This window comes from Rhinopithecus bieti, unplaced genomic scaffold (genome assembly GCF_001698545.2).
Source record: "Rhinopithecus bieti isolate Rb0 unplaced genomic scaffold, ASM169854v2 scaffold_3948, whole genome shotgun sequence".
In the NCBI taxonomy this organism is placed as follows: domain Eukaryota; kingdom Metazoa; phylum Chordata; class Mammalia; order Primates; family Cercopithecidae; genus Rhinopithecus; species Rhinopithecus bieti.
In genome coordinates this window covers 6,176,583-6,238,444 of record NW_016804646.1, presented here as the reverse complement: position 1 = coordinate 6,238,444, position 61,862 = coordinate 6,176,583, and the positions used below count along the sequence as shown (strand labels likewise).

Genomic DNA, 61,862 nt, shown 5'->3' with positions numbered 1-61,862 from the left:
AAAAAAAAAAAAAAAAAAAAAAAAAAAAATGTGCTGTGATGCTCAACATCCCGGCACGAGCAGTTCATCCCCAGTGTGCATCACAGTAAAAAGTGTCCTCTCCCTGTTCGCATGTATTTTCCTCCTGTTTCGTGCTGTACTGTAAACCTTGAATAACACCGTCGGCACTAGTGATGCTGGAAGTGCTCCCAAGAAGCAGAGAAAAGTCATGACATTTGACATTACAAGAAAAACTTCATCTGCTTGATATGTAACAGAGACTGAGATCTGCAGCTGGGGTTGCTTCCATTTCAGACAGATGATTCATCTTGTAAACAGGCAGTGTAAACTTATTGTATGGATAAATACAGAACAGTACTGTAGATGTATTTTCTCTTCTTTATGATTTTCTTACAAGTGTTCCCTTTTCCCTAGCTTACTTTATTGTAAAAATACGATATATAATACATATAACATACAAAATACATGTTATTAACTATTGCTGGCCAACAACAGGCTATTAGTAGTTAAGTTTGGGGGAGTCAGAGTTATACCTGGATTTTCTACTGTGTATGGACAGCGTGCCAAGCCCCCAAGTTGATCAAGGGTTAACTGTAATCCTAAAAGAATCTAATATAATATTATACACAGTAAGTGGTCAATAAATAATGAATTGAACTAAATAAGAATACACAAATCTCAGAATATGTGCAACCTGATCGTAGTACACAGAGATCTCTCTCTATATATATATCTTTTCTCAGTTCATGCCATTCTTTCAGGTAGAAAGCGCCTTATTTTGAATTAGTTGTCTTTAGAGCAAAAATCCCTCTAAGAGTGCAGTGCAGATTCCTATGCACAATCTGGAATAGTCCATTGCTTCATGCCTACCCTGGACATGAAGGGCCGTGCCACAGCAGAAGTGTCTATGCGCCCACCCCTGTCTATACCTGAGCAACGCATTCATTCCTCTTTGCTCCTCTCTTACAGGCTACAGAGTGTGGTGGCTCCAGCACAGAGCTCTGCTCAACATCTCTCTGTGCTTTCACGATGCTGATGGATTATGAAGGTAGGGAAGAATGTACAGCCAGGAGGCCATTAGGAGGGCAACTAATTTACAAAATCACATTTGTAGAATTGAGTGCATCCAACAACTACCAGGGGAAAGTTGGGCAAGAGCTATACCAACACCACCCAAGTCAAAACCAAAACAACAGGAAAAGAAAATTATGTGGATATAGAATTTCTGACAACATCATTCCCAAGGTGCCTTATCCAAGAGGAACTGCTAAAATAATATTTTAAGTGGAAGTAAATACATGCTGGAAGCATTATATATTAGTAGAGTCTGTTTTTTTTCCCCAAAGTACTTTCTAAAGCACACCCAACATAAGCCCCGAAGAGACATTTCACATTAAAATAAAACGTGTGTTCACTGCTGGTTTCTCAACTTACCTCCATCTTCTCTCCCCTTTAATGAACTGGGCCATGAGGTGAGTCAGAGAGGATAAAGGGAGTGGTAAGAATTTGAGGAGAGAGGAGAGTGAGGCTAAAATAGGAAATCAGGAAATGTGATTAGGTCCCCCCTGTCCCTCACATGGGGCCGCCCTCTTATTGCCCAACGTGGTTTCTTCTCGAGGGTTCTGCATGGTTCCTCAATCCCAGGGAATTCCGCAGGACGTTCCACCCAAGACCACTGGGCTCCCATCTCTACTCTTTTGCTAGTTAACGAATAAGAAGGAATTTCACTGCCTGGAAACAGGAACGATGCTTTCTGGTCCTTATTTCACATCTAAAACAGAGAGGTCAATTGGATTATTCCTAAATATCTTTGAACACTAAAATAGAAGTTTTAAAGCATACGTACTACCTGGTCGCTCTAGCCTTAAGTCAGGGAAAAGTACAGATTCAACATTTAAAATTGACATAGACGCTTTTCACTTAATGCTACCACTCTTGCTTTATTTCATGAGAATGAGAATATAATAATATGCCATACGTTCATTTGGGTGAAAGATTGATGTCTTATAACATAGTTTATAATTACAGAAAACATGTGAATTCACGGGGAATAAAGAAATTTTGAAGATAATAAAATATTTTCACTTACGTTGTAATTTCTATGTCATTTGGTGTAGGATGTGGAGATATCAATGTTTACACCTAACTTAAGTCTGTCATCTAAGACCTGAAAGGGTTGCGTCTATCAGCTGCACCCCTGGGTAGCCACACAACCTAGGGGGAAGGCCTCAGCCCCATCCCTGGAACAGCAGGAATGAGAACAGCACTGCCTGTTGGGAAGATTGAGGGAAGCTATGAAGGTGCAGTGCTTGGCAGAGGGTCTCGTCACGGAAGGTACCAGCAAATGTGAGATACTTTTATGATTTTATTTTCTCCAAAAGAAAGGGAATAAAAGAAGAGGGGAGGAAACAAGACTAATTGCGAGGGATCAAGTACCAGGGGTGAGGGAAGGAGTAAGGAGACATGAAGTCAGCGTGGAGCAGGCGAGGGGGGAGATGGCCTTCACCACTTCCCAGCATCTATTGCAGATTCCACTCAAACCTTTTGTAAGGACCCTTTATTCAAGGTAATGTTTGAACCCTGCTGAGGCAGTGGCATGGGTCTCTGAGAGAATAATTAACTTAATTTGACTATCTGGTTTGTGGATGCGTTTACTCTCATGTAAGTCAACAACATCCTGGGATTGGGACACACTTTCTGGGCACTGCCGGCCAGTCCCAAAATGGAACATAAGGAAGTGGTTCTTCTACTTCTTTTATTTCTGAAATCAGGTAAGACATAGTTTTTTTTAATTATAATAATTATTTTTTCTCCCACAATGTAGTAAAAATACATATGCCATGGCTTTATGTGCAATTCGTTTAATTTTTGATTCATGAAACTCCCAGTTGAAAATCTTGTATAAGATTGAGGAATTCTTCAAGAAATAAGTTTAATTTTCCTGTGAAGATTGTCAGGGTGCTGGAATGAATGGGCAGAGAAAATAATGGGTGATTTTTCTAATCTAAATGAGTGCCCTCACATAATGGCTGGTCTAATTGAAAAACAGCCAGTGTAGCTAACTATGCAAAGGATGGCTAAGCTCTTTGCCTCATTCCCAGTTTGATTAATTTATATCATCTCTGTTACTGTGTCATGCTCCCCTCACTTGCAAGTTAAAACAATGAAATATCTCTTTGAATATATTCTGTTCCCTCACCAGTTCATGGTGGTGGTGGGGTCGGGGACTCAGCATTTCTCTCTTTGTTATGGCCTGAATAAGGCTTTCCATAGGTATGCGTTTGCTGCTTATCCCTGGAGAAATTACACGCATCCATTTGCCAGATGCTGTATGCAGATAGTGATTCAACAAATATTCACTTAGTGCTTGGGTTAGGTCCCCACATTTTTATACATACATACATACCTGTGTGTAAATGTCAGTGTGAGTGTGTGTTCTTTACAAACAGTAGCTTATTTAGCTCGTGGTATAGATAGGGTGGCATATTCATCCTCATTTTATAAACAAAGAAATCTAGACTTAGGAAAATCATGTTATTTGCTCAGTGACCAAATTCTCAAATCAGGAAAATAAAGAAACCTGGATTTAAGCCAGGTTTCCCAGAAGGAATCTAGGGCTCTTCTCACTTTTCAGCTTTGTTTAAGCCTTTGAAAGAATATTCTAAACATGTTCTAGTAGTTCTTTTTCTTTTTTTAAAAAAAAAAAGCTTTATTGAGATATAATTAACATATAGAATTCACTCATTTAAGGCATACAATCCAATGGATTTCAATATATTGAGAGTTGTGCAGCCACCATCAGAATACATTTTAAACTATTCATACCCCCAAAAAGGCACTCCATTCTCCTTAGCTGTTACCCCCAATCTGCAGCTTCTGGCAACCACTAATCTACTTTCTGTATTTATATCTTTGCCATTTTGAACATTTCATAGAAACGGAATCATACAATTTGCTAGTAGTTCTTCATGTAAATAATGTATACATACTTGAAATTCAATCTATAAATTACCAGATAAAATTTTACAAGTTGCACTTTAGAGCCAAATACATTTGAATTTAGTGGAAGCCATTCAAGGAACTATCAAAGAAAATACAGAGCAGCAGAAAATTAAACAAAGAAACTTTTGTAAGAAATCGATGTGTGTTGGGGGGTATGAATATTATATTTCAGCCCATGGAAACTAGAACATAGATCACTACGAACTTAATCAGCGGGCTACACCAAAAGGCTAGAACAAACTTCTCTGCCACAGGATTAACATATGTTTTAACCAACCTAGGGGGCACATTCTCTCATTTTTGGAAAGCAAGGCTTTCTGTGGATATATCATCTTTCCAGTACGTTGGAATGCCAGGGGAGAGGAAAAAGTTTCTTTTACAGCCATGCTTAGTGGGAAGTGGAGAAACATGTTCCATTTCACAAATTACTAAGTCTTTAACACATGCAAATATGCATACACATTCACACACCACAGTGAGGAAGAAATTCTCACAGCATTAATAAAATACATTTGCATCAGTAGCAATATATATCTGCATTTTACCTATAATATAAATGTATTTTTCCACTCAAAGATTTGTTTGATGTTTCCTTGCCGGCAGATAAGCCCTATCAAATCCTATTGCCACATGAGTCCTAGAGGTGAATAAGAGAAAAGAAAATGGGGGAAAATTATTTCAAATTAAAAAGAAAAATGTTTGATTATGATTTGGGATATTTCCTAGGAACAGGAGCTGGGGAGGGGATCTCAGCAGTGATGTGCTATGAAGCATAATAACATGACACAGAGGTAACTTAATTGAAGGGGGAAATAAATGGAAGTTTTCTTTTTTTGAACATCAGTTGTAGCCTGCTCTGCTATACTTTAAAAAAACTCTTCAGAAAGTTTAACTTAACTCACTGTAGGACACACTTTGTGGATTTATGTTGTGTTTTGAAGTCACATTCTGAGCTGTAGAAGTAACCAAAACACAACTCTTCTTGGAAATGAGAGTTCAAGTTGACAGAAAGTGCAGGGTGAAGACATGGATACGGGCCTAAAGCATCTATTTGTTTGCGATCCTTTGATACATCTCTCAAGTGCTTTTTGGTGGATTGGGTTTAGAATGCATCAGCCAACTCCTGCTCAATAATCCATTTTTCCAGCCTGGAGCATCTTAAATTGAGGAAGGACAAAGTCCCAGAGGTGGGGAGCAGGGGAACTTTGGCCTAGGACTTTGCATGAATCGATGAGGGTGCATCCTCCTCCTGTCCTGCCCCTTGTGCTTTGTGTACTCTCAGGAGGTCAGGACCGGCCTTTCTGAGAATGAGAATCTGTTCATTTGCCTTCCTACTGGATACTTGTCACCAGCATACAAACCAATGCGCTCTGAAGTGTGCCATCTTTCAGAACCTCCCCTGACCGCATGTTCCCTGGAGGGCTCGCTGTCTTCAGAGTCAGGCTTGTCTCCTGCTGCTGCCTCCACTGCTCTCCCAGTCACTCTGTAACCCACTCCCTCTGCCTGCGGCCCCCACCACACCTCTCAGAGTGGTCAAGGTTGTCCCATTGTCTAATTCCATAGAGCTTGGCTATCTTCATTTTATTAGCCTCTTTTGGCCTCTCACCCCTGTGAAAATCACTAGCATTCTGTGCCAAGGATGAAGCTGGCATCTCCAGGCTTGGAGTCGAGCTGCCAAAGCTCAGTCAGGTGTCCGGAAGAGCCTCAGGACAGGGGACACTCTGTAGCCTTGTGGTCGGAGCACAGCTGAGGCCCCCTTGGCCACCCTCTGCCATGACCAGGCAGAAAGCAGCTTTCGGACAGATTCATTGTCTCAGATTTGATCTCAAGGAAAAACCAAGACCAGTATTTGTCCCAGGTTCTGTTTTTTTACAATTTCCTCCAAAATCCAGATACCTGTCAACACCTTGAAAAAACTGATTTCTCCCCAATTAGTAGTGTTGTGTGACTGTAGGAAGCCCAGTACAAAAATGGCCTGCTTTGCTGGGGAGCTTCTTACCCTCCAGTGTTTTGCCCAATTTTTGTCCGAGGTGGTAACGTAATTTAGTTCAGTTCTTATTTATTTCCAACATCATCCATGCACCAAAATCTATGTATCTCAAGGGGGACCATTCAGAGGATGCCCCCCACCAGTTAAAGTGACAGTGTCAGAACCAAAGCACATATTGTAAGAAATCAAACAATGGCCTCCAAGTTCCATTTCTACCCAGGGATGAACAAATCAACATCAATCTTGGTAATACAACTGCCACTGGTGGTGCCTTACTCTTCTCTCATGACGTGGCACAATCGATAGCAAACATATAATTTGTTCTTATTTAAGGATTTATCTCCATTAATGTGGTAACATAGTGGTTCCATAGTTCTAACCTGTTTATCAATCCAGTTAATCTTTTACTATCTTGCAATCTGTTAATGAAACTGTTTTTCTTTGTTTTATAATTTCAACTTTTAGAGTCAGGGGTACATGTGCAGATTTGTTACATAACTAAATTGCGTGACACTGAGCTTTGGGGTACAAATGATCCCATCACCCAGATAGTGAGCTAAATACCTACTAAACAGGTAGTTTTTCAGCCCTTGCCTCCCTCCCTCTCTCCCTGGTAATCCCCAGTGTCTTTTGTTGCCATCTTTATGTATGTCCACAGGCCTGACTCTGTGTTCTTAACTAAACATTTGATCCATAGCTACCCATTCTACTCCCAGTAAACATCAAGTTTTACTTGGTTAATGCTAAACAAATAGCTTAAAAGGAAGTCATGACAATTAGACATTGGCATTGATTTCCTGACCATTTGTTCCACTTGGATCTCCCATCTCTAGGTCAAGGAGAGCCTCTGGATGACTATGTGAATACCAAGGGGGCTTCACTGTTCAGCATCACTAAGAAGCAGCTGGGGGCAGGAAGCATAGAAGAATGTGCAGCAAAATGTGAGGAGGAGAAAGAATTCACCTGCAGGTATTTCCACTGTCGTTGCACCTACCCAGAAATCTGTAATTCAGATGGCAAGTAATTTACTCATAAATGTATTTACAATTTAAGAGGAAAGAGAAATTGATGGAATCAGAGTTTGGAACTGTATTTGCTCAAAGTATGTGAAGCCATACTAACAGCTTCTTGTTAAGGTTTATTGGAGTCTTTGTTAGAAAAATACCCTAAAAGGAAGTTATTTGTTTTTACACCGGACATAAACATTAGCAGCTATTGTTCTGAGCTCCAGTTTTTAACATGATCATCAGTAAATGTTTGTTGAGGATCATGTGAATGAAAGTGTCCTAGACAGATCTGAGCAATGACTTATAGTTACAAGATCCAGTGCCTGCCCTTTAGTATTTAAGGTATAGTCAAAGAAACTGGACATAATGTTAAAAAAATAAAAATAAAAAGACAGCCCAAGTGGGGTACTGCAATAATGTTAAAAAAAAAAAAAAAGACAGCCCAAGTGAGGTACAGGCATAATCAATGCATGCTCTACCCAGATCCAGAAGAAAGAACAGTGCCTAAGGTTGAGGCAGCTAGAGGAGGCTCAGGGAGGAGCTGGGAACTGAGCTGGGTTTGGAGTTGATTGAGCTCTTGACAAGCACCAGGCAGGCGGGGGAAGATGCGGCCCTGCAGCTTCTGAGGGGGACCATTAAGAGATCAAGTTGACTAAAGTAGAGACTTTATGTAGGTGATGGGCCTGGGAAGGTAGCTATGGATGCCAGACTGAGCACCCACGGCAGGACCACGGGATGGAGATGGGAGAGGTCAGGGGCCAGGGCAGGGTGGAATGTGGAGCAGAGGTTCAGGGGAACTGATCAGAGTTGGGAGGTCACGGAGATGGACTATCTTGGGGAATGGGTTCAAAGCAACCAGAGTTGCTTCTTTCCAACCCAAAAACAAAAATTAAGAGGATGAGTAAAGAAGAAGTAAAGCAGTTGAAACAGAAAGAAAGAGCAAATTATGAGGGAGGGAAGATAGGGGCATGAGACAACAAGATTTACTGCCACGTTGGTGTATTTTGTTCAGTACTTCATTGATGCCATGCCCAAATAACTGAAAGAGGCAGCAGTTCTGAACTCCCTGGTCCATCAAGAGATTCAATGATCTTTAGCATGTATCACTTATTAATAAACATTTGTTTTCTTTAAATAAAGAAAAATACTTATTGGATTTCCTGCTTTTTTCTGCAGGTCATTCCAATATCACAGTAAAGAGCAACAATGTGTGATAATGGCTGAAAACAGGAAGTCCTCCATAGTCATTAGGATGAGAGATGTCGTTTTATTTGAAAAGAAAGGTGAGTACATTTTCTTCCTCCTCCTCCTTCTGTCCTCCCCATCCTCCCACTCTTCCTCCTTGTCTATTCTATCTTTCATTTATGAGACCGGAGGAGGAAGGCACTGTGGTGTCGTAAAATTGAATTCTGAGTTAGGACAGGGTTTGATTACTAACTAGCCATGTGAGCTTGAGTATATTACTTCACCTCTTGGGTTTAATTTTTTGTTGTTCAAAACATGAAACGACTGGATTTACAAAATCACTTCTCTACCTCTATGACCCTGAAAATAAGATTTTTGAAATATTATTTTATATTTAACAAGGAGATGGGAAGTCTAAGCATTCCTTTTGATCTTGGCTTCTTACTCTGCAGGGTGACCATGGTCCTTGGGCCCTAACGTCTGGACGAAGTCTTGTAAAATAGAAATACTGAGGTGTTTTAATCCTCAGAAACATTTGGATAGGGACACAAATCTTATTTTTATTCTTATTCACATTTTGGGAGACATGGTCTATATTTTTCTCAGATTTCTTAAATGTTGTCTTTTAAAAATGTGCAAAAGTTACAGTTCCTTTTCTATAGTTTATTTTAAAATGTGGGTCAATAGTCCCACTGTTTAGAATAAGAGGCAGACAGGATTTCAACAGAAATTGCATGCCTTTTTAGATGTGCAAATGTTTCATTAAGCGTATGAAGATTTGAAGGGATGTATGACACTTTAAAAACTGTTTCCTACACTGTGTTGGTGGCCAGGTATTAAGACCGTTAATAATAACAATTTAGCTCTCCAAATATTCTGCATCACAGGTGTTAAAGAAGACTGGAAACACCTTAGTTCTTGTATTCTTGAGGATGATTTGCTATATTGTGTCTAGTATCATGGCAAAACTCCAAGTCGCATTTTAAATAGTATTTATTTGGGTTGGAATTATTTCTACGCATTAACTCATCTTCCTGGGTTTCATTAGCTGTAGGCATTGTACTTTCTTCCTTACCACTATTTATCTCTAATTCTTGAGATTAAAGTACAGATTAAATCTAAACTTTATCTGGTGAAGTTATTAGTTCTTACAAGTAGCAAGCAAGCAGTAAAGTAAATAGGATCACCTAATTGTACCAGATTTAAAAAAAAAAAAAAAAAAAAAAAAAAACCTGATTCTGTCTACAAAATGCTAACATTTAAATATGTCATTTGTAAATTGTTAACCAGAAGGAACATGGGAATTATTGTAGGTTGAGTTTGAAGTCTGAAGTTTGAAGGCTTTGTTTGCTTGTTTTCAAAGTGACAGAAGGGAGCAAAAGGTTATATAAACTCCGGTGGGTACATACAAACAAAAGAGAAGTGAAAAGTCAAAAGTCAGTCATTTTTTTTGGTCCTTGTTTCTTTGCTGTGGGATATTGACCTGCTGCTAACTTACCTGCCAGGGTTTTGCCAGGAACAGTGTTAGATCACATTTACTTCTGCCACTTGCCACTAGCCACACTGCCTTCACCAAGTCCAAGACCCTGCCACCACTGGTTGGGGCTACTTGTAGCTGTGCACGTGATCTCTTAGAAATGTAACTGCCCTGTTTAAAGCCCTTCCCAGTGCCTTTAAAATAAGACCCAAAGACTTTCCAAATGTGCTAGGGCCCGGCATTATTTAAGTAACCCCCGGCTGCTGTTTGCTTGGCTTGCTAAACTTTCCTACACTGGCCTTACCTCTGTTCCTTCACCACTCCAAGCACACGCCCTCCTGCCTGGGACCCTCTTCACCTTTGTCCTGCTGTGCCAGCTCCTTCTCATCTCCTAGGTGTCAGCCCAATCATCACCTCCTTTGCAAATCTTCCTTGACCCCTAGACCTCCCTTTCCTAAAGTACTTTGAGTTTACACTTTCGATGAGTGTCTTATGTCTACTGTAATACTAGGTCCCAATGAAGATGGACTTGCAATCATAACACATAGCATTGGGTTCCCAATGAAGATGTACTTGCAATCATAATACATAGTATTGGGTTAAAAGCATTAGTTTGCTGTAGGTATGTTAGGAGTACTTTCCCCAAGTGATTGATCAATGAATTAAAAAACGGCTAAAGTGGGTAACCTTAAATGATGGTTCAAATATACCTTAAACATTTTATATTCTCATTGAAAACACAAGTGTACCTGACACCTTTTGATGTAGAGCAGAGGCTTTTTTTCTTTGAATATGGGGTCACCAGTAGAAAGTCTCTGGTGCATTTCCTGCATAAACTATGCTCTAGTGCAACATCTAAAATCATCACTTTCCTTATTTTTGAAGTGGACCATATCGCAACATTTATTAATCAATCTGAATGTGTAAAACCTTTAGATTTTTATGAATTCCTCCTCAAGCTTTATAGTCAACTATATGAGTGGGTTGCCCTCCGTGGATTTGATAGCAATTTTTTAAATGATTCATGTTTCAACTCCTTAAAAACATTTAATTTAGTTAAAAAACCAAACAAAAAAGAGCTTTGTTTCTTTTCACATTTATTTCTCAGTTTAGATCATCTTTAATTAAATATAACTGTAAGAAAGTTGGAAAATGCAAAGAAATGACTCGTTGTAAGCACATAACTCAGGTAGGGGGAACAGACACGGGTGGGCACACTAGCAAACACCTGCCAGCTGCATGTGGACCCAGGTGGACACCGGCCTGTTTTAAAGGCAGGAGAGGGCCCATTGGCTAACTGGTGAGTTGGTTGAGTGGATGCTAGTTGAGAACTTTTACTGCAAACTATTTACAGTAGACCACAATTTTATAGCCCTGTCTGGCACTTTTTCATATCCCTGGGAGCCTGAAGAAATAAAAGTGGGTTGGATCTCTTTCAGTCTCTGAAAAGCCTGCCATTCCCCCATCTAAAAGCCTTTTCCCCATTCTCTCACTCTGTCTCATCATGTATGTAACATGCATCGTCATGAATTGATCTCATTTCATATTGTTTCCTTGAATATTTCCTGTAACCCCCCTGCCTGATTCCACTAGAACGCGAGCTCCATGATGGCCAAGCCTCTGGCTGCACTGTGCCCCATGTGTCCCCAGCATCCTGGTGGGGCTGGATACACAGAGAGCTCATAAGTAGCATTTGAATATATGAATCAAAGTATGGAATGGCTCGGTTTACTGCAGCCTTTTTGCAGATGATCTTTTAGAAAGCAGAAACAAGGGGTCTGGTGCATGAGATCTTTCTCTCAACGTGACTGTGCTGTTGCAGACCTTCATGTGGTGTCTTGTGAAAGACTTTGACCACTGTGTGGACTTCCCTTCAGTATATCTTTCAGAGTGCAAGACTGGGAATGGAAAGAATTACAGAGGGACGATGTCCAAAACAAAAAATGGCATCACCTGTCAAAAATGGAGTTCCACTTCTCCCCACAGACCTAAGTAAGACTTTCCCTTTCATCTTTGTGTTCATCTACTGTACAGTTGTCCCTCTGTGTCTGCGGGGTATTGGTTCCAGGACCCTTGTGGCTACCAAAATCCGTGCTTCCCAAGTCCCTTATATAAAATGGTGCAGTATTTGCATATAACCTACATACATTCTCTTGTATAATACCTAATATAATGTAAATGCTATGTAATCGTTGTTATACGGTATTGTTTTTATTTGTATTGTGTTTTATTGTCATATTGTTATTTTATCTCATCTTTTTCAAGTCTTTTCCATCCACAGTTGGTTGAATTTGTGGATGTGGAACCCATGGATACAGAGGATCAACTGTATTTAGGATAATTTCATCACTTTTAATTCAAACCAGAATATGTGAATAAGCAGACAGAAAGAATCTTTTTGATGTTGATGTTCAATTATTTATAGCACCATAGTAGAACATGGTTGCTTTCTATTTTTTCTTGGGTATGGAGGTTTCTTGAAGACCTAGGACATAGAATAATGCCTAGTTAAAAACAAAATCAATGAAACTATGAGTTTTAGGCCAAATCTGAGAAAAGACCAAAGATGACTATGTTTGGGACTGAAGTAAACATATCAAGTTAGAACTCTCATCACATGTTCGACTCAAATTGTGGAGCAAAAGAGTAAATAAAATATAAAAATGAAAATGCAGATATGTGAAATTCAAATCTCGCAACTTGCCTATTATTTATTTTAGTGCATTTTTTTGTACTTTTCCCAGTTTGGTGTTAGGTGGCATTAAGTTCTCAGTAATGACGCTTATCAAATAGGAAATTAGTGCCTGTTACTCACCTTTATCCATTCCCCCAACACTCAACAAATTGCCTTTGCTATATCCCTATGAGATGAGCAGATCGAATATTCCCCATGAGATAATGAAAACTGATTCAACCAAATGGCAAAGTCAGGGACTATCGAGGGCCATGGAGACACTCTGGGCCATTTTTACGAGGTAGTCTAGGCTTATCTTTATGAGGCAACTGAGGTCTTGGGGGGGGTGGGGTTACCCCAAATAGGTTCACAGAAGAACCAGAAATAAAATCTGCCTTTATAGACTGTAAGTCTTGTGATTTTCATCTAAACGGTTGTCTCTATACAGCAACACATCTCTAGAACTGAAAATAAGCTTAACTCCCTCCTCCATCCCCCATTAATTCAAGCTGCATTTCAGAGAAAACTAGGAGTTTGGAATCAGGCAGATCAACTTTGAATTCTTGATCTGCTTCTTCATAGCTATTTACGCTTAGGCACATTTTGTTTTGTTTTGTTTTACGTTGCCACTCAGTCTTCTCTTCTGTAAAACAGGGATAATAACACCTTCCTCAAATGGTTTTTGTTATTAGGACTAAAAGAGAGAATGTGTAGAAAGATGTTAGTGGAATTCCTGGTGCATAGTTCACATGCACAAAACGGTATTAACTACGAGAAGTTTTACAGGGAGAAAAATAACTGACAAAAGCAGGTGTCTGGAATGAATTAAGACCATGGCAGGCTTTTGAGGCCTTTATATTTCTCCTGACTGTGCAATAAAAATACTTTGACTCTCTAAGATTTGGCTGTCACAGTAGCAATAGTAATATTAGCTACTGTGCCAGAAGCAGCCTATCAATAGAGAAATTGAAAATCTGGCCACACAAATGCTGCAGCACCCAGCTGAAATGCATTTGCATGACAATCTCAGATGGGAATCAAGAGTGTCTCCGTTTGCCTTGCTAACAGCAAGCTGATTTTTAGAATATAGTCTAAGTGCTTCTTTTCCATCCTCCCCAGATTCTCACCTGCTACACACCCTTCAGAGGGACTGGAGGAGAACTACTGCAGGAACCCGGACAACGATGGGCAGGGGCCCTGGTGCTACACTACTGATCCAGAACAGAGATATGACTACTGTGACATTCCTGAGTGTGAAGGTCAGGAGTGGCTCTAGAAAATGTTTTCATTTCTACCCTTCACCCTATAAAATAATTTGTTGCAAAGCCCCTTCCCACAGGGATATTATTAATAATTGAGTAACGTATTCACCTCTCGGGAAGGAGCTAAACTTTGTTCAGACCCCCAGAATTAACCTGAATTTTTTTTTTTTTTTTTTTTCTGAGACAGAGTTTTGCTCTCGTTGCCCAGGCTGGAGTGCAATGGTGCGATCTCGGCTCACCACAACCTCCGCCTCCAGGTTCAAGAGATTCTCTTACCTCAGCCTCCCAAGTAGCTGGGATTACAGGCATGTGCCACCAAGTCTGGCTGATTTTGTGCTTTTAGTAGAGACAGGGCTTCTCCATGTTGGTCAGGCTGGTCTTGAACTCTCGACCTCAGGTGATCCGCCTGCCTCAGTGTCCCAAAATGCTGGGATTACAGGCGTGAGCCACCGTGCCCAGTCGACCTGAATTATTTTTTTTAAATACTGTATCAACATGTACAAATAAAAAACTACATCTAAACTCTAAGTACAAACTTCTTATGCTTAAAACTCTTACACAGTGTTAACCCCAAGACAGATTTGCAATTAAGTAGTTAAAATACAACAACAAAATCAATAAAAGTCAAATAAACAATATACATTTGATGCAGTAAACTTTGCTGTTTTGCTGAAGCTAAGCAAGGAACCAGTTTTAAAATCAGCAATCCATTATTTTCATGGACTGACCAATTTAATAGGGCACCTCAAAGGTCAATGCTAAAAAATTAAAAAACAATCCTACCAAAAACAACTGTCTTCATTTCACATTTCTGGCTACATTTGTTAGTGCAAAAGGGAATGAATCAAGGTGAGATTTGTGTGACAGTGTGGATGTGGTGCTGTGTGACAACTCAGTTCCAACATCACTTCCACCTGTTTGAATCACAGGGATCCTTTATTTGTACACCATGTTATAGGTACTTGCCCTTAAGTGCCACCAATGCATCACTTTTATATTAAGTCTGCCCCTGTTTTCCTTAGTACTCCATAAAATTCAAGTCACATATTACTCTGCCTCACCATGTTACTTCAATAATTCTGAATCAAAGTTTAAGTTTGCAAATAATTTTGCAAAAAAAGAGCCAATCATGCTTCTCAACAATATAAAAAGAGAAGCGCTGTCACTTCAGGTGAATATTGTTCTCCATGAGGTCATGAGCATAAACAAAAACTCCAGACTAAAACCCTGAGAAGGTGCCAGCTCATTCAGTAGTCAATGGAATGATCAGAATAATTTCATACAAAGTTGTAAAGATCATTATTGAAATGAAGATGCCAAATATTGAAAACTCCTCATGGAGAACGTAGACTCCTGAGAATATATGCACCCCTGGCTCCCCACTGGCCTGCGCATCCTGGTTTAAGGACATGGCATCATGGAAATTCTGCATTTGGTCATGACTACGATAGTTGAGGGGGTATTGACTAAAATATGTGAATGCTATGGTTTAAAAGGAAAATGACATTTGGATTATGTTAGAAAATCCTGAGTCCTTATTGCCAATTTTATTGCCAAGTGCCTGTTGTGAATTACATCAGAATGAGGGGCAAGTCGCACTTAAGTGAGTAGGATTCTGGTTTTTACTCTCTATTTTGCTTCATCCATTTCAGTTTTCTTCTTCCTCTCTGTCCTTCCTTCCCACTCTGTCCAGATGAATGTATGCATTGCAGTGGAGAAAATTATGATGGCAAAATTTCCAAGACCACGTCTGGACTGGAATGCCAGGCCTGGGACTCTCAGAGCCCACATGCTCACGGATACATTCCTTCCAAGTAAGTCTCACTGGGAAAAACATTCCACGTTTAAGTCTCTGCGGTTCTATCAGACATTTGCTGTTATTTAGATATTTTAGCATTCCTCAAGAAGTGAACGCCTGATGTTTTTAATTTCAAAGCTAACATCCTCCCACAAGATTGCAAGTGAAATATGCATTCTTGCTGCTCAAAATGTGGTCCATGGGTCAGCAGCAGGGATGTTTTCTGAGAATTTGTTGGAAATCCAGAATGTCACACCCTCTGAATCTGATTTACATAATAACCAGATCCTCAGCCGATGTGCACACTCATTCAAACACTAATGTGGGTATGAATACATTAACATCTGTCTTGAGAAATACACACACACACACGTTGCTGGTGTATTTCCCAAACATTTTTCTTTTCTCTTTACTCCTTGTCTTTCTTTTCCCTTCGTACCAATAAGATTCAAGACTCCTAACCTTTGACCTATGAGCAGATATCATGGATTTCTGAATCCCTGGTGTTTTATGTGTATTTACATCAGTGCATTTTTCTGGAATGAGGATTCATAACTTCTATCAGATTCTCTAAGGGGACCATGAATTTAAAATGAGAATAAGCTTCTTGCTCTAGAAAGTCATGATGGTGCCTAGAATAAGGTTGTGTGAGTATTCTATTTCACATTAATTGTGCTGGAAAACACCTCCCATTCCACAGTCGCTTCTGGTCTTCCTCTTCATTCTATGATGACTACAGGGGCATACCAGGACTTTCAATAATGCAGAAATGAGGTTAAGCCACAGATTCCACTGTGGAAAGCAGCTCTACTGAATTTGTACACCTCCCACTCCAAATAGCTAGCTTAAAACACAGCAGCTGCCATTTTCCTTCAAAGGAGAAATACAGGAAAGGCCTAAGGGTCCAAAGCTGGGTAAAGTCACTTCCAGGAAACCAGAAGGAGAAGAGGATTGCTTAAGCCGCTGCTGGCTCCTCTTCCCATCCTAGTAAGCATTTACAATCTCAGAGAGGGAATGAATAAGCGCAGAGGGCCACCAGACATGGAGTGCATCCAACAGCCCTAGCCACTGGGCCCCACTGAGGAAGGATCCAGCCCATACTGCATGGTGAGACCCTTGCAGGAGCACAGCTTCTCCTCTTGGTTTTTCTAAGCTTCAAGGCTGGTGGGAGCAGAGCCTGGTAGATCAGAAGGACCATTCCTTTAAGTTATGAAGATGCCCATTTCTTGGATCTATTAGATGAGTATCTTTCGTCAGGGAACACTTTGCATTTTAAAGACTGCTATTATTTGTGGTTGAATAACTAGAGTTTGCTTACATCAGCTTTCTAGATAGCCAAAATGATAAAGTCACTGATTCTGTTGAGTGATTTTTACACATGTAAACTGTTAGAAAAACAGTGCTTGGCAGCTGGACATGGTGGCACATGCCTGTAGTCCTGGTTACTTAAAGGGCGGAAGCGGGAGGATTGCTTGAGTGAGTTCAAGGAGTTCAAGGCAAGCCTAGGCAGTAAGTGGGACCCTGCCTCTAAAAACAAAACAGAAAAAGAAAGTCCTTGGAATACGGGGCCAGCCTTGTTTCCTAGTTGGCGTCTCTGAACACAGCCTTCATCCAATCACCTCCTCCGTGCCTGACTGTGCCTAGCACACAGCAGGTGCTCAGTGTTTGCTCTTGAAAGAGACTCATCCATGAACGTAAATGTTCCGTGCTACTAAAATATTTCTTGTCCATTCAGATTTCCAAACAAGAACCTGAAGAAGAATTACTGTCGTAACCCCGATGGGGAGCCACGGCCTTGGTGTTTCACCACCAACCCCAACAAGCGCTGGGAGCTTTGCGACATCCCCCGCTGCAGTGAGTATGGTGCACACCCAGATTCCGGGATTCTGACCTGCCCTGTTCTTGAAATCAGAAGAAAACATGTGTCAGTGCCTGAGCACAGCCTCTGAAAAGTGACCTACGAGTCCTATGGGATGTTATTGGTCTTTATTTTATTGCTGGTTTAAAACAGTTATGGTTATTGGTTACTGCAGGTGATTGATCAGAGCGTCCATTTATCATATTTTTCTTTCTTTGCATCTGAAACTTCCGCCTCAGAAGTTCACTGAAATGTAGGCTTTGGGTGTTGTTCGTCCTATTCTACTTTTCTCTGTGCTAAAAGGAAATCAGACCCATGCTCTCTGACACATGAATTTCATTTTAACCAGAGTTCTAATAGTTGTTTTGTAAACAAAGAGTGTCTTTGTTTACAATGTTCAGGTCTGTGGGTGTCCAGTTTTCCAACTTGGGGAGCAGAGGGTGAGGGGTGGGGGTGGGGAAGAGTTCAGGAGGAGAAGATGAAATGGCAGACCTAGTAGAAATGATGTGGAGTAAACAATTTTATCATATTTTTCTCTCTGAGAATTTGAAGCAAAGGATTACACACTAAGACAAAGACAGGCTTGAAAGGTTAAAAAGGATTCAGTGAGGGTTGGCCTCCCCTCCTTTCCTCTGACACGTGTCCTTTGAAAGCAGAAGTTCCTCAGGCATTCTCCCTTTTTGTGAATATCAATTTCTCTTTTTTCGGTTTCTCTTTTTGTCATCTTCTTTTTTTCCTCAAGAATGTCTTGATTTCTGGATGCACACACTTTTCCTTGGAGGTGTTTTTTGCCTTCTTTCTATGGACTTTTTCCCTGTTGTTTGGCTTTTATGGAATGTTGGGTACCACTCAGTTATGTCTACTCAGTGAATAATTTATTCTTCAGGAAATAGAGTGGACCTTTGGTGTATGTGAGAATTTGGGGTGGAAGGTGACATGTGTTGATACTTACCAGGTAGGAAGGACTGAGCAAAGAGAACATAGAAAGAAGCATCTACCCAAGTGTCTTTCCCTGGAGGAGTTCCTCATGAAGGGTCTCACAGGCATAGATGCTACGAAATTTATTTCTTCTGAAAACATGAAACAATTGTCAAGTGCCAAATTCCAAGAGAGGCTGAGGAGAAGACAAGCAGGCCAGAGCACCCTGCAGCCATCCTCATTAACATCCATCTGTGCGTTCTCTATTTTAAAATTATTCATTGTAGGGCTGGGCACGGTGGCTCAGCCTGTAATCCCAGCACTTTGGGAGGCAGAGGCAGGCAGATCATGAGGTCAGGAGTTCAAGACCAGCTTGGCCAATATGGTGAAACTCCACCTCTACTAAAAATACAAAAAAATTAACCAGGCATGGTGACACTCTCCTATAGTCTGAGCTACTTGGGAGTCTGAGGCAGGAGAAAGACTTGAACCTGGGAGGTGGAGGTTGCAGTGAGCTGAGATCGTGCCGCTGACTCCAGTCTGGGCAACAGAGCAAGACTCTGTCTCAAAAAGAAAAAAATTATTCATTGTAATTTATTTTTCCCATTCAAGCAACACCTCCACCATCTTCTGGTCCCACCTACCAGTGTCTGAAGGGAACAGGTGAAAACTATCGTGGGAATGTGGCTATTACCGTGTCCGGGCACACCTGTCAGCACTGGAGTGCACAGACCCCTCACACACATAACAGGACACCGGAAAACTTTCCCTGCAAGTAAGTCCCCTCCAGTCTCATTCTGCTGCTATGGAATGTGAAATCCCATTGACTTTGCCTTAGCTTTAGTTACTATAGGAATGCAGGATAAAGTATTCTCGAAGAAAAACTGATCTAGTCATAAGTAAAGGAAATGAATTTTAGCACGTTTTTTCCCGTAACAGTTGTTCTCAAAGTGTGGTTCCCCAGACTTTTTTTTTTTTTTTTTTTGGAAAGCTAAACTCAAAACCACTTCTTTTTCAGAAATTTGGATGAAAACTACTGCCGCAATCCTGATGGAGAAAAGGCCCCATGGTGCTATACAACCGACAGCCAAGTGCGGTGGGAGTACTGTAAGATACCGTCCTGTGAGTCCTCCCCAGTATCCACGGAACCGTTGGATCCCACAGGTAAGCAAGGGTATGGGAGCTTACTGAGGGCCCAAGTGCTCTCCTTATTTTTGTACACCAGTGGCGTCATCACAATATACAGTAGCTTTGTTAGTTTAATGCTATTGTGGTCAGACAGCGTGCCCTATATGATTTCAGTTATTTTAGATTTGTTGAGGTTTGTCTTATGGTTCAGGATATAGTCATCTCGGTGAATGTTTCATGTGCTCTTGAAAAGAACGTGTCTTCTGCGGTTGTTGAGTGGGATGTTCCCTCAAGGTCATTTACGTGAAGTTGGTTGCTGGTGTTCTTCTGTATCCTTACTGATTATCTGTCTCCTCCTTCATTGACTACTGAGGATGAATGGTGATGTGTCCAACTTTAACAGTAGATTAGTCTATTTCTCCTTTAGATCATAACTCTGTTTTGTATATTTTGAAGCTCTGTTGTTAGGCACATATTTATTTAGGATTGTTATGTCTTCTTGATGAAAGGACTCCTTTATCATCATGTAATGTTTCTTCTTATCTCTGGGAATATTCCTTCTTCTGAAGTTCTGAACTCTCTTTATGGTGATATAAATACAGTCTTACAGCTCTATTTTCACTAGTATTCGTATGATATATCTTTTAAATTTGTATATCTTTTAAATTTATCTCAGCTTTTAAATTGAGATGTTCAAACCATTTGCATTAATGTAATTGTTAATAGAGTTGAATTTATATCTACCATCAAGTTAGTTATTTCTTTTTGTCCCATTTAAACTTTGTTCCTTTTTTCATCTTTTTCTGCCTTCATTTAGATTGAGTTTATCTCCACTACTTACTTATGAAATTAATTTTTAATGGTTTTAGTATTTTCTACAATGTTTATAATATACATTTTTGACTTTGCACATTCCACCTTCAAATAATATAATTCTACTTGACATATAAAAACCTTACATCATTGCAATTCTACTTCTACCCTCCCAAAATGCTACATTATTACTCTTTGTAATAGAAGCTTACTTCTACTATGTCATAGATCTCACAATACATTGACACTATTTTTGCCCTAATAGTGTGTTTTAAAGTGATTACGAATAAAACTATTTTAAATATTTTCTTTCTTTCTTTATTTTACATTTCTGGTGCTTCTCATCTTTTGGGGTAGATCTCAGTTTCCATCTGGTGTCAGATTCTTTCTGTGAAAAACAACCTTTAGCATTTTTTGTAGCACAGGTCTGCTACTGCTGAAGTCTTTCAGATTTTCAGTGTCTGAAAAGTGTTTTGCCTTCAGTTTTAAAAGTAATTTTGCGGAATATAGATACTGGGTTGAGAGTTTCATTCCTTGCAACGCTTTAATGATGATGTTCCATTATCTTCTGTTTTAAATAGTTTGACTAGAAATCTGATCTTTGTTCCTATGTTTTCAACAGGTCATTTTTCTCTGACTACCTTTAAGATTTTCTCATCTTTGTTATTCAACAGTTTGACTATGATGTGTTTATTATGAATTTCTTTGTGTTTAATCTGCTTGAGATATTCTGAGTTCCTAGATTTGTAGATTGTTGATTTTTTTCTTTTTTTCTTTTTTTTCTTTTTTTTTTTTTCTGAGATGGAGCCTCACTCTGTCACCCAGGCTGGAGTACAGTGGCGCAATCTCGGCTCACTGAAACCTCCACCTCCCAGGTTCAAGTGATTCTTCTGCTTCACTGCAAACTCCACCTCCCAGGTTCAAGTGATTCTCCTGCTTCAGCCTCCTGAGTAGCTGGGACTACAGGCATGTGCCACGAGGCCCAGCTAATTTTTGTATTTTTGGTAGAGACAGTTTTGCCATGTTGGCTGGGCTGGTCTCAAACTCTGACCTCAGACGGTCCATCACCTTGGCCTCCCAAATTGCTGACAGTACAGGTGTGAGCAACTGTGCCCAGCCTAGATTGTCGATTTTCATTGTCCTTGTAAAATTCATAGCCATTATATGTTCAAATGTTTCTTTTTTCACTTTTCTCTCTCTGTATTTTCCTTTTGGGACTCTAAATACCCAGGTGTTAGAACATTCATGTTGTTTCATAAATCTTGTAAGTTTGTTCTCCTCTTTTTATCAGTAACTCTTTTTCTTTCTTTGTGTAATGGTTTGGATTAAGTTCTAGTAACTATTTCCAAGTTTATGGATTATTTTGTCAGTTGTGTCTAGTCATCTCCTCAGCCCACTGAGAGAATTCTTCATCTCTGATATTGTGACTTTTTTTCTAGCATTTTCATGTTACTCTTTTCTATAGTTTCCATCTCTTTGCTGAAATTCTCTACCTATCCATGCATACTGTCCACCATTACGACAAGATCCTTTAATATATTAACGTAGGTATCACACAGTCCCAATCTGATAGCTTCCAGATGGCATCTTCTGTAAGTCTGACTCTCTGGATTGCTTTATTATTCAACAGTGGCTTCCCCACCCCCCTTGGGTTTTTGGTGTGTCTTGTAATTCTTTAATCAAACACTAGACATTATAAATAGAACAGTAGAGGTTACAGTAAATATTATTTATACTTTGAAACGGACACCCTTCTCTTGCAAATATATGTTGTGGATAATTGAGTCAATGTAGTCACTAGTTTAACTAAATTTGGGATTTGTGATTGCTAGTTTTACCTTAAGTGCAAAACAGATATAAATTCCTCCAGTGATGTGCTGCTGCTATCTTTTGCTTAGAGTGGAGCCTGGGGTGCTGAAGAGTTTTCTCCAGATTTCAGCAGTCACTGCATGCCTGCACTACAGAGGAGATATCTTCATACACATAATCTAACCCCACTGACACTCGGCTGTTTCTTGTTGCTGAGTGCTCACTTTTTGGTGGACATAGGAGAATACTTATCTCCCTGGCCTACCTCCCTCTTAGGCCAGTTGAGCACAGCTTGGCTTTGAAAGTAGTGATTTTTCAGTGTTCTTTTGCCTCCTTCTGACGAAACTTGTACCTGTGGTGGGTTTGGAAAGAAAGAGTAGCAGGCTTCTGTTTCATTGCAATGCAGGATGTTGGACACAAGAGGATTCCCTGTAACTTCTCCAAGGGAATAAGATTTTTGGCTCCACCACCCTCTGAGAAGCTGTGGATCTTTGCCTGCAGTCCTAGATGCAGGGCCATCTCCTGCCCTATCACCCAGAAGCTTTGGTCTTTGGCTTTGTTTGAGGAAGGATCTAGAGAAATGTGCAAAGGTTTCATGTCTGCCCCCGACTGACAGCCACTCACCACTCACAATCTGCACTGCCTAATGCATCCCTCTCTCATCTGCCCTCATGTTCTCATGAACACTCAGTAGAGATCCATAAAAAAGAGCTTGCACATAAGTGCAGTTTCCAATTTTAAGTACTCTATCTATTCTTTCCCACCCAGGTTTTAAATGAAATATTACTAAGAACTTATTAATGTTCTAAAATGCTATAAATCTATTTTTAATGTTAATCTGCTAATACAGAAAAGAGAACAGTCATAATTCTCAGAGGCTACTGTACTGTTTTTGTCATAAATTGCTTCATGCTTCTTTTTTTTTCAGTATTTGCTAAGCTTGATTTCTTTTATTTTAATTTCAGCACCACCTGAGCTTACCCCTGTGGTCCAGGAGTGCTACCATGGTGATGGGCAGAGCTACCGAGGCACATCCTCCACCACCACCACAGGAAAGAAGTGTCAATCTTGGTCATCTATGACACCACACCGGCATCAGAAGACCCCAGAAAACTACCCAAATGCGTATGTCTTTGATTTTTACTGTAAGAGGGGCATCAGCCAAATGAAATTTCTGTTAAAAGAGCCATGCTTCATTCTTCAAGCCAACTTCCTAGGACCAAACTTCTCTTAGACCCAGAATGTGTAGAAAAATGTCTCAAGGACCTTGCTTTGGAAGAAAGGGCCTGAGAGAAGAGAAATTTTAGGCTGGCTATATTTCCTGAGTAGTTTTATGGAAGCAGGAGGATATCTGCAGGTGATGAGGTCACATTAATTGAAAACTCAGGAGTGCATATGAGCAAATGCTTAGAAACAGTACCATTCCACAATGCCCACTAAATATCAGTGCAATATTTCTACCATAGAAATCTACCATTTTAACCTCCAACCCCTGAAATGAAGGTTGAATTTGCTATTTTTGTCTTGGGTCACAAGTATGTATATTTTATATACTTTATATAAGTATGAATATATGTACACATATACATGTATACATATGCGTGCATATACACACATATATATGTATATCATATACTTGTATATATATACTTGTATATACTTATGATATACTTGTATATCATATATGTGTATATATATGTACACATATATGTGTGTGTATATTAGAATATATATAGCATATATATATATATTCTGACCTGTATAAACACAGTGGGTCCTGAACACCCAGGTCTGAAAGGATATGGGTTGCTGGGAGATGAAGAACAAAAGCAGGATACACAGATGCTGAAAAGCGAAAGAGGCCGTTAGATGAACAGAAAACCAGGTCTAACAAGGACAGCCTTTCTTCCATAAATGAGTATACAATATATCGAAAAAACTGTTTTTACATATTGGAGAACAGATAAACTGAGATAATTTAGAAAGGGAATCAAATGAAATCAACCCCATAATACCCTCGGCTTTGTTCCTGGAGACCCCTCCTGGGCTGAAGAACAAGGAGATGAAGCCCAAGCCGACCACCGCAGTCTTGCTGAACTGAGGAAGGACACTGGAGTTTGGGATTACTAAAACAACTGAGATTTTCTAAGCTAGGTAATAATATGAAAGGATTTGTACAGGAAAGGAGCTCCAGGAATGTCCATAGAAAAGTCCTCAAGTCTTTGGCTACATAGAAAGCTGCATATGCACAGGGAGAGGTTTCAGAGAGAAAGTAGGATAAAGAACAGCTGCTGGGGAAAGAAAAACTGCAGGGGAACAGTGAGTTCAATGGAGATACCAGAGCTCACATAGCACTGGGGATATCTGAGTTCTGACCAGCCAGAGGAGAGACCTCACTGAACATCTTGGGCATTCACTAGTCACCACATAAAGCCATAGTTTGGAAGTAGGATTAGCGTATTCCTATAATAAAGGCCACTCCAGAAGCAGCAAAGTAAAGCTGAAAAGCAAGTCTAAAAAAATCAACATGATCTCCAAGTCAATTAATTGATTGCCAGAAGAAACTTCAACCCTCTTTAGAGGCAAACAACAAAATCAAGTTGCTCAGTTATGTGGCATCCACAATGTGTGACCTAAATTTCTAACTTTACCAGACCGTGTGGTCCATAACCAGGAGAAAAAGCACTCAATACAAACAGACCCAGAAATGAAGAAACTGGCAAGAAGATTTGAAATATACATATCATAATTGTGTTCAAGGATTTAAAGAAAACATGAACATGAAAGAAACAAATGGATAATACCAACAGAGGAAAATTATAAAATAGCCAAAAGGAAATGGAATAACTAAAAAATGTACATGTTTAGTGAAAAATTTACTGGATAGACTTACCATCAGGTTAGACATTACAGAAGAAAAAGTTAACAAGAAAATAATTCAATAGAAGTGATACAAACTGCAGTACACACATACAAAGACTGAAAAAATAAACAAATGGAGCCTCAAGAATACCTGTGAAAATATCAAAAGATTTCATATATATGTAAAGCAAGTCACAAGAGAGGAAGGAGATATTAGGACAGAAAAAACACTTGAAGCAACAAGAAAAATCTTATTAGAAGCCAGAAGAAGAACACATATATTTACACAGAAGAATAGTGGTAAAAATGACTGATGCCTTCTCGTCAGAAATTATGCTGGTCAGAAGCAATGAGATAACAGCTTTAAAGTGATAGAAAAAAATAAAAAAGATTAACATAGAATGTTATATCCAGCAAAAATATCCCTTGAAAATGAATGTTATATAAATACATATCCTGCCTCCCCCCGGCAAATAAAAAAAACACTAAGAGAATATTTCGTTACTAGGTTTATATAATAAAAGATGTTCTAGAAATCTATTTTGGTAGAAGAAAAATAGTGCCTGATGGGAGCTTTATACTAAGCAATGAAGAACCCTGGAAATGGCAAATGTAAAATATTTATATTTAATGCCTTAATTTCTTTAAAAGATAATTGATGGGAGACCAATTTGGGCAGATCATGAGGTCAGGAGTTCAAGACCAGCCTGACCAACATGGTAAAACCCCATCTCTACTAAAAATAAAAAATTAGCTGAGCATGGTGGTGCATGCCTGTAATCCCAGCTACTCAGGAGGCTGAGGCAGAAGAATCGCTTGAACACAGGAGGCAGATGTTGCAGTGAGCTGAGATCGTGCCATTGCACTCTAGCCTGGGCGACAGAGCGAGACTCAAAACAAACAAACAAACAAACAAACAAAAAGATAATAATAGACTACTTGAAGTAAAATGATAGCAATGCATTGCTATTTTAACGTATGTAAAAGTAAAAAATTTTAAAATAGTCACATAAATAATGTAGGAGATAAATGGAAGTATACTGTTTTAAGTTTATTACATTATCCATGAAGTTATATAATATAAACAAATGGTTGAAGGTGGTAAGTTAAAAAGGGTTATTGTAAATCATAGAGCAACTAAAAAAATTTAAACTTAGAGGAATAGATAATAATAAGAATATTCCATTTATCCAAAAGGACAGAAAGAAAGAAAAAAGAATGAAGAAGATATGGCAAAGAGAGAAAATACATAGCATTATGGTAGACTTAAACTGAACTGAAAGTATATTTAATATACTCCTAACTATATGAAATATAAAGGGATTAAACATTGCACATAAAAGGCAGAGATTGTTAAGCGGAATAAAATTCAAAGCCCAATTATGTTATTTTTAACATACATCCTCTTTAATTGTAAAGAGCTAGCTCAAAAACCAAGTGTGGAAAATGATGTATCATGAAAATAAGAATCAGAAGAAAGCTGGAGTGGTAATGTTAATCCCAAAGTAATCTACAAGAAATAATACCAAGATGAAAAAGTTATTTCTTAAGTGAAAAAAGGTTTACTCATTAAGACTTAATAATGCTAACTGGGCTGTACTCTCATAAGAGCCCTTCTGATATATGAAGCAAAAACTGACAGAACTAAAGAGATGAACAGATAAGCCCACAATTAGAGTTAGAGATATCCTAATGTCTCTCTCCATATGGTTATACATCTTCCCAAACAACATATAATAGAAAAAATACACAAAAAATCAGAAAGAATACATATGTTTTAAAGGAAATTGTCAACCTATTTAACACTATGCCAAACTGCAGAATACACATTCAAGTATGCATGGGGCATTCACCAACATATACCATATGTGTGGCCTTATAGCAAGTCTCAACAGATTTAAAAGAATTAAAATGATACAGAGTCTGTTTTCTGAGCAAAACAGAATTAAATGAGATATAAATAACAGAAAAATTGGGAAATTATCAAATATTTGAAAATGAAACAACGCATTTCCAAATACTTCGTAATTCAAAGAAGAAATCACCAAGGAATTTAGAAAAGTTTTGAACTGAATAATAGTAGAAATACAATATATCAAACTTTGCATGATGCAGCAAATATTTTCAGGGTTTTATAACTTTAAATGCTTTGAGTAGAAAATAGAAACATGTAAAAATCAATGACTTAAGATAGCATTTCTCAAAGTATAGTCTGGAGAAACCTGAAGAAGTCTCTTGAGATCCCTGCAGAAACAGTCTATGAGGTTAAAACACTTTAAAATTTAAAAAAAAAAAAAGATTTTTTTTACCATTTCACTTTCATTTCCTGATAAGTGTACAGTAGAGTTTCCCAGAGGCTACATAATGTTTGATCACATTATCTCTCTGATGGCTAATAAAATGTGTGATTGTCTATTATGTTTAAAAACATTTTTAGTTTCAGATGCAATAAATATTCATAGTATATATTACAAAATGAAAGCTCTTTAGGATCCCCAATACTTTTTAAGAGTTAAAGGGGTCCTAAGACCAAAACTTTGAGAACTGTTGATTTAAGATAACTTAAAAATCTAGAAAAGGAGAAGCAAGTGAGATCCAAGGCAAGTGGAAGAAAAGAAAGAATGAAAAATCAGTGAAATCCAGTGTATAAGAATATAGACAAACAATTGAGTAAATCTGTGAAACAGAAAGTTGGTTCTTTTCAAAGATCCATGTGATTGATAAAACTCTGCCTAAACTGACAACAAAGGAGGGAGCACCACCATCAACATCAGGAGTGAAAAAGGGGAAGAGTCATTGCTATAGGATCCTTTACATATTAAAGCTAATAAACAAATATCGAGAGCAACTTTATGTTGACAAATTCAATAACTTAGATAATATGGACTAATTCCTTAGAAAAAAAAAACAAATAAGCAAATTGGACACTGAATAAACTGAATTTCTAACCAACCTGATATCTATTAAAGGCAACATGTGTATATAATCTTTAACAGGTTAATATATATTAATAAATCAATAAACTTCCCACAGACAACACTCTAAGCCCAGATGGCATCATTAGAAATTTTATTATTATTAAAAAGAAATCCAATTCTTCATAATCTGTTACAGAAAATAGAGGAGAAGGGAACACTTCTCAACTCAATTTGTGAGAAAAAAAAAAACCCCTAGTTGTAAAAAAGTAGACAAGGATATTGTGAGAAACTATAGCACATTATGTGTTGTGAACATAAACATAAAAAGATGTAACAAAATTTTAATCATTAACATGATGAACATCCCAAACAAGTGACGCTTCTCTTCAAGAATCTAAGGCTGGCTTAACATCTACAAAACAATCCATGTTATCCAACATGTTAACAGAATAAAAGTGATAAATCATATGATTATATAATAGATTCAGAAGAAAAATGTGACAAAATTTAACACTCATCCATGATAAAATGTCTCAGCAAACTATGAATAGACTGGAACTTCTTTAACTTGATCAAGGGCATCTATAAAAGACCTCCAGATAACATCAACTTAATGGTAAAAGATGAATGTTTTCTCTCTAAGATTGGGAATAAGAAAAATATGTTTGCTCTCAATACTTCTAATCAGCATTTTACTACATTGGTCACAACCATTGCCATAAGACCTGAACACAAAACAAAAAGAGAGAAAAAAAGGAAGGAAAGAAAGAAAGGGCCTAAAGTTTGGAAAGGAAGAAGTAAAACAGCCTATATTCACAGAAAGCTTAATTAATGGATGCAGAGGGTCCTGAAGACTAATAATTAAATTTTGCAAGATTGGAGAACACATAAGTATATACATGGACAATATATTAAAAGTAGTTGTATTTTTATACACTGCCAATAATCAACTGGAAAATAAAAATGTCAGAGCAATATCACTGACAATAGTATCAAAACCACAAAATATTTAGTGATACATTTAACATAATATGCACAAGAACTATATACTGCATACTAAAAAACATTGTTAAGGAAGAAGTCAAAAGATCTAAATAAAGATGTATCATGCTTATATATTAAAAGAGTCAATATCACTTCTCACCAAATTCATCTTTGGATTCAGCCCATTCCCAATTGTTAAGGAAGAAATTAAAAGATCTAAATAAAAATATATCACGCTTGTATGTTAAGAGAGTCAATATCACTTCTCACCAAATTGATCTTTGGATTCAGCCCATACCCAGGCAGATTCTCAGCAGTCTTTTTTTTTTTTTTTTTTAATGTGACAATGTATATGCTAGAATCACCAGGACAATATTTAAAGAGAAGAAAAAAGTTGGAGGACTTACTTACCCAAAGGTAAAGACTTATAAAGGCACAGTAAACAAGATATATGGTACTGGAAAAAAAAAAGTATACAGATATAGAAATGGATGGTCCAACAACAGATCCACATATACATGATAAATTTAGTTTCTATGTAGGTGACAAGGCAATTCAATAGGGAAAAACATCTTTTCCAAAATCATTGTGAAACAACTGGATATCCATCTAGAAAACAAAAATAAAAACAAATTTTGACTTCTACTTTCCACCCCAAATTAATGTGCAAAAGCTCCTAGATCTAAATGTAAGAGCTAAAACTTAAGCTGAAATAAAACAATTCCAGGAAAATGTATAATATTTTCACAAACTTGAGGAAGGCAAAATTTTTTTCAGGCAGGACCCAGAAAACACTAGAGCTAAAAGAAAATAAATTATAATTTGGGCTTTCATAAAATGAAAATTATGTTCATCAAAAGTCATTGTTAAAAAATCAATAGGTAAGTAGCAGAGTGGAAGAAAAATCCTCTCCATCCATATATCTGACAAATGATTTGTACCTAGAGTGTAAACGTTTCTCCCACTCACTAACCAGAGGACAAACAACCTAATTAAAATGGGCAACAGAATTGAATAGGAAATTTCTCAGGGGACGATGGACAGATGGACAATAAGCACCTGAAAAAATGCTCAACATCTTAGCCATCGAAGAAATAAGAATTATAACCATCACGAGATGTCACCATCACTTAATGGGCATGGGTATCATTAAGAAGACACAACAATAAGTGCTGTCACTGATGTGGAGTGAGGATGAGCAGCTCTCTCACATGCTGGTTAAAGTACAAAATGATACAACCACTTTGGAAATCAGTCTGCTGGTTTTTTGTAAAGTTAAATAAATATGAGTCTACCCCACAAAACTGCAATTCTATTCCTGAATATTTACCCCATGGAAATGAAAACAGAAGTCCACAAAGAGATCTACAAGAATATTCACAGCAGCTCTAGTTCTTATAACCCCACACTGTAAACAACTACAATGTCAGTCAATGAGAAAATGAATCGATAATTTGTGATCTATTCATATAATGGAATATTATTAAGCAATTAAAATGAAGAAGTGACTGACCCTCTCAAATAGGATGGATGGAACTCAGAAACATTATATTAAGGAAAGAAAGCAGATACAAAATTGTATGTTCTGTGTGAGTCCATTTATATCAGGTTTGAGGAGAGGCAAAACTAATTTTTGGTGAAGGAAACCAATAGTATTTTCCTCTGGCAGTGGGAAGAGGGTAGCAGGAATTGAATGAGCCTTGACACAGGGTGTTTCTAGAGTATTGGAAGTGTTCTGTATCATATGGGAGTGTGGGTTACACAAGTATAGGTGATCATCAAAACTCACCAAACGACATTTAAGATCCATGCATTTCCACGTATGTCTATGGCGGCGCTATTCACAATAGCAAAGACTTGGAACCAACCCAGATGTCCATCAATGACAAACTGAATGAAGAAAATATGGCACATATACACCATGGAATACTATGCAGCCATAAAAAAGGATGAGTTCATGTCCTTTGTAGGGACATGGATGCAGCTGGAAACCATCATTCTCAGCAAACTATCCCAAGAACAGAAAGCCAAACACCACATGTTCTCACTCATAGGTGGAAATTGAACAATGAGAACACTCGGACAAAGGAAGGGGAACATCACACACCAGGGCCTGTTGTGGGGTGGGGAGAGGGGGAAGGGATAGCATTAGGAGATATACCTAATGTAAATGACGAGTTAATGGGTGCAGCACACCAACATGGCGCATATATACATATGTAACAAACCTGCATGTTGTGCACATGTACCCTAGAACATAAAGTATAATAATAATAATAATAATAATAATAATCTGTGCATTTCACACTATGTAAAAGTATACCTCAATTGAAAAGAGTGGAAATCTGTTTCAAGTGCTCAGCCTTTTAACACATTCAGTTGCTTGGACTACGAGCTTCCTCAAATGGGGTGTCTGGGCGTGAGACTAGATCACATGTGCAGAGTCTCTAGAGAGACAATGTTGCATTTCCATGGTACATAACACATTTCCCATTTTCTCAGACAGTCACAGGTCATGAATGTGAGGATACTGAGAGGTTGGAGCAACATTCTTGGGAGGCATGAAGGAGAGCACATTCTCCAAGATCCCCCCAGCCCGGGGTCCTCGCCTGCTTTGCCTCTTACTCCCTTGTTTTCGGACTCCTCCGTAGCTGCCCAACCTCTTCAGATCCCACAGTCTACCCAGCAGTCTCCCTTTATGTCTTGAGTCCCACTGTTCTTTCAACTCATCCCCCATTCCCTCAGACCCGGAGTGGCTGTGGCCAGCAGAGGATGGACTGAGAGCAGGAGAGGAGGTCTTGCCCAGGAACCCACCCTAAAGAAATGGCATCCTGCCTGGGAATTAGTTTCCCAGGACGGCTTTGATAAGTCTTGCAGAAACAAACCCACTTGACACACCTGACACGGTATTGACAGTAACACTATTTTCATGGTTGTTTTTCACAGTAAAAGTAGAGCCCTTTAGTTACACTATGAGTACTTAGAGTAAGGTGACTGGCCCGGAAATGATACCATCTTGGATGTCATTTCCTCCTTGGAGAAATATATTTTAGTTCCAATGCACATGTCACAATATAGTCCTACAGAGAGAAATACAGAGAGCTAGACAGTTAGAGATACATTTTTATGTGCATAAAAATATGAAATATACACTTTAAAATCTGTACCTGTTATTCCTGAGAAATGTATTTGGCAGAAGGTGGGAGGAGGAAATTCTGATCCTTTTATTTACAGATTTATGTATGATCTGAGTTTTTAATATGGAGCATATACTACATTTGATTTTTTAAATAAAAATTAAAATCTGTCTTTGAAATGTACACAGTTGGTCAGAAGTTGAGGACCATTTGTGCTTGGTACAACATTATTGCACCTATAATGGGAATATTTCAGAGCCACTTGTTAACACTTTGTTAGAACAAAACGTAGAGGGTGCTGGGTGCCCCTGAATATTCTCCCACCTCTTGTGACCTCTATTGTTTTGGAATTTCCAGTGGCCTGACAATGAACTACTGCAGGAATCCAGATGCCGATAAAGGCCCCTGGTGTTTTACCACGGACCCCAGCGTCAGGTGGGAGTACTGCAACCTGAAAAAATGCTCAGGAACAGAAGGGAGTGTTGCAGCACCTCCGCCTGTTGCCCACCTTCCAGATGCAGAGACTCCTTCCGAGGAAGGTAAGAAATCTGTGGCTAGACATCTACACACTTGGACGCTGGGATAAAAAACCATGGAAAATCTCACTGATGCAGAAGCCTTCCATGCTACATGGGAAATCAAATGTTTTTAGAGGGTTTGGCCATGTGGAAGGAAGCCTCAGTGCACTCTCTGGAGGAGGCAGAGGTGTGACTTTTGGCACAACGTGAGTGGGCTGTGCCTTTAGGACAGGTGCAAACCCTCCAGGGTGTTCAACTTAACCACTCACCTTGTTCTAAAATGGGTTATCTCAGCGTCCCAGTCCAAATTCCTATTCTATCATGCTGCCATATTTGTGATTCTTTCCAAGCCAATAAGCATCTCCAGTGATTTCTTAAGGTGGGCAGTGTTCATTGCAGTCTTCAGCACTGCAGTTTCTGAGGAATGTGGCCCCTGATTCTGTCATCCTAGAGAAATCTGACATGACTGTATTGATTCCATATCATCCTGGGTCTGTGCGGCTGTTCATAAGCATCCATTTTTCCCCCCCGTACAGACTGTATGTTTGGGAATGGAAAAGGATACCGAGGCAAGAAGGCAACCACTGTTACTGGGACGCCATGCCAGGAATGGGCTGCCCAGGAGCCCCACAGACATAGCATTTTCACTCCAGAGACAAATCCACGGGCAGGTCTGGAAAAAAACGTAAGCCACTTTGATTTGGACTCTTTTGCCTTTTGCTCACCAATCTTTGCAAACAGAATTGGTTCTGCATTACAGAAAATCTGCCTGGACTGCTCTTTTTCGTAAGTTGGGAGAGGGGGCAGAAGAAAATATTGGAAAGGCATCAGGGGGCTAAGCTAGAATATAATCAGCCTCAGTATAGAAAGTACAGGCAGCACAGGCCAGGAAACCTCCACGCATGTGAGGGTTCTCAGGCCTCTTCCCTTTAGTGACACTTCTTTAAAGTTTCCATTATTGGGCACTGTTTCTAGTTTCTAGTGTTTATATGCTAGGCTCCGGTAATCAAAGATGCCCTTTATGAAGTTTAAGTCAGATTTTTCTAGAAAAGATTTGGATGGGCCATCAGGTCACCATGGGACTTCCCTTAGCCTCCTGCATTCCCTGCGATGGTTTACTTTGGGGCCTGTATATAGGGAAGACTGAGATATAAGGAAAACCAAAGTGCCTATGTTCCCCCACTGTCACACCCATGCAACATAACACTTCTCACACCAGATGGGTGTGATTCCTCCTCACACCCCAAGCGAGTCTCCAGCAGATACCAGCTGGGTGTCCTACAATGTAACTCAGTCCTGACACTGTATCTGGAGACAGTGTCAGATCCCATAAGTTAAGGCTCAGTCCCACAAGACTGCCCCACTGCAGATGCCAATCCCAAGTTCCAGGCTGTGACCTGTACTTCTGCCCAACTGGATAAAAAATCTGTTTTTCTACATGACCCTCCTTGGGTTTGATTACTTTGCTGGAGTGGCTCAGAGAACTCAGGGGAACACGTTACTTTTATTTACCCATTTATTATAAAAGATATTACAAAGGATCCCAGTGAACAGCCAGACAGAAGAGATGCACGGGGCAAGGCATGTAAGAAGGAGCTTCAGAGCTTCCATGCCCTTTCCAGTGCACAAGCCCCTGGTACCCTATGTGTTCAGCAACCCAGAAGCTCTCCAAGTGCAGTCTTGCTGGGATTTTATGGAGGCTTCATTACAGAGGCACAGTTGAATACATCATTGGCCACTGAAGACCAGCTCACCTTCAGCTCCTCTTCCCTCCCTGGAGGTTGGACGTGGGGGGCTGAACGGTTCCAACCCTCCAATCACATGGTTGATTCCCTTGGCAACCAACCCCATCCTAAGACTATCCAGGAACCCACCAAGAGTTGCTTCATTCGAACAAAAGATGTTCCCTTCACTCAGGAACCTCCAAGGGATTTAGGAGCTCTATGTCAGGAACTGGGGGGCAGAGACCAAATACACATTTCTTATTCTATCACAGTATCATATGAAGGGAAGGACAACACTGCCTTTCTGTGTCTTGCCCCATAGAGGGTGCACAATGCATGGAAATAAATGTTTCTGAATCAACAGAAAACAGGCTTCATGGGGCAGGAGAGCACAGAGCCCTCCACGGACAATGCACATCAATGCTGTCCCACTGTCCTTCGGTGCTGGGGCTCTAAGACTTCCACTGGGTCAGGCTCCTGAAGGGGAGACCCAGTCCCCAAAGACCCCTCAGGGTCACCACTCCCTGTCCAGGGGTGTGGCCTCATAACTCCTTTTGAACAGGGGCACAGGACGGACGGCTTTAGAGCATTCAAAAAATAACTTTGCCAAAAAAATACAATAACAATAATAATAATAATAGAAAGGAAGGAAGAAGAGGCCGGACGTGGTGGTTCACACCTGTAATCCCTACACTTTGGGAGGCTGAGGCAAGTGGAACACCTGAGGTCAGGAGTTCGAGACTAGCCTGGCCAAAATGGTGAAACCTCGTCTCTACTAAAAATACAAAAAAATTAGCCAGCCATGGTGGCGCGCACCTGCAGTTGCAGCTACTCAGGAGGCTGAAGCAGAAGAATCGCTTGAACCCAGGAGGTGGAGGTTGCAGTGAGCTGAGATTGTGCCACTGAGCACTCCAGCCTGGATGACAAGAGCGAGACTCCATCTCAAAAAAAAAAAAAGAAAAAGAAAAAGAAAAAAGGAAGGAAGGGAAAAGAAACACTTCCTTATGTCTTCTAAGGATAGACATGAAATGCATGAGCCTCAGAACACCTTCTCCTTCTCCTGCCCCACGTGAGCTGGAGCTTACATGCCTTCTTGTTTTCAGTACTGCCGTAACCCTGATGGTGATGTAGGTGGTCCCTGGTGCTACACGACAAATCCAAGAAAACTTTACGACTACTGTGATGTCCCTCAGTGTGGTAGGTTGCCTTCTTTTTGGTAAGGAAACTGCTTCCTTAACATGGATTTGCAACAAAAAAGGAAAAGGGCTTCTGAGCAGAGTGGTTCTCGGGAGGAGATGGCTGCCCTCTCCACCAGACCCCACTCTTCATCACGGGTATCTTGAACCTGTCCTACTACTGCCCACATTTGTTAGGGGAGCACCCGCCCATCGCCCCAGACACACATAAATAAAATAAATGTAAAACTCCCAAAGAGCAAGCTTAGAGGTAATCTAGTCAGGCTCAGGATGGTCCCACTGAATGCTGCCATGTCTAGCGTGGGATGCATGAAACATTTAGAGTCATTCAGACGAAAAAGTTTCCCCTTCTGGCCAGGCGCGGTGGCTCACGCCTGTAATCCCAGCACTTTGGGAGGCCGAGGCAGGCGGATCATGAGGTCAGGAGATCGAGACCATCCTGGCTAACATGGTGAAACCCCGCCTCTAGTAAAGACACAAAAATTAGCCGGGCACGGCAGCAGGCGCCTGTAGTCCCATCTACTCCAGAGGCTGAGGCAGGAGAATGGCGTGAACCTGGGAGGCGGAGCTTGCAGTGAGCCCAGATCGCACCAGTGCACTCCAGGCTGGGCCACAGAGTGAGATTCTGTCTCAAAAAAACAAAAAACAAAAAAACAAAAAAACTTACCCCTTCCACTGAGAAGAAAGAAAATACAAACAGCAGGAAACAGGTAAGCATGTAATGCACATTGTAAACCTCAGATGGCCATCCTAGGAATTAGTGAAAGGTAGTGCAGCTCTTTAGCCCCAGATGGCCTTTCTCATAAGTTTACTACTCACAGGTCACATTAGTGACATAGCTTAGAGACTGCTTTTTGGGTTCCTTCCTCATTGTTCTGAGACTTTTATTGGGAGTATGAGGCTTGGATCAGGGAAAGGGAGTTGACATTAGTCCTTAAACAATTGGAATAACAAATCCATGGGTAGTTCTGGAAAAAAAAAAAAAAGGAAGCTACTTGGAATTGTCCCATATTTAATATTCTGCTGACCAATCAATTTGTCCTAGTTACAGAAAGCCACCCTGGACTTCTCCTATGCATAATTTGGTTGCTTGTGGTTGGGTCTGCCATGTGGAGGGACCTTGAGCTGGGGGAAGGAGCTTGGTCTCCAAGTCCACTGAAGACCAGCATCCCAAGATTGCCTGGGGAGGTGGTACAAGGCAGTGATGAAGACCATGAAAGCCACACTGCCCATCATCACATTTGGGCCACTCCTAGGGAGAGCAAGAGGGAGGAAGCAGGGGTTAGGATGATAGGAAAGATTCTACTTGGCCAGTATTATTGTAATGTGGCATTGTGTTCTGTGGATTTAGTGTGAGTTAATAACTGACTTTTTCCTCGAGTGGGTGCTTTTGTCTGTTCTGCAGAAGCATCTTGGTTGCTCCTCTACCTCAAAGTCCCTCCATGTGGTCAGTTCCAGTTCTCCACTTCGGGCCCCATCTGGTACACGCCACTGCCTCTCACTGCCCGGGCTCTCTATCCTTGACAGGCTGCCTTGAAGTTGAGCCCAGACTGACTTTCTTGCCTTAGACCCCACTACCGTGCCTGGGACTCATGCACCTTTGACTCCCATGGAAGGGAGGTGCAGTAGCTTCCCCAGTGCGATTCTGGTGTCCTCACCCACACTGAGGATGTACAAGAATCAGGTTCTTAGAGACTGGAGAAAGAAGGAAGAATGGGAACAATAAAGGACGAGTTGATGGGTGCTGACAAGTTGATGGGTGCAGCACACCAACATGGCACAAGTATACATATGTAACAAACCTGCACGTTATGCACATGTACCCTAGAACTTAAAGTATTAAAAAAAAAAAAAAAAAAAGAATGGGAACAAGATTTTTCCCAAAGGACTGTGGGGTCCCCCACCTTACCTTGATGTGAGACAAGTGAGGTTAACCCCAAGCCTGATGAGAAGGGTTCCCACCAGACACTTGGAAATCCTGAGGACTGTTTCACACAGAAGGATGTGGTTTATTCAGATCTGACTCGTACTTGAGAAAGCTAGAACCTCTGGTGGTCAATGATTTTAATAACTATTTCCTTTCCACCAACATATACAGTACAAATAACAAATAAGTAAAATAAATAGAAACGTTCAGTTTTGTTTTAATAGTAGGAGCAGGGGTACCATTATTTCTGTAGTTACTCTTTTAGTACAATGATGCATGTCTACTGTATGTAAGGCATACTAGCAGAAATTGAGCTCAGCACTAGAGAAGACGATTGCATTCTACGCCTTGCTTCTTTTTTTAGAAAGTCTTCCACAGACAGATTCTCAGAACAGCCCATGGCAAATGTAAAGTTATTTGGAAAATCCAGGTTCCAGATTCACTAGAGCATAGAATCTCTGGTTGGTTGGGAAGAAATTTCCTCTTACAGTTGTTATTAATAATTTATGAATAATTATTAACAATATTAACATTTATACTTTTGAAGATCTTGAAGGGCTGGAGACAACAGAGAAGCATTTTTGAACACCCTCTGTAGCCCCTGCACTTTTGTAGGCATTGGTAGATGATACCAAAGATGGGACACTGTCCCTACCTCCAGAGACCTTGTGGGCTGTCTGCAGAGAGAAGGCAGGGAAGAGGAAAAGAAGAATAAAGGCACATGTATTTAAGTCACCCCCACGGCCGTCGGTTAGTCATGGGAGGCTCCCCAGAGGAGCTGTCCTGAAGCTGGCTGAGAGAAGGCAACATTTCAACTTAGGACAGTAATCCTTGCTACATACAATCACATACACACACTCACACACATGCACACACAGAGACTCACATGGAAAAAGAAAACTTTGTGCCTTTCAGCAGTGACGACAATTATGGTTTTTAGTAAACTTTACATGGTTTAGATGGTGATGGTGATGATGATGAATTTGGGAAGGATGACACTGTGTTCTAAACATACTGCATGGACTCAGAATAACAATGACAAATAACCCTTTGTCCCAATCAAGGTCTTCTCAGAAAAGATCTCATTCTGATGCTAAACTATACCAATTTGTTTGATCACTTATCCAACAAAATAATTATAAAGTGCTTTTATTTTCTTGAAAAAAGAGGATCCTGTGTTGTCTACTACCACTTTTGAAACTTAGAGAAAATATTCCAAAAGATGCTTATGATTTTACTATTTAGTTTGGCCTTTGAGATGTCAAAAACTCAGGGCTTGGAATTTGTCTCGATTTACACCACAAAATTGCTACCTTGTCTCAAATGGGATTTCTTTCCCACCTTGTGCCACAGCACCCGCTTCATTTGATTGTGGGAAGCCTCAAGTGGAGCCGAAGAAATGTCCTGGAAGGGTTGTAGGGGGGTGTGTGGCCCACGCACATTCCTGGCCCTGGCAAATCAGTCTTAGAACAAGGTAAGAACAGGCCCAGAAATGATTTATACTGTCCCTCCACGTAAGCCCTGTAAAACCCTTCTACATTTACACAAAACCCACACAGCTAAGGCATCAGTACCTGCCCCTAAGTTTTCTGAAGGGGAAAAAAGCTACAAAAATTGAAATATATCATATATATTTTTATATTATTTAGTATATATATTATATATCATGTATTTAAAAATATATTTTTTATAGGTTCTGTACTGTGAAAATGGCCCAAATTGCTGTCTTTTTCTTGATCTGGGCAGCTCCATCAAAATCTGTAGGCACAGTGATTTACACCAAGTTCCAATATTGCTGGAAAATATTGAAGATGCTCCGAGGATTTCTATGGATATCCACTGTCTCATTGTCAGATGAAAAGAGAGGGAAGGTTTTAGAAATGTGACACTTTCTGGGTTGGGAGAGCAAGGACAAAATTATCTACAGTCTATCACAGGCACAGATTTTTTTTCTTTGGACACTTTTGTGAATCATTGAATTCAATTCAGAGGGTACTCATCCATTCACAAACATAAAAAAATTCTAGGTCATGATCCCCATAAATTAAGAGTGATCAGTCCAATCCCAGGGAACCGGGACATTTTGGGTATTGTTTCAGTGGAACATGCCTTTCATAAGTTCCGTTTTCTTGGGTATCTCTTAGGAAGCATGCGTAGGAAACAGGCCCATCTGCCTGACTGTTCTGCTTCCTCATCTCATTTCTACACTAGGACACCTGTGCTCAACTGCTGTTCTCCCGTAAAGAGACTCCTTTCCATAAATTTGTGAAATGCCATCGACAAACCTGATCGCATTGCATTTCACTCTGCTGTTGAGTTGATTTTTCTTTATCGTTTACTAAATCCCTGCTCTACAGAGCTTTCACCTTCCACATAGTTCAGATTCATTCCTTCCTAAACTGTGTGGTGGTCTACATCCTCACTGACTTATCAACATGCTCTCATCATGCACTTCCTGTCTCTATTCCTCTTCATTACAATCTGGTTCCAAGTGGCTCACACCAGTATTCTGAGCTATTACCTGCCCACACAGTCCTAGAAAGTAAGTGATTCAGGAAACATTCCTCAAAAGTAAAGTTTCTCAGGTAAGATCAGAAGACCCCCATGAGTCACTGTTGTTCAGAATCACATCTGGCTCCTTGAAGAGTGATTCATCAGACCTTGCATAAATCTTGTCATAAAAATGAAACAGACCTCGGGGAAGGTCTTGGGCTAGTCGCTTCTGTTGGAGTCCTGGGCTGTGGGGTGGAAGTCACGACTGTAGAGCTTTATGCTGAGTCACTTAGCTTTGCTCTCCTGTGGACAGGCTGTGCCTGTGCCTCCCCAAAGCATCGGAAAAAGTGGCATAGATGGGCCCTTTTGAAAAATCCCACTGCTGGAGCACTGGTCAAAGTTACTACCGTCCTGATGCTGGGCTTGCAGTCCTTTCCTTTGGGAATATGAACATGGTCAAAATTAAGTGAACATGTCAGAAAGACACATTTTCTGTATGTTTTCTGTACAACGGAGCAGAACAAAGTATCGATTTGACTAAAATTTGAACTAAATCCTCTTTCTAGGTTTGGAATGCACTTCTGTGGAGGCACCTTGATATCCCCAGAGTGGGTGCTGACTGCTGCCCACTGCTTGGAGAAGTATGTTTAGGGGACAATTGACATGAGGTTTTGTCTTAAATACTTTTTCCCTCCTTTCCTCGTTTCCTTTCTCTCTCTTCCTCCCTTCCTTCTCTAGCTGTGACACTAGGGACCAGGCCAGGGCAATCGGATAAGAGAGAAGGGAAGGGTTTCTAGAGAGAAACTGCAGAGGAAAGACACAGTACAGATGATTTTGTGGGCCTGAATAAACTGCAGAATAGAGCTGTTCACTACCATAGGCATCAGTCTCCACCCAAACAGCCTGAGAACATTCCCTAACTGCCTGTTTCGAGCAAATCATGAATTTTGCTTCTTGCCACTCAGAAGTCACTGATTCTAAGTGGCCAAGGGTGTCAGGGAGACAGCATCAAGTTCACGGCACAGAGGTTACCTGAAGGGGCCGGACCATATTTTGCTCTTGACATCCTCATCTTTTCTAGGTCCCCAAGGCCTTCATCCTACAAGGTCATCCTGGGTGCACACCAAGAAGTGAATCTCGAACCGCATGTTCAGGAAATAGAAGTATCTAAGATGTTCTCAGAGCCCGGAGGAGCAGATATTGCCTTGCTAAAGCTAAGCAGGTACTCGCTCACCTGTGGTCTTCACCCTATGCTGGTGAAGATATTTGCTTTATGTCTGGGTTTCATGGGTCATGGTCACTGCATGGCAGTGGGGAGGGGCTGTCTATCACATGAAAGGCTCAAGGGCTCTGGGGGCAGCATCAGTCTTTAACCCCAGCCCTGCCACATGCTAGCTGTGCTCTTGAGAAAGGCAGCAGGACTCAGTTTTCTCATGTGGAAAAAATTGAAATATGAGGTACTCTGTTACCCCTAAAACTCACTGAATGTTCACCAGTTCATCCACATTCATGATCAGAGAACGATGCAGTTATTCCAGGATGACAATTCTCCTTTCATCATAATACGTTTAAGAGAATCAAATAAGACTCTACTTATTTCAAAGCACTTGAAAAACCACAACATCGAGCTGGGTGTCTGGTGTGGATGCCCGTAATCCCAGCTACTTGGGAGGCTGAGGCAAGAGGATCACTTGAGTCCCAGAGTTTGAGGCTGCAGTGAGTTATGATCACGTCACTGCATTCCAGCCTGGGAGACAGAGTAAGACCCTGTACCAAAACAAAAACAAAGCAAAAAAAATTTCACAATGTCAGAAAAATCACAAATACAATTTATAAGTGCAAATTACATTATTATTATTGTCTTCTTTGATTTGATTTTCTCTTTCCCGTTGAAATGTTGTTTCATTAAGCCTGACAAAGTGATACGTTTGCTTATGTCACTTATTAAGTTAGTGCTGCTTGGAGCCAGATACTAGCTGAGTCAGCTAAGAAACAGCTATTTGTAGGAGAAGCAGATTTGGGACAGGTGACAAGGCACGCAGGGCACTCGCTGTGCTGGCGGCTCTGGAAGACAGGGTGTCAGCATGGACAGGGATAAGCATGGCCTGGATGGGAAGGCATGGGGCAGGAGCCTGAGCTGCTCTCCTAGACCTGGCCACAATCCCGGGGCAACTTCTCTGGGTCTGTGAACTGAGGAGTGATGTCCTGGGATGCTCTGACACTCTAGAAGGAGACAAGAGCCTTTCCAGCTCAGCCTTTATAAACAGTAGCTGATCTCCTTTGTGCTCTCCAGTGTCCTCCCCACCCAGCAAATGTGCAAGTAGAAGGTTCCTCATGGTCCTCAGAGAGCTGTGGTGTTCTGATGGTTTGAACAAATAATTTGGAAATTTTGGGTTTTGGAGTTCTCTGATAGGCTGATACATTTCGAGTCTAGAGTTCCTACCCCACATCCCCACTCCCCAAGAGCCTAGGGCATTTAGTGTTCCACCAGGGAACCTGTAGAGTGAGGATGTCTGCATGATAGGCTGGGCCTTCTGATGATGCTCAGAGCAGAAAGTGTGCCTGCTTCAAAGTTGGTGAAAATGATGATTCTTGATCAAAATAGGGCATTTCTCATTTCCAATCCTTTATCCCCTTGAACTTACTAAAGTAGAATCAGGTCTAAAAACCAGAGTTCTAATGTTTGAGAGTCCCTGGGACTCTAAAGTATATGAATGTTCTTTGAACACAATACCATTTTGTTCAAGCAAGAGGCTTATTTCCAATCTTCTTTCATTTGGTATCAAGTATTTTACTGGATTCTTACAACTATGGTGTAGCAACTTTCACTAAGGAGGAAGTGGAGGATCCAAAGATGGAGCAAATTGCTCTGGGCACACAATGCATTTGCAATTTTACAGCCTCTTGGTGGCATCTCAGTCAGACACTCCATGCATGGATCAATGCCCTACTTAGTTAATACAAAAGGACGCACTCAGCATGAGATTCCAGTTGTGCACAGAATATGCATGAGAAGTGCACCTTTGTCATCCCTACTTTCAAAGGTGAAGGCCACCAGCAGTATCTTGCATGCAACTGATGCCTTTCAAATGAAACCTTATGTCTGTGTAGTCCATAGGCAAACACAGGCAAATGTGAGGGTGAAACGCTGTGTTCTACATTGCTCTGTGTCAGTGAAGCAAGGCAGTGCCAGCTCAGAGGGCTCCGGGGCCTCAAGGCAGGGATGGCTGGTTGTGGGTATTGCAGCTGCCAGCAGAGCAGTCAAACATAACTGCTGATGCTTTTCTTTCAGTCCTGCCATCATCACTGACAAAGTAATCCCAGCTTGTCTGCCATCCCCAAATTATGTGGTCGCTGACCGGACCGAATGTTTCATCACTGGCTGGGGAGAAACCCAAGGTGAGATAAATTCCATTGCCCACATAATGAACAGGTTTTAACCTACAGTCCATGTGACAAAATGAGCATTTAGGAGCAAGCTGTGCAAATTCCTATCCACGAATGTGGTCCACCCACTCCTGATTTTGCCTGGGTACCTATGTCTTAATCAGTCTTCAAGGCACATGGTCAAGGGGAGGAAAATGGTGTCTTTGAGTCTCTCTCTTTGTTTTCAGAACGTTTTTATTTTAATTAATTAATTAATTTTTAACTTTTATTTTAGGTTCAGGGGTACATGTGCAAGTTTCTGGTATATGTAAACAGTGGCTTGTCGTACAGATTATTTTGTCACCTAGGTACTAACCCAATACTTAGTATTTCCTGCTCCTCTCCCTCCTCCCACTCTTCTCCCTCAAGTAGACCCCAGTGTCTGTTGCTCTCTTCTTGGTGTCCATGAGTTCTCATCATTTAGCTCCCACTTGAAAGTGTGAACATGTGGTATTTGGCTTTATGTTCCTGTGTTAATTTTCTAAGAATAATGGCCTGCAGCTCCATTCATGTTCCTGTAAAAGACATTACCTCATTCTTTTTTATGGCTATACAGTATTCCGTGGTGTATATGTACCACATTTTCTTTATCTCATGTGTCATTGATGGGCATATAGGTGATTCCATGTCTTTGCTACTGTGAATAGTGCTGCAATGAATGTTTATGTGCATGTGTCTTCAGGGTAGAATGATTTATATTCCTCTGGGTATATCACCAGTAATAGGATTGCTGGGTTGAATGTTAGTTCTGTTTTTAGCTATTTGAGAATCACCATACTGCTTTCTACAGTTGTTGAACTAATTTACAGTCCCACCAACTATAAGTGTTCTCTTTTCTCTGCAACTTTGCCAGCATCTGTTATTTTTTGACTTTTTAGAAATAGCCATTCTGGCTGGTGTGAGATGATTTTTCATTGTGGTTTTGATTTGCATTTCTCTAACGATCAGTGATATTGAGCTTTTTTCATATGCTTGTTGGCCGCAGGCATGTCTTCTTTAGAAAAGTGTTTGTTAGTGTCCCTTTTCCACTTTTTAATGGTTTTTATTTCTTGTAAATTTGTTTTAAGTTCCTCATAGATGCTGGATATTAGACCTTTTTCAGTGCATAGTTTGCAAATATTTTTTCCCATTCTCTAGGTTTTCCATTTACTCCCTCGATAGTTTCTTTTTCTGTCCAGAAGCTCTTAAGTTTAATTAGATCTCATTTGTCAATTTTTGCCTTTGCTGAGATTGCTTTTGGCATCTTCATGAAATCTTTGCCCGTTCCTATGTCCAGGATGGTGTTGCCTAGGTTGTCTTCCAGGATTTTTATACTTTTGGATTTTACATTTAAGTCTTTAATTCATCTTTAGTTGATTTTTGTATATGGTGTAAGGAAAGGGGTCCAGTTTCCATCTTCTACCTATGGCTAGCCAGTTACCCCAGCACCATTTATTGAATAGGGAGTTATTTTCCCATTGCTTGTTTTTGTCAGCTTTGTCAAAAATCAGATGTCCATAGGTGTGTGGCCTTATTTCTGGGCTCTCTATTCTGTTCCATTGATCTACGAGTCTTTTTTGTTTGTTTGTTTGTTTTTGTTGTTTTTACCAGTACCATGCTGTTTTTGTTACTGTAGCCCTGAAGCGTAGTTTGAAGAGAGGTAATGTGATGTCTCCAGCTTTGTTCTTTTTGTTTAGGATTGCCTTGGCTATTCTGGCTCCTTTTTGTTCTATATAAATTTTCAAAATAGTTTTTCTTTTAATAGTGCTGTGAGGAATGTCACTGACAGTGTGATAGGAATAGCAATGAATCTGTAAATTACTTTGGGCAGTATGGCCATTTTTATGATATTGATTCTTCCAATCCATGAGCATGGGATGTTTTTCCATTCTTTTGTGTCATCTCTGATTTCTTTGAGCAGTGTTTTGTAATTCTCATTGTAGATATCTTTACCTCTCTGGTTAGCTGTATTCTTATGTATTTTATTCTTTTTGTGACATTTGTGAATGGAACTGTGTTCCTGATTTGCCTCTGGGCTTGGCTTCTGTTGGTGTATAGGGATGCTAGTGATTTTTGTACATTGATTTCATATCCTGAAACTTTGCTGAAGTTGATTATCAGCTGAAGGAGCTTTTGGGCTGAGATTATGGGGTTTTCTAGATACAGAATCATGTCATCTGCAAACAGGGATAGTTTGATTTCCTCTCTTCCTATTTGGATGCCCTTTATTTCTTTCTCTTGCCTGATTGCTCTGACCAGGGCTTCCAATACTATGTTGAATAGGAGTGGTGAAAGCAGGTGTCCTTATCTTGTGCCAGTTTTCAAGGGGAATGCTTCCAGCTTTTGCCCATTTAGTATGATGTTGGCTGTGGGCTTGTCATAGATGTCTCTTATTATTTTGAGATATATTCCTTCAGTACCTAGTTTATTGAGAGTTTTCAACATAAAGAATGGTAAATTTTATCAAAAGCCTGTTCTGCACCTATTGAAATAATTATGTGGGTTTTGTCTTTAGTTCTATTTATGTGATGAATCACATTTATTGATTTATGTTTGTTGAACCAAGCTTACATCCTGGGGATAAAGCCTACTTGATCATGACATGATGAATTAGCTTTTTTATGTGCAGCTGGACTTGGTTTGCAAGTATTTTGTTGAGGATTTCTGCATCAATATTCATCAAGGATATTGGCCTGAAGTTTTTTGTTGTTTTTGTGTCTCTGCCAGGTTTTGGTATCAAGATGATGCTGGCCTCATAGAATGAATTGGAGAGGAGACCCTCCTCCTAAATTTTTTTAATGGTTTCAGTAGGAATCGTCATAACTCTTCTTTGTACATCTGGTAGAATTCAGCTGTGAATCTATCCGGTCCTGGGCTTTTGTTGGTTAGTAGGCTATTTATTACTGATTCAATTTTGGAGCTCATTATTGTTTCTTCAAGGAATCAATTTCTTCCTGGTTCAGTCTTGGGAAGCTGTATGTGTCCAGGAATTTATCCATCTCTTCTAGGTTTACTAGTTTGTGTACATGGAGTTGTTTGTAGTAGTTTCTGATGGTTATTTTTATTTTTGTGGCACCAGTGCTAACATCCCCTTTGTCATTTCTAATTGTGTTTATTTTGATCTTATCTCCCTTTTCTTCTTTATTAGCCTAGCTAGCAGCCTACCTATCTTATTACTGTTTTCAAAAAAATAACTCCTGGACTTGCTGATCTTTTGAATGAATTTTCATGTCTTGACTTTCTTCAGTTCAGCTCTGATTTTGGTTATTTCTTGCCATTGCTAGCTTTGGGATTGATTTGCTCTTGTTTCTCTAATTTTTTCCATTGTGATGTTAGGTTCTTAATTTGAGATCTTTCTTCTTGATGCTAGCATTTAGTGCTATGAATTTCTCTCTTAACACTACTTTAGCTCTATCCAAGAGATTCTGGTATGTTGTATCTTTATTCTCATTAGTTCAAAGAACTTCCTGATTTCTGCCATAATTTCATTATTTACCCAAAAGTCATTCAGGAGCATGTTGTTTGATTTCCATGTAATTGAATGGCTTCGAGTAATTTTCTTAGTCTTGACTTCTGTTTCATTGTGCTGTGGTCTGAGAGTGTGTTTGGTATGATTTTGGTTCTTCTGCATTTGCTGAGAATTGTTTTATGTCCAATTATGTGGTTGATTTTTAGAGTATGTGCCATGTGGTGATGAGAATAATGTATATTCTGTTGCTTTTGGAAAGAGAGGTCTATCAGATCCATTTGGTCCAATGTTGAGTTCAGGTCCTGAATATCTTTGTACATTTTCTGCCTTGATGATCTGTCTAATACAGTCAGTGGACTGCTGAAGTCTCCCACAATTATTGCGTGGGCATCTAAGTCTCTTTGTAGGTCTCTAAGAACTTTCTTTATGAAGCTGAGTGCTCTTGTGTTGGGTGCATATATATTTAGGATAGTAGGTCTTCTTGTTGAATTGAACCCTTTACCATTATGTAATGCTCTTCTTTGTCTTTTTTGGTCTTTATTGGTTTAAAAGTCTGTTTTGTCTGAAATTAGGATGGCAACCCTTGCTTTTTTTTCTGATTTCCATTTGCTTGGTAGATTCTCCTCCATCCCTTTATTCTGAGCCTATGGGTGTCATTACATATGAGATGGGTCTCTTGAAGGCAGCATACCATTGGGTCTTGCTTTTTATCCACCTTGCCATTCTGTGCCTCTTAGGTTGAGTATTTAGCCAATTTACATTCACGGTTAGTATTGGTATGTGTGAGTTTGATGCTCTCATTGTGTTGTTATGCTGGCTTGTTTGTGTGGTGGTTTTATAGTGTCATTGGTCTGTGTATTTGAGTATTTTTGTATTGGCTGGTAGCCATCTTTCTATAGTTAGTGCTCTTTTCAAGATCTCTTGTAAGGCAGGACTGATGGTAACCAACTCCCTCAACATTTGCTTATCTGAAAAGGATCTTATTTCTCTGTTGCTTAGGAAGCTTAGTTTGGCTGGATATGAAATTCTTGGTTGGATATTTTTTAAGAATATTGAATATAGGCCCTAATCTTTTCTAGCTTATAGGGGTTCAGCTGAGAAGTATGCTGTTAGTTTGATAGGGTTCCCTTTGTAGATGACCTGTCGTTTCTCTCTAGCTGCCTTTAACATTCTGTCTTTCATTTTGACCTTGGAAAATCTGATGATTGTGTGTCTTGAGGATGATCTTCTTGTGTAGAATCTTGCAGGTGTTCTCTGTATTTTCTAAATTTGACTATTGGCCTCTCTAGCAAGGGTGAAGAAGTTTTCATGGACGATATCCTGAAATGTTTTCTAAATTGTTTACTTTCTCCCTGTCCATTTCAGAAATGCCAGTGATTTGTAGATTTGACCTTTTTACATAATCCCATGTTTTTTAGAGGCTTTGTTCATTCCTTTTCATTCTTTTTTCTTAATTTTTGTCAACTGTCTTATTTCAGAAAGCCAGTCTTCCATTTCTGAGATTCTTTCCTCAGCTTGGTCTATTTTGCTATTAATACTTGAATTGCTTTGTGAAATTCTTATAGTTTGTTTCTTAGCTCTCAGCTCTGTCAGATCCATTAGGTTATTTTTTATAACAGTGATTTTGTCTTTCAGCTTCTATATCATTTTATTGTGATCCTTAATTTCCTTAGATTGGATTTTGCCATCCTCCTGGATCTTGATGATCTTCATTCCTATCCAAAATCTGAATTTCCATTCTTTCATTTCAGCCAGCTCACCCTTGTTAAGAACCCCTGATAGAGAACTGGTGTGGTTGCTTGGAGGACATATGGCACTCTGGCCTTTATGTTCCTTTAACTGCAGTGTAGGTTGAATACAGCCAATAGACTTGTTCTTTGGATGTTTTTACAGGACCAAAGCCTTGTGCAGGGTCTTTATTTGTAGTTGATTTCTTGTCTTTGGTTTCATAGTGGGGTATGTTAGCAAAGTATTTTTGGTGTTGAAGCTTTGGGGTGTGATCCATTTTTTATTTGTATATTTCCCTTACACCTAAAACAAGCAAAAAACCAGTAAAGGTCTTTCAGTCTCTTAATCCATAATTTCAGCATTCATATTGCTTCCCTAGGTAAGTGGGGTTTTCACCCAGCTGTCAAGTTAAGAGTGTTAGGTTATTTTTCATGTGAAATTAGCCAGACTGGGTTTCTGAACATGGTGCAAAACATTAACAAAAAAAGTTACAATTAAACTAGTCTTCCCAAATACCCGTAGGTCTAATATGTATGGGATGGTGTTAAACAGAGGTCTTACAGCTCGGGGAGAGGCAGACAGGTCCCATGGCCCCAAGTCTAGGATGACATTTGGTATTGGTTGATGGTTGTGGGTGAGAACAAGAGAGGGAACATTTGTGCAGGATGTGGTATCAGCACCTGTAATACATTTTAGGGATTCCTTCTTCTCTTTGCAGTATGCCCTGACAATAATTATATCCATCAGCCTAGCCCCCTTGGCTGTTGAAACACTAAGACTGTCTTAGGATCCCTGCTTCAGTTTCTCAGAGGTGCTGGTGAGGGCATTAGGAGTCTGAAGACCTGGAAATGCGTTCTGATTCTGCCACTAGCCAGACAGACCTGAACTAGGCATGTTACTTCTTTGTACCACTCAGCCCTAACCCCTCATTCAAAAACCCAGAATTTTCAAGTGGTGTTTTTCACATCAGCCTTTGCATAAGTTTTCATTTGAAGAAAGGTTTGTTTTGGTTTTGGTTTTGGTTTTGATTTTGGTTTTGGTTTAACCAAACGTTTAAAAACGAATGGTCTGGATGATTTCAAAGTTGGCTTCCCTTTTTTTGTGTTTTCCTACTATTTAAAACTTCACCTCCTTGATTTCTTAATCTCTCTTTCTGCACTGCTGGGTCTGGGAGCATTGAGGTCAAGTAAAAGGAACCTTGGCAAATGAGGAACACCTATGGGTGTGCCAGGCTGCTCCCAGTGTTTTACATTTTAAAAAATTTAAATGCTGCAAACCTCTATGAATTAGATATTATTGTTCCTAGTTTACAAATGAGGAACCTGAGGCTCAGAGAAGATGTGGGATGGTACAGACAAACCTGAATTGGAACCCTGGCTCCCACTTACTGGCTGTCGGGACTTAGAAAAGTCATAAACTCTCTGGCCGGGCATGGTGTCTCAAGCCTGTAATCCCAGCATTTTGGGAGGCCAAGGCGGGCAGATCACAAGGTCAGGAGCTCGAGACCAGCCTGACCAACATGGTGAAACCCCACCTCTACTAAAAATACAAAAATTGGCCGGGTGTGGTGGCACACCCCTGTAATCCCAGCTACTCAGGAGGCTGAGGCAGGAGAATCGCATGAACCTGGGAGGTGGAGGCTGCAGTGAGCCGAGATTGTGCCACTGCACTCCAGGCTGGGTGACAGAGTGAGACTCCATGTCAATAGAAAAAGAAAGAAAGGAAAGAAGAAAAGAAAGAAGAAAGAAAGAAAAAGAAAGAAAGAAAAAGAAAGAAAGAAAGAGAGAGAGAGAGAGAGAGGGAGGGAGGGAGGGAAGGAGAGAGGAGAGGAGAGGAGAGGAGAGGAGAGGAAAGGAGAGGAGAGGAGAAGAGAGGAGGAAGAGAGAAAGAAAGAAAAGTCATGGGCTCTCGTTGATTGTTTCCTCAGCTGAAATGAGGGCTGCAGAGCTGTTGGGGGAGAAACAATAAGAAAGTGCATCAAACACCGAGCACATGTTAAGCACTCCATCATGGCAGCTCCTGATAATAATATGGAATAGAGTTGTATCTAACATGACTCTTTCTTGCAAGTGACAGAAAATCCAACTTAAGTTGGATTAAGCAAAAAAGGGAAATTCTTAGTGAACTGAAAATTCTGCAGGCTCACATCATGGCTCCAGGCCCTGTCCAGCCATGGAATAGGCATTATTCTTGGGCACAAAGGTGATATTCTCGTGGCTATAGATGCTGTGGTGGCTCTGGCTCTGCCAGGAAAGAAATAAGGAAGGCCACTCTCCCCATTACACAAACAATAGTTTTCCAGCTCTGAGAGGTCGAACTTGTGTCACCAGCCTGGCCTTAAACCCGTCACTGATTAACTCCAACTTACATCAGCTGTTCCATGCTGGAGGTGGACACAGGACCACACTCATACCAAGGTGGGAGCAAAGGGTAGTTCCCTCAACAGGATTATAGGATATAGTGTGATAGGCTGCTGGGCAACCAAAAAGCAAACAAATCCTCTACAATTCCTCAGCTGATGAAAGCACGAAACTAAAATCACAAAGATCTGTGTGTGAGTTCTGGCTCTCCCATCTTCCTTGTGAGACTGAGCAGTTAGTTAATCTCTTTTAGCCTCAGTTTCCTCACCTGTACCAACATATAAGGTCACTGTTAGGATTAAGAGTATGCCTTATCATCATCACCATCATCACCATCCATATTGCAACCACAACTACCATCATCATCCCCTCAAACATCACCACCACCACCACCACCATCACAATTATCATTACCACCACTATCACCATTGTCACCCTCAACATCATCACCATCATCACTATCATCACCACCACCATCATCACTATCATCACCACCACCATCATCATCACTACCACTACCATCACTGTCATCATTCCACCACCATCACCGTTAACATTACCATCACTATCACCACCACCACCAGCACCACCACCACCACCACCATTACTGCTATCAGCATCACCACCACCATCATCACCACCACTATCAACTTGATAGTCATTATGATCACTACCACCATTAGCATTATCATTACCACCACCACTACCATCACCATCGCCATCACCACCACTGCCACCTCTATGATCATCACCACCCACCACCATCACCATCACCATCATTTCACCACCAGCACAATTATCATTACCACCACCATCACTACCACCCTCATCACAACCCTCATCATCACCACCATTCCACCACCGTCACTATCATTATCAATAGACATCACACAACCAGTTTGTAGCTGGGTCTTGAGCGCAGAGCCCACTCACTGTTTCTTCAGTCCCACCACCAACCACCAGGACGAGTCACAAAACATAACTCAGGCTTGTTCATCAATTTTCTACATGTCAATAATGACATTGAATCAGTGGGTGTTCTCAGCTTCTCAGAGGGAGGTTAAAATTCTCCTGCTCTTCCCTTCACGTTTCCAGATGTTCCCTGACTTGGATATTCCAAACGCAGAGTTTGGAGTTGTTGAGGCCAAGGGGTTTTCCAGGTCAACCATCATCTGCAATCACTGAGCTGATCCTGATGCTGGACTTTCCCTGTTGCCCTCTCTCCAAGGCCCCATCAGGGAGGGCTTCAATCCTCAGGTCACCTGTGGCCTTCCGGCCCTCAGAGGTGCCATCTCTACATCTACCACTGGAAGGCAGCACCTACCCACAGACTGCATCAATTTCCCTGCAACTCATGGTGGGTTTTCCCCCTTATCAGGGTGTTTGCCTTGCTCAGAGAGCAGATCCCAGAGCAGTGACACCTAACTTAATTTTCAGTAAAATATTTTGAGAAGGGTGCTCCCTCACACATCTACACAGTCCAGGTGATGCACCCACTGCCCAGTGCTTGGTAGTCAAGAGGAGCTTCCTCCCTGCAGCTCTGCCCAGATAGGGCTGAACTGGGCTCTGGAGCGAGGCGCTGGGACGAGCCTCTTCCATGCAGCTCATGTAAACTCCAGAATCAGTGTCAGTTTTCTGAACCCGAGACAATGATCTAAACACAGTCAAAGGCTTTGGGGAAAGAAAGAGAGAGTGCCTCGGTTCTTGCCTGTGTCATGCTCGCAAAGCAAAGAGTTTTGCAAAATTTCAATGAAACGTGGGCTTGCAAAATTAGAAAACTGGATTATTTGTGAGAACACTGAGACATCCCTGGGCATGTCTATCTGGAAAAATGACATTTTCTCTGGCAATTTTGCAGACATTCTATTTCAATTTGGCAAAGAAAATAAAGCAGTTTTTCACAAAGGCAGAAATACAATTGGAATGTTCACTCTCCCTAATTGTCAAAGAAGTGTAAATTGGAAAATGAATCGTGACAATTTCAACCTATTTGATTAGCTAATATTTTAAAAACTGAACACTCATACAAGTGAGGTGAAGTGATTGCTTTCTAGTGACACGGTACACCATCATACCCTTTTACAAATAATTTGGCAACGTTATTGGGAGACAGAAGTACGTCTATGTAATTTATGGGAACTTAGGCTCAGAAAATATTAAGGAATAAGAATGAACTTTATGAACAAACATGTGGAAGGTTGGAAGCAAGAGTGGGACCAATGTGCTTGGGGAGGAAGCATTAGGGCAGTGACTCCACAGACCCAGGCTCAAGCTGAACTACACAACCTCCTTATGCCTCAGTTTCCTTAACTGTAGAACAGAAATGATAAAAATGCCTATTTCATAGGACTGTTGCGAGGATTAACTGAGATACAACATATTATAAGCTTGTGCCTGGAAAGGTTAATTCTTGGTAAATGATGACTATTCTTTTTATTGCAATAAAATATACAAAACGTAAGGTTTACTATTTTAACCCTTTTGGAAGGTACCATTGAGTGGCATTTAGTACATTCACAATGGTGTGCAACCATCATTATATTTCCAGAACATTTTCCTCATCCCCAAAGGAAACCTCATGCTCATTAAGCAGTAGCTCCCCATTAACATATTAGTTATGAAGATTGTAGAATTATACGAAACTCATGATACAATGTTGAGTGAAAAAATCAATATGTGAAATTTTGTGTTATGATGTAATTAGTAAAAGAAGCATATTAAAAGTTCTGAAAAAATAATATATAAAATAGCAATTGCATTTTTCAGACTCTACATTTTGAACATTATTCTTTATAGTTGTAAAAGCAAAAAGTAGAGCAACAACAATCAACTTCAAACCACCATGACAAAGCCCAGATTGTTAAATCCAGGTCTCAGGAACAGAGAATCATATGTGATGTTTACACTCTGCAGGGTCAGAGACTTCAGCGGCATTGGTTGCTGCCTTGTGTTCTGCAGCCTCACAAACAGACAGGAGGTCCAGTGCTGCTGCTCTGTTCTTCTGGAATTTCCTCCTGAATATGTTTTGGGTGCAGTAACCATTTCTTTCATCTTTCTAAAAACAGGTACCTTTGGGGCTGGCCTTCTCAAGGAAGCCCAGCTCCCCGTGATTGAGAATAAAGTGTGCAATCGCTATGAGTATCTGAATGGAAGAGTCAAATCCACCGAGCTCTGTGCTGGGCATCTGGCCGGAGGCACTGACAGTTGCCAGGTAAGAAAAGATCAAGAGACCAAAGTTAGTCTTGTGCTCTCCCATCTCGGTCTCAGCCCCTTAGACTTCATTCCCCAGGTGGCAAATTCAAGGATTTTCCACCGAAGACTCCTAAGTGTTGCTCAGAAACTCCCTAGATCTGTCCCTGAATGCGTATTCAGATAATCTAAGGGGATGTCTTGGGGCTTGAGTTCCAGATCTGTAGCAAGGGAGTTTTAAGTGCCATAACTACCTCAGGCCACTCATCCTCCTGGAGTGTGCTTGTGGCCAGGGACAAAAGTGGTGACTTTTCTGATAGGGAAGGAGGTAGAGGGTACAGGACAGAGACCAACTGCACACACTTTACAGTGATGCCCAGGCTAGGCCAGTCTAAAGGGAACACCAACATAGGGAGAGATGTGTGCAGGATTCACAAGGGGTTTTTTACCCCCAGGAGAAACTAAGTGGTGTGGTTTTGCTGAACAGATTTTGCTAAGTACTTAAGCACTGCAGATGCTCGAGTAATATGCTCATAAGTCCCTTTCTGATTTCAATTACTGGGAAAATGTACATATGGATAATAGAAGGATGGCATACCATAATAAAAGACTGGCAGCCTAACCCTCACATGGATTTTTCTCCCTCTGTATAGGGTGACAGTGGAGGGCCTCTGGTTTGCTTCGAGAAGGACAAATACATTTTACAAGGAGTTACTTCTTGGGGTCTTGGCTGTGCACGTCCCAATAAGCCAGGTGTCTATGTTCGTGTTTCAAGGTTTGTCACTTGGATCGAGAGAGTGATGAGAAATAATTAATTGGACGGGATTACAGAGTGAAGCATTGACTCACCTAGAGGCTGGAACGTGGGTAGGGATTTAGCATGCTGGAAATAATTGACAGTAAAGAAACGAGGACATTGTCCCCAGCTACCAGGGAAGCCAAACCTCAGCATTTTTTGTATTATTTTCTGACTGCTGGATTCTGTAATAAGGTGACATAGCTATGACATTTGTTAAAAATAAACTCTGTACTTCACTTTGATTTGAGTTAATTTTGGTTTTGGTCTTCAACATTTTCATGCACTTTGTTCATCCCACCAATTTTAAATGGGCAGACGGGGGGATATAGCTGCTTTTGATAAGGAACAGCTGCATAAAGGACTGGGCAGGCTGCAAGGTGACAGAGGGGAGAGCCAAGAATTCCTAAGAAGTTGTCCACGCATTTAAAGTTAAGCTGTTATCAGCATAAAATAGCCTGATATAACTATAAGACTTTTTTGTAAGCATCATGGTAACCACAAAGCAAAAGCATAAAGTAGATATACAAAAGATAAAAAGGAATCAAAGCATCCCACTAGAGAAAATCACTTAATCACACAGAAAGATAGTAAGGAACAAAGAGTCTACAAAACAGCCAGAAAGCAATTAACAAAATGGTAATGGCAGACTCTTACCTATCAATAATTATCTTGAATGAAAATGGATTAAATTCTCCAATAAAAAGATATACAGTGGCTGAATAATTAAAAAATAAGACCCAACTACATGCTACATACAGGACACTCACTTCACCTATAAGGACACAAATAATGTCCTTAAATAATGGGATGGAAAAAATATTCCAGCAAATGGAAACCAAAAGAGAGCACGTGTAGTTATACAGATTGAGTATCCCTAAACCAAAAGTCTGAAATCTGAAATACTCCAAAATTAATAAAATTTTAAGTGCCGACATGATGTTCAAAGGAATTGCTCATTGGAACATTTTGGATTTTGGTGTTTAGGGATGCTAAAACAGTGAATATATAATGTGTATTAGTCCATTCTCAGACTACTATAAAGAATACTACCTGAGACTGGATAACTATGAAGAGGTTTAATTGACTCAGTTCCACAGGCTTAACAGGAAGCATGACTAGGAGGCCTCAGGAAATGTAACCATGCTGGAAGGTTAAGGGGAAGCAGGCACCTTCCATCAGATTTCATGAGAACTCACTCACTTTCATGAGAACAGCAGGAAGGAAACTGCTCCCATGATCCAATCACCTCCCACTGGGTCCCTCCCTTGACACGTTGCCATTATGGGGATTACAATTTAAGATGAGATTTGGGTGGTGACACAGCCAAGCCATATCATAATGCAAATATTCCAAAATAAAAAAAAATTTCAAAATTCTAAAAAACTAAATCATATTGTAATTCAAATATTCCAAACAAATTCAAAATTGAAAACACTTCTGGTTTTAGGAATTTTGGATAAGGGAAACTCAATCTACATGAGGTAAAACAGACTTTAAGTAAAAAACTGTAAAAAGAGACAAAGAAGATCATAATAGAATGATAAAGACATCAATTTGTTATAACAATTATAAATACTTATTAATATATATACCCAAACTTCTAATACATACATATAACAGCTAAAAAAATTAATAGATCTCAAAGGAGAGCTAGACTGTAATACAATCATAGTAGCAGACTTCAATAGCTCCACTTAGCTCCATAGTAGCAGACTTCAACAGCTCCAGACAGAGGATCATTATGGAAACATGAGACTTAAACTACACTTTAGGCCAAATGAACCTAACAGAAATATACAGAACATTCTGTCCAATGGCAGTAGAATACACATTATTCTCAAGTGCACATAGAACTTTCTCCACAATAGATCATATGTTAGGTCACAAAACAAGTAAACAAATTTAAGAAGATTAGAATCATACCAGGTATTCCTTTCAGATTATAATTGTATGAAACTAGAAATCAATGACAAGAGAATATTGGAAAATCCACAAATACATAGAAATTAATCAACATGCTCCTGAACAATCAATGAGTCAAAGAAGATATTAAAAGATAAATTTAAAAAAACTCAAAACTAATGAAAATGGGCACACTAACATACCAATAACTTACAGTATGCAGCAAAAGTGGTTCTAAGAAGGAAGCTTTTAGCAATAAATACTTACATCAATAAAGAAGAAAGATATCAAATATGCAACCTAACATTACACCTCAAAAAAATAGACAAAGAAGAAAAGAAAAACTAACCCAACAGTTAGTAGAAGGAAAGAAACAATAAAGATCACAGCAGAAATAGTGAAGTGGAGACTAGAAAAATGATAGAAAAAAGAAATAAAACTAATATTGGTTTTTAAAAAGATAAAAAATGACCAACTTTTAACTAGATTAAGAAAAACAAAACTCAAATAAAATCAGAAAGAGGAGACATTACAATAGATATTACAGATGTACAAACAATCATAAGAGACTACTGTGAACAATTATATGTCAACAAATTGGATAACTTAGAAGAAATGAATGAATTCCTAGGAGTGAAAAACCTACCAAGACTGACTCAGAAAGAAATAGAAAATCTGAACAGAGCAATAATAAGTATAATATTGAATCAGTAATAACAAGTCTTCCATCAACAAAAAGCCCAGGACCTAATCATACCTGAATCACTGCTGAATCATACCAAACATTAAAAGGACTAACATCAATCCTCCTCAAACTCTTCCAAAAAGTTAAAGAAAAGGGAATGCTTTCAAGTTCATTTTATGAGGACAGCATTATACTGATATGAAACACAGAAAAGAATACTGTAAGGAAAGAAAATTACAGGCAATACCCCTGATGAACATATGTGCAAAAATCTTCAACAAAACACTAGGAAATGGAATCCAACAGAACATTAAAAGGATCATTCACCATGATCAAGTGGGAATTGTCCCAGGAATGCAAGGATAGTTCAACATACGCAAATAAATAAATGAAAGGATAATGGATGATAAAAATGTGTGTATACATATGTGTATGAGTCTGTGTGCTATATACACATTGTTATATGTGTGTGTAATTGTGTGTGTGTCTGTGTCTTATATACAGACACACACACAATGGAATATTTTCAGCCTTAATGAAGGAAATCCTGCCTTTGCATCAACATGGATGAACCTGCAGGACATTATGATAAGTGAAATAAGCCAGACACAGGGAGGAAAATACTGCGTAATTCTCACTTACACGTGGAATCTAAGAAAGTTGAACTCTTAGAAACGGAGTAGAATGGTGATTACCAGGGCTGGGGAAGGGGGAAATGGAGGGATATTGGTCAAAAAATACAAATGTGCAGTTTTGCAAGATAAATAGGTTCTAGAAATCTAATGTACAGAATAGTGACTACAGTTAACAACACTGTATTGCATACTTGAAATTTGCTAAAGGAGTTGATCCTAAGTGTTCTTACCATGTATACAAAGGTATGTGAGATGATGGCTATTTTAATTAGCTTGATTATGGTAATAATTTCACAATGTATATTTCTATTAAAACATTACATTGTACATCTTAAATATACACAATTTTTGTCAAGTGTGTCTCAAAAAACTAGAAAATATAATTGAAGAGTAATGAAAAAAAGTAAAAGCTATTATGTGTCAAAGGACATTATCAACAAAGTGAAGAACAACCTACTGATGAAGCAAACCTATTAACAAAGGCCTGGTATCCAGAATATATTAAAATCTCTAGGCTGGGCTCAGTGCCTGACACCTGTAATCCCAGCACTTTGGGAGCCCAAGGTGGGAGGATCACTTGAACCCAGGGGTTCAAGGCTGCAGTGAGCTATGACTGGGTCACTGAACTCCAGCCTGGGTGACAGGGTGAGACCACCATCACTTAACCCATTTCTTGTTCAGAAAAAAAAAAGTACAGCAGTGCAGTTCACTGCCAGCACAGTATTCTTTGAGCAAACAAGAAGAGAAATGGGGAAAAAAAAAAAAAAAAAAAACACACTCTTATAATTCAACAACAAAAAGAAAAACAAGAATGTAAAGAGACATTTTTATAGACAAAAAAATTGAAAGCAAGTACCCAGATACTTTGCATGAGAAGGTTCATAACAGCACTATTAGAAAAGCCACAAGTTGTAACAACCCAAATGCCAATCAATAGATGAGGGGATAAACAAATTGTGGTTTATAGAGCCACAAAAGGGAATGAAGTACTGGTACATGCTGCATGGCTAAACCTTGAAAGCAAGGGCTGGGATGGGGGCATGGAAAGTAATAGCTTACCGAGTACCGCATTGTATTTTGGGGCGATGAAAATGTTTTGGAACTGGATGGAGGTGGTGGTTGCCATGTACTACATAAAACTAATTGTTCACTTTAAGATGGCTAATTTTCTTATGAGAATTTCTCAATTATAAAATACCTTCCAGGTATTCTTTCTAAGGATGACACTAGATTTCATTGAGTATCAGATACAGAGATTTGCTCTAGCAAAATGAAGAAGTAATTTTTTTGAAAAAGGACGATGTGGGATTCAAGATATGGGGGATGAAACATCAGAGAAGCAAGGGGATCTTCTGGATGACAGTCCATGGAGATCCCATGACAGCTGGACAGCAGGCCAGCCGTGTACCCAGGACTGGCCAGAGCAGGGATGATGGCTCCCGAGAAGCTCTAAGAACATCGCTAGATGGCCTAATGGGTTTGTGGGCATATTGAAAAGGTTTATAAGCCGGGCGCGGTGGCTCAAGCCTGTAATCCCAGCACTTTGGGAGGCTGAGACGGGCGGATCACGAGGTCAGGAGATCGAGACCATCCTGGCTAACACGGTGAAACCCCGTCTCTACTAAAATACAAAAAACTAGCCGGGCGAGGTGGCGGGCGCCTATAGTCCCAGCTACTCCGGAGGCTGAGGCAGGAGAATGGCGTAAACCCGGGAGGCGGAGCTTGCAGTGAGCTGAGATCCGGCCACTGCACTCCAGCCTGGGAGACAGAGCCAGACTCCGTCTCAAAAAAAAAAAAAAAAAAAAAAAAAAGAAAAGGTTTATAAAACTGAGAATTTGGAGTAGAATTAGAAAAATGACATAAAAGCTTACAGAAAAGAAAATAATGAATTCTAGGGAGAAATATAAAAGTATACTACATGCCTCAGTTATAAATAGCATTTTCATAGTCATGAAGAAATATGAACACTGAATATTTACTTAACCAAAATTACAATATAATTACATAATTAGGTACATATAGCAAAAGGATGTGTGTGTATATGTAGTATGTATGGTGTTTGTGGTGTGTGCATGGTATGTGCACGGTGTGTCTGTATGATGTGTGTATGGTGTGAGGTGTGTGCAGTGTGTGTGGCGTTTGTGTATGTGTGTGTACAGTGTGGTGTGTAGGTGGTTATGTGGTGCATATGGTGTCTGTGAGAGTGTGTTGTCAGTGTGCAGTATGTGTGTGAGGTGTGTGGTATACGTGGTGTATGTGTGCATAGTATCTATATGGGGTGTGTGGTGAGTAAGGTCCATGTGGTGTGGTGTGTGTGAATCTGTGTTGTGTATAGTGTGTTGTATGGTATAGGTGTACGCATCGTGTCTGTGGTGTTATGTGGTGTGTGTGTGCATAGTATATATGGGATGTGTGTGTATGTGGCATGTGTGTAGTGTGTGGTATGATGTTGATGGTGCATTAAACGGAGTTAAATCCTAATATTCCCAGGTGGGAAGTCTATAGGTGTGTTAGTCCGTTCTCACATTGCTATAATACCTGAGACTGGGTAATTTATCAAGAAAACACGTTTAATTGGCTCACATTTCTGCAGGCTGTACAGGAAGCACAGGCTTCTACCTCTGGGGAGGCTCTGGGAACCTTCCAATCATGGCGGAAGACAAAGTATGAGTAAGACGCAGATGGCGGCTGGGCACGGTGGCTCACGCCTGTAATCCCAGTACTTTGGGAGGCCCACGTGGGCGGATCACGAGGTCAGGAGATTGAGATCATCCTGGCTAACACGGTGAAATCCTGTCTCTACTAAAAATACAAAAAATTAGCTGGGCATTGTGGTGGGCGCCTGTAGGGAGGCTGAGGCAGAATGGCGTGAACCCGGGAGGCGGAGCTTGCAGTGAGCCGAGATGACACCGCTGCACTCCAGCCTGGGTGACAGAGTGAGACTCCGTCTAAAAAAAAAAGAGAGAGAGAGAGAAAAGATTCAGATGGTGGGAGCAGGAGCAAGGTTGGAGGAGGCGCCACACACACTTAAACAACCAGGCCGGACGCGGTGGCTCAAGCCTGTAATCCCAGCACTTTGGGAGGCCGAGACGGGCGGATCACGAGGTCAGGAGATCGAGACCATCCTGGCTAACATGGTGAAACCCTGTCTCTACTAAAATACAAAAAACTAGCCGGGCGACGTGGCAGGCACCTGTAGTCCCAGCTACTCGGGAGGCTGAGGCAGGAGAATGGCGGGAACCCGGGAGGCGGAGCTTGCAGTGAGCTGAGATCCGGCCACTGCACTCCAGCCTGGGTGGCAGAGCGAAACTCCGTCTCAAAAAAAAAAAAAAAAAAAAAACCAGATCTCCTGAGAACTCACTATCAGGAGAACAACACGAGGGGATGGTGCTAAACCATTCATGAGTGACTGCCCTATGAGCCAATCACCTCCCATCAGACTCCACCTCCAGAGTAGGGATTACAATTTGACATGAGATTTGGGCGTGGACACAGATCCAATTGGTATCAATAGGTAATGATTAAAACTGAAAAAAGAAGTACCAGGGTCAGAAAGTTATTTAAAGAGTTGAAGGTAAATGCCAATAGGATCAGTGTAAAGAGTCGAAAGTGTATTTGCCTCAGGAGAGAAGGAAATTCAAGCTTTTTTATAGAGCTTTTTGACTCTAAACTATGCACATACATAAAGTTGATTTTAGAAAACTAAAACTTTTAAAAAGTTCCAAAACAGATTGGATGAGTACACACTTCATCATGATTGTGGCTGAGGGAGATTGGGTCAGAGAAGAGAGGATGAGACCAGGAAGTTGCAGGGATTGAGGAAAAGTTGAAATGCCGAAATGTTCACAATTGTTAATGGCAGGTTGTGGGAAAGTTGGTAAGTCGCTTCAGTGTTTGTTCACTCTGTACTTTTTCACATATTTAACATTTCTTAAATTAGTATAATAATGAACTATGTAATCAGCTACAGAGTTGAGGGTGTGGAGCTCACCCAGGACAGCTGAGCTACC

At 40.2% G+C, this 61,862-nt stretch overlaps 1 protein-coding gene across 1 annotated transcript; it reads left to right on the top strand.

The window, feature by feature from the left end:
* Positions 1-2,610: 2,610 nt before the first annotated feature.
* Positions 2,611-54,879, top strand: PLG (plasminogen). Its single transcript, XM_017869567.1, has 19 exons — positions 2,611-2,771; positions 6,826-6,961; positions 8,176-8,282; positions 11,539-11,653; positions 13,455-13,594; positions 15,291-15,411; positions 17,131-17,249; positions 18,784-18,946; positions 19,190-19,335; positions 22,887-23,046; positions 32,180-32,361; positions 32,877-33,025; positions 35,168-35,261; positions 38,541-38,661; positions 40,247-40,321; positions 40,762-40,902; positions 42,973-43,079; positions 53,708-53,853; positions 54,485-54,879. Exons 1-19 carry the CDS (start codon positions 2,723-2,725, stop codon positions 54,644-54,646), a joined length of 2,433 nt encoding a protein of 810 aa, XP_017725056.1. The 5' UTR covers positions 2,611-2,722; the 3' UTR covers positions 54,647-54,879.
* Positions 54,880-61,862: the final 6,983 nt, after the last annotated feature.

Excerpts from the sequence above, each read along its gene's own strand:
- PLG (XM_017869567.1), top strand. The coding sequence starts at position 2,723 with ATGGAACATAAGGAAGTGGTTCTTCTACTTCTTTTATTTCTGAAATCA. Across the intron at positions 2,772-6,825 it reads TCTTTTATTTCTGAAATCAG|GTCAAGGAGAGCCTCTGGAT; the intron begins GTAAGACATAGT and ends TCCCATCTCTAG. Across the intron at positions 33,026-35,167 it reads GGGCAGGTCTGGAAAAAAAC|TACTGCCGTAACCCTGATGG; the intron begins GTAAGCCACTTT and ends TCTTGTTTTCAG.